Source organism: Nematostella vectensis, chromosome 7, assembly GCF_932526225.1.
Source record: "Nematostella vectensis chromosome 7, jaNemVect1.1, whole genome shotgun sequence".
Taxonomy (NCBI): Eukaryota; Metazoa; Cnidaria; class Anthozoa; order Actiniaria; family Edwardsiidae; genus Nematostella; species Nematostella vectensis.
Window position 1 is genome coordinate 14,308,603 of NC_064040.1, and position 60,076 is coordinate 14,368,678.

General features: G+C 43.6%; 2 protein-coding genes and 2 long non-coding RNA genes across 7 annotated transcripts; 3 read left to right on the top strand and 1 right to left on the bottom strand.

Moving 5' to 3' along the window:
• Positions 1-4,974: 4,974 nt before the first annotated feature.
• On the bottom strand, positions 4,975-43,814 carry LOC116615008. 3 transcript variants are annotated; one of them, XM_048730361.1, is made up of 5 exons: positions 43,704-43,814; positions 43,420-43,603; positions 10,431-10,790; positions 6,556-6,782; positions 4,975-5,660 (listed from the first exon to the last, which is right to left on the bottom strand). In XM_048730361.1, the coding sequence occupies exons 3-5, from the start codon at positions 10,555-10,557 to the stop codon at positions 5,001-5,003; spliced, it is 1,014 nt and encodes a 337-aa protein (XP_048586318.1). In that variant the 5' UTR covers positions 10,558-10,790; positions 43,420-43,603; positions 43,704-43,814; the 3' UTR covers positions 4,975-5,000. The 3 variants fall into 3 exon arrangements, with proteins under 3 accessions (XP_048586318.1, XP_048586317.1, XP_048586319.1); XM_048730360.1 differs by lacking the exons at positions 10,431-10,790; positions 43,420-43,603; positions 43,704-43,814 and adding an exon at positions 25,376-25,655; XM_048730362.1 differs by lacking the exons at positions 43,420-43,603; positions 43,704-43,814 and having other exon boundaries at positions 10,431-10,915.
• On the top strand, positions 23,014-24,443 carry LOC116615009. The gene is made up of 2 exons (XR_007312252.1): positions 23,014-23,319; positions 23,474-24,443. It is a non-coding gene; the product is annotated as an uncharacterized LOC116615009 (long non-coding RNA).
• Positions 27,650-29,255, top strand: LOC125568338. Its single transcript, XM_048730363.1, has one exon. It carries the CDS (start codon positions 27,831-27,833, stop codon positions 28,770-28,772), a length of 942 nt encoding a protein of 313 aa, XP_048586320.1. The 5' UTR covers positions 27,650-27,830; the 3' UTR covers positions 28,773-29,255.
• On the top strand, positions 42,808-45,310 carry LOC125568339. Of its 2 annotated transcripts, none has more exons than XR_007312253.1 (3): positions 42,808-42,919; positions 43,531-43,667; positions 44,526-45,310. It is a non-coding gene; the product is annotated as an uncharacterized LOC125568339 (long non-coding RNA). The 2 variants fall into 2 exon arrangements; XR_007312254.1 differs by lacking the exon at positions 42,808-42,919 and adding an exon at positions 43,289-43,377.
• Positions 45,311-60,076: the final 14,766 nt, after the last annotated feature.

Sequence of the window (60,076 nt, forward strand, 5' to 3'; positions counted from 1 at the left end):
CAATCACGGTGAAAACCCTTTTTCCTCTCAGTTTACTTGACAATGTCTCTGCGGTTGGCGGCTTGTAGTGCTCGCGCTTGATTGCATTGTTCAGTTCCTTTGGATCTAAACACAGACGCAAAGTTCCGTTTTTCTTTTCTACGATAACTAAACTGCTAACCCAGTCAGTCGCTTTTTCCACTTTGCTTATGACACCCATTTTGGTCAACTTCTCCAGGGTTTCCTTTAACTTGGGCATCAGACTAAGGGGTACCTTGCGTGGCGGATGGATTGTAGGTTGAGCCTCATTACTCAAAGTGATATGGTACTCGCCGTCTACGAGTCCAAGTCCTTCAAAAACATCATTGAATTCGTTGAGAATTTCTGCATCTCCTTTGCTTATTTCGCTCACGTTTCTACCGATCCTTATCAGTTCTAATATCCGGCATGTCTCTAGACCGATAAGGGGTTTTGCTTTGTTAGCTCTGACAACATAGAATTCCGCGGTTAACTCATTTCCGTCGCGTCTCACAGCGAGAGAGCATTTTCCCAACAGCGGTATTTTCATTCCACCATAGGCACTCAGCCTGATATTTGCATCTTGTAGCCTTGGTTTTTGCGGCAGTGAGTTGTAGATTTCTTCTGGAATAACATTGCATTGAGCTCCAGTATAAACCTTGAATTTGATATCTTTGTTTTCCACGTTAAGGGTAACAAAGAGTTCATTGGCGTCGCTTTTTGTTGAGTCGATCTCGCCAAGAAATAACTCGTCAATTGAGTCGTCGCTCTCTGAGACGCTGTCCTTTTCCAAGTCGTGAACTTTCTTGGGCAAAACTTCCTTCGACTTGCACATAGATGAAAAATGATTTTTTCCGTTGCATTTGAAACATTCTTCACCAAATGCTTTACATTCCTTTGGCTTGTGGAAGGAACCGCAACGTCCACACGTTTTCCTGTCCTCTCTCTTAGGATTACGCTGGTTATGCTGTTTTTGGTTTCTCCTAGCTGTTCCTCTTTTGTTTAGGGCGGCTGCTTAGAGACTTGCACCATCTTTCAGATTTTCTATCTGCGTTTTACTCGTCTCGGCGGCTCTAACAGCATTGATGGCAGTGTCAAGGGTCAGTTCGGTGTCTTAGATCTGTTACAAATACGTCGATAGACCGACCATTTTGTGCGCACGAGTTGAAAATGTATCCCTCGTACCTCACATTCTTCTTTGGCGTGCAGTATGCCTCAAACTTGCTGATTATCGGTTCAAGTTTGTCCGTTTCACTATCTGCAAAAGTGAAAGTGTCGTACACTTCTAGTGCGTCTTCCCCAATCGTGTGCAGGAATATGGCGCACCTAGTAGCCTCAGGCTTCGACTCCGCTCCACTCGCCTTTGCGTAGAGGTTCCATCTCTGACTCCACTTTCGCCAATTTTCTGCGATATTTCCTTCCAACTTCAGGGGTCCCATTGGTTTCATGTGTTTCATTTTGAGCACTTTCTGACACCATGTAATGATCCGTGCTTTGTAGAAGATGAAGGATAGTGTAGGATGGATAGCGGAATAACGTACTCCAAGGGTAGTAATTGAATAGTGTTTATTGATGGTCGAGCTAAAGCTTATATGTGACTACAAATGGGTGCGGTTATCTAGTATTGATTACAATGTCAATCAAATAATACAATAGGCTAATATCATTACAGTGATGCTGATTTCGCTGGATCCCCAGATGTTCTTTAGTTGATGGAAGGCTGCTCGGGCTTTACCAATGCGGGTTCTGATGTCGGCATCCGTTCCTCCCTACTTGTACAGGATGCTGCCGAGGTAGGTGAAGGTGTCCACCTCTTCCAGCGCCTCGCCTTGGACTGTGATGGGTGTCTCGTTGGATGCGTTTGTCTTGAACACCTTGCTCTTCCCTCTGTTGATGTTGAGTCCCAGCCTGGCTGAGTTGTCCGCAACTAAGTTGGTCTTTTCCTGCATCTGTTGCTGGGTGTGAGAGAGAAGAGCCAGGTCATCGGCAAAGTCGAGGTCGTCCAGCTGCTTCCAAAGTGTCCACTGAATACCGTTTCGTTTCTGGTCTGTTGACGTCTTCATGATCCAGTCTATGGCCAGCAGGAACAGGAAGGGCGAGAGTAAGCAGCCTTGCCTCACTCCGGTTCTTATTTCGAAGGCGTCGGTTAGCTGTCTGCCATGCACTACTCTGCAGGTCATTCCTTCATTTGACTTCCTGATGATGTTGGTTATCTTCTCTGGCACTCCGTAGTGTCTCAGTAGACTCCAAAGGGTCTGCCTGTCAACGCTGTCAAACACCTTTTCATAGTCGATGAAGTTGACGTAGAGGGGCGAATTCCACTCCAGGGACTGCTCCAGAATGATGCGCAGGGTTGCGATCTGGTCCGTGCACGATCTCTCCTTTCGGAAGCCGGCTTGTTGGTCACGGAGATGCGGGTCCACGGCGTCTTTCATCCTGTTCAGCAGGATGCGGTTAAACACCTTCCCTGGGATGGACAACAGTGTTATCCCTCGGTAGCTGGAGCAGGAACTGAGGTCGCCTTTCTTGGGGAGTTTGATGAGGTAGCCTTCCTACCACTCTGCTGGTACTTTTTCTTCCCATATCTTGCAGAAGGTAAATATAAATAAGGTGATTATAATATTTCACTTTTTCAGATTGTAATCGTATTGACCATTCAGCAGTGTTTACTGCTTGTCAGATTGTTTTGCATTGTAATGGTCATTCAGCAGTAGTGATTACTGCTCGCTTGGCTACATATCAAAAATAAACAGGAGTTCTCCTGAACTGTGATTGTTGTAAAGTGTTATGAAATGGTGGCAACATTACATTTTCTACGTGCTTTTTTCACGATAACACTAGGGGCGTACAACACAGGTAGCCCATCACTAGGGTCGTACAACACAGCTAGGCCATCACTAGGGGCGCACAGCACAGGTAGCCCAACACTAGGGGGGGCACAACCAGCAGCGCACAACACAGCTAGCGCACAACACAGCTAGCGCACAACACAGCTAGCCCATCACTAGGGGGCAAAAAACACAGCTAGCCCATCACAAGGGGCGCAAAACACAGGTAGCCCATCACTAGGGGGCGAAAAACACAGGTAGTACATATAAGGGCACACAGACTAGCTATTTTTTAGATTTGAACACAGGTAGACCACCAGTCTCACATAAAGTTTGGAAGATCTATAAGAGAGATTGTATGTGCAAAACTGAGTTTGACATAAATTCTAGATTTTGCAAAGAATGATTAAGACTGTTGGAAGGGCACTCGGTAAATACATTCTAACAACCCTGCTATTCTCATAATTTTAGTTAAAAAAATAAATACAACAACAAAAGTTGAGAAAAAATCACACGTAGATCAGTTTCGTTTATTCAAAGGTTCTTTAAAGGCCTTAAAGTACATACACCTATTTTAAGCATAACATAGGAAGTAGGCTTGCTACTAACTCGTGAACTTTAAAAGCACACTAGCATACACACATTGGCACCAGTTGGGCCAAGACGGAACGCTAGCACAGTCTATTACCCGTGCAGTTCGGCAACGGACAGCTGTTTCGTCCTTATTAGGACTCGTCAGCATGGCATAGCCGGTTTGCCTCAGTTAAACTTCATCGGCAAAAAAACTGCACTAACAACACTAACAACAACACTAACAACAAGCTAGAAAAGTAGAGATTTTTTATTTTCTTCTTTAGGTATCTCGCCCAGTCCATGCTCTCAAAAGCGGACCTCTTTGTTCCCCTGTGTACAGCACCCCCTCCCTCACCACCACCCCCTTAGTTACGGGCTTAACAATGGCTATTTAATGATAAGGATTCCTCTTCCACACTACCACCCCCTTAGTTACGGGCCTTAAAATGGCTATTTAATTATAAGCATTTCCCCTCCCGCACTACCACCCCCTTAGTTGCGGGCTTCAAAATGGTCATTTAATGATAAGCATTCCTCTTCCTCACTACCACCCCCTTAGTTACGGGCTTAACAATGGCTATTTAATGATAACCATTCCTCTCCCACACTACCACCCCCTTAGTTACGGGCTTAACAATGGCTATTTAATGATAAGCATTCCCCTCCCACACTACCACCCCCTTAGTTACAGGCTTAACAATGGCCACTTAATGATAAGCATTCCCCTCCCACACTACCACCCCCTTAGTTACGGGCTTCAAAATGGCCATTTAATGATAAGCATTGACCCCTCCCACACTACCACCCCCTTAGTTACAGGCTTCAAAATGGCCATTTAATGATAAGCATTCCCCCTCCCTCACTACCACCCCCTTAGTTACGGGCTTAACAATGGTCATTTAATGATAAGCATTCCCCCTCCCTCACTACCACCCCCTTAGTTACGGGCTTCAAAATGGTCATTTAATGATAAGCATTCCTCTTCCACACTACCACCCCTTAGTTACGGGCTTAACAATGGCTATTTAATGATAAGCATTCCCCTCCCACATTACCACCCCCGTTCGTTACGGGCTTTAAAATGGTCATTTAATGATAAGCATTCTCCTCCCACACTACCACCCCCTTAGTTACAGGCTTAACAATGGCCATTTAATGATAAGCATTCCCCTCCCACACTACCACCCCCTTAGTTACGGGCTTAAAAATGGTCATTTAATGATAAGCATTCCCCCTCCCCCACTATCACCCCCTTAGTTACGGGCTTAACAATGGCCATTTAATGATAAGCATTCTCCTCCCACACTACCACCCCCTTAGTTACAGGCTTAACAATGGCCATTTAATGATAAGCATTCCCCTCCCACACTACCACCCCCTTAGTTGCGGGCTTAAAAATGGTCATTTAATGATAAGCATTCCCCCTCCCCCACTATCACCCCCTTAGTTACGGGCTTAACAATGGCCATTTAATGATAAGCATTCCCCTCCCACACTACCACCCCCTTGGTTACGGGCTTCAAAATGGTCATTTAACGATAAGCATTCCCCCCCCCCCCCCACTCACTATCACCCCCTTAGTTACGGGCTTCAAATGGTCATTTAATGATAAGCATTGCCCCCAAACCACCACTGGGTGGTACTTTCCTCCGTCGCCGACCCACTGAACCCTGTACTCATTTCTCCATCATTACAATAATTGCCAAAGTTATTCTCATTATACTGACTTCCTTGTTTTGCATTAAAAGGGCAGGTTGCAAAATACGGGTCAATGTGTAATGGAGAGTTTAGATTTTGCCAGAAAGAAACCAGAATATCGCGCCCCTCAATACCGCGAATACTGATAAAATCTACCTTCTTACAATAATCTGCTCCTGTAAAACTGGTCAAATCGAGGTTGGAAATCTTTCCGCGGATGTAGTCTCTGTACGACAGGGCGCTCCCCGGTTTGTAATTGGTGGTGGCTCGGAGGTGCGTCGAGTGGTCGCGTATAGCTGTCATGCGTTGCTTTGAGAATCTGAAGTCTTCCAGATTCGGTGTCTCTTCGTTTGATGGACTGTCTAGCGTGTACCCCACTGTGCAAAAGGCGTCTTTGTTTCGATGCTTCCGTGCGAAGGATACGAGCAGTGTCCACGCCCACCCTGGTTCAGTGGAGAAGTCACAGAAGACTTCGTGCAGATGTCCCACCCCTGGAGTATGGATGAGATAAATTCCGTCTTCTGTTCTCCCTCGCTTTAGATAATCCAGGCAACTCCGACTTTCCTGTTGATTGAAAATGAACAATGTGACGTGTTTTTTTTAATAATTTTAGCGTTTCATACGTTTCACACGTGACTAATATATCCCGTCAGTATGAAGATAAGGAATACTTCACAAAGCTTACAGTTATGCGTGCGAGTCACAGTATGTATTCACAGCACTGTTAATGAAAACGTTGCCCAATATACGTTAATAATATGCAAAGGAGAGGGACTCTACATAAAAGTAGACATGGGTAATCGACCTATGTTTTACGGTATAATATTAAAGCTGTCTTTTAAGGTGTGTTCAACGATCGTTAGTAGTTCGAATCGCCTGAAGCTTATGTACCGTCTGCAACTAACGGCAGTGTTATCTCTTAGGGTTAAAAAAATTGCTTCGACCCCGACTTATGTACCTTGTGGTAGGTTTTGGTGATGACTATAACTTACCATGGCTTTTTTTCCCTGTAGAGGGTAAAGGATGACTGTTACTTACCATGGCTTCTTTTTCCCTGTAGAGGGTAAAGGATGACTGTTACTTACCATGGCTTCGTTCTCTATGTAAAGGGTAAAGGATGGCTGTTACTTACCATGGCTTCGTTCTCTATGTAAAGGGTAAAAGATTACTGTTACTTACCATGGCTTCTTTTTCCCTGTAGAGGGTAAAGGATGACTGTTACTTACCATGGCTTCGTTCTCTATGTAAAGGGTAAAGGATGGCTGTTACTTACCATGGCTTCGTTCTCTATGTAAAGAGTAAAGGATGACTGTTACTTACCGTGGCTTCGTTCTCTATGTAAAGGGTAAAGGGTGACTGTTACTTACCATGGCTTCGTTCTCCCTACAGAGGGTAAAGGATGACTTTTTCTTACCATGCCGGTTCTCCCTGCATTAGGTTAAGGATGGCTATTACTTACCATGGCTTCGTTTTCCCTATAGAAGGAAAAGGAAGAGTTCTCCTGCAGTCTGTTTAACGCTCCATGGCTGTACCCATCGGAGGACAAGAGTTCACAAACATTTTGGCCACCTGGTACGGTTCCGTGGTTGAACGAGAGGCATCGCGGGTGACTGGTGCAGAGCATAGCGCAGTCCATGTGACACATCACGTGATGCGTGGCTATGATTGATTCGTTTAGTCGCTTATCTGTTTAAAACAAAGAGAAGATCGTCCATTTAAAGGGTGGCTTCATCTCTACAGCTCGGTGTAAAGAGCGCCAGATGCTGGCCTAGTGATGCCTCCACTATCAGGGCCATAGCAGAGGGCGGGCCATGCCCCCCCCCCCTAAAGAAATTATTAATGTTTCTGTATTCCCCCTCCTCCAAACATTTTAGCGGAGCCCCTGCGAAGCCCAATAGTCATAGGAAAGTGGTGTATAACTATACGATGAAGTTCCCGTGGTCACGATGGGATACCTGTGGATTTTCCGGTGTCTGGTGTCTGGTTTTTTGGCGCGAGAGTCAGGACGTGCTTAAAACGATAACGGGGAAATAATTTATCTGAAAAGAAGCACTCACTCGGTTGCTTTTTCCCTACACTTCTGTAAACTTCAGACAGCCAGAAGTAAGTGACTACACAGAAACAAGAACAACTAAACCCAAGCTAATACCCAAGACGCTAAGATTTTTAAGAAAATTATAATTTGCTTATTGGGAAGCCGTAAAAACTTTCCCGTTAAAACTTACGGGCCCGGTAATTACCGGTTTTCTGTTTTTCTTTGTGAGTTATATTTCTTTTCGCCGTAAGTCATTTCTTTTTTCCTTGGGGTTTTTCTTGCCTCGGTGAGCTATTTCTTTTCTTCGTGAGCTATTTCTTTTCTCCTTGAGCTATTTCTTTTCGCCGTGACAAATATGGGCCACCGTACTTTCCAGACGACCGAGTAGAGTGTTGGGACTAAAGAAATGTTTTGGCTTTGAAGCTTGCAAACTGTTTGGACTCAAGCGAAACATTGAACTGCACACTAGCGATAAAGATATTGCTTTGCCTCCACTAAATTTATTCTTTCGAGGTCAATAATAGCAGAGTGGATATTAAACTCTTTCTGTATTCGATTTTAAGAGAAAAAAGACTATTCTTTTTATCCTTTAAAAGATATTTACTCTTTATCATCTCATTCCCTTTCTTTGTATACAAGAAGCCCAAGAAACAACAAACTATAACCAATTTAGCAGTTTTATATGAATAACCAATTTCACGAAATTTGCATAAAATCTGAAAAGCCACGAAATTGTACAATGGTCGGTAGTTCACTAAACAATCATAATACATAAGATTTAAGTGTTTGATTTGGTGAGATTTGGTTAAATCAGGACTTTATCATAACTTTGATTCGAATTGGTTGCTGAATTCGCTGCTAACTTTACTACTTGAATTAGCTGCTGAATTAGTTGCTAACTTCACCGCGGTCGTTTACTCCCAACGACAAAACACATACTTAAGTATCGGATAACTTCACTTACAATAAAATTAACTTACCGTCTCTCGAGCTATCTTTGCTTTATTTCGCTCTGTCTATTTTTTTTTGGCTCTTTAGTTTATCCAACACGTAATTCATGAATAGACTGGCTAAATAATTACTGAATTTTAATAAAATAAAAAAAAACCTAGATTTGCCGATTTGTGTAGAAAACTGGTACCCCAGTTGGCATCGGCACTTTTCGAAACAAGGACAAAGAACAAGTTGAAAAAGTCTCATTTTTTTAGCAAAACTTCCATACCTTCGCAAAGTTGTTTACATTTTTTAGACGCACGGTGACAGCTAAATGTCAAATCGTTTGACAGAAAAGAAACCCGATTGGCTGGTAGGAAATCCCATAAAATGATGTTAGCCGTGATTGGCTTTCTTCTTGCCGGGTAGTGGAATGGTTTCCTCAGTGATCAAAACTCTCAACTCGACACAACTTGAAAATTACGCGATTTAATCGGCAAAAAAGCACCAAATAAAATAAATCGAGCATGAATATTTTGAAAAGTCTTTGTTACTGTGATAAGATAAGATCATAGATAAATTTTCTACTAGGTACAAGTTGAAAAACAAAGAATATCAAATATTTTAGTCCAAATAATAGATTTAGTTGTCATGCACGGTTTGGGCTCCCTGTGCACCCTCAACAAACAATTTCTAGCCCCCCCCCCCCCCCCCCCCCCCGCCTATATTTACATTATGATGAAAAGCTGAGGGTACTTATTAAAGAAGAGATGTCCAAAGATGGTTTTTGTTCTAATGTTCTATTTTCTCTTTTCCAGAAAAAACTTCACGTAAGAGCTGATCATAGATTATGGCAGCATAATTTAACTTTTAAATTTTGCAAACATAATTTCATTTCAGAAAATTCCTCAATTTTTCAAAATTACCAAATATAATTGTAACAATTTTGCTACATGGAAACTGAAACGGTGAATACTTTTAATCAATAAAAACCATTTCATTAAGCAAGTCTTCCACCTGCTATGTACTGTTTGTACAATTTTTAGATCAATGAAATTATTTCTCCTTTTATGTATCAAAAGAGAGAATCATTAACATTAAGATAACATTCTGTTGCTTACATAAAAACTGCTTAGTGGTTATTTTCCGAAAAATATTCTAGACTTATCCGACCCGAAATTCAATCGAATAGATGGCAAATAGGTAACGCTACTCATAAGGCTTTAAGGATTTATTGGATTCGCTGGTAATGAACCATTATTATATTGTTATTATTATTATTGTACTGTTTGTACAATTTTAAGATCAATGAAATTATTTCTCCTTTTTATGTATCAAAAGAGAGAATCATTAACATTAAGATAACATTCTGTTGCTTACATAAAAACTGCTTAGTGGTTATTTTCCGAAAAATATTCTAGACTTATCCGACCCGAAATTCAATCGAATAGATGGCAAATAGGTAACGCTACTCATAAGGCTTTAAGGATTTATTGGATACGCTGGTAATAAACCATTATTATATTGTTGTTATTATTATTATTATTATTATTATTATTATTATTATTATTATTATTATTATTATTATTATTATTATTATTATTATTATTATTATTATTATTATTATTATTATTCGTCTCGCCAGTTTGCTCCGCAGTGTTTTTCGGATGGTAAAAAATGACATTGCTTTTGGAATTGAAAAATATTTTTCTCGTGAAAATGAATATATGTACGTATAGGCTGCATTCCTATGATATGTGCGATGTTTTAGAAACCTCTAATCATACAGCCCATAATATATAACCTACTACCACAGAGCTTCTTTCCTTCCCCAAAACATTTGTTGAAATCTGTTCAAAAGTTCGGAAAAATGTTGTGAATAGCTAAAACAACTACGAAGCGATATTAGTTTTTTGAGCTAGTAAGGAAACATTGAATGAAGCCCTAAAATTCTTAAATTTTTTTTTGTTCGCTGCAGCTGTGACAAGTTAAAATCTCAGGACTGAAAAATGTGTGTTCCAAAAAAAACTCAAAACATTATTTGTTAAAATCTGTTCGAAAGTTTAGAAAAGAAAGGTTTGGGATTTACGACAATGCGACTATGTAGTTTCAGAAACTTTACATCTGAAAAAGTCCCGTTCGAAGGTCCCGTTCAACTTATAGATATCAGTGTTTTTTGAGCTAGTAAAAAAACGTAAGGTTTATCCGTAGAATTCTCTAGGAACGAAACATGCGTGTTATGTTGTCATATCGCTTTATAGATATATATAAAAATCCCTTTCATATTTATATTACAAGGTAGCTGTCCTTTGGGTGCCACAAAAACGATGGGAGGAAATGCTTTTTATCTCGACATTGCTACTTACCAACAAATCTGACGTAATGACCAAGTTTGCTATGCTCCAGTCGTAATATGGCATTTCCAAACGCTACTATCAGCCATGGGATTAGCAAATAAAATGCGTGAAGATTGTAAATTCTTCCCACATCCATCCTGCCACAAGCCCAATACCCTTGATTATTAACGTGACATCTGCTGCGCGAAGTAAAACAAGCTAAACAGTCTTTTGTCTTGATAATTTATTTTCGTAAATTCTATTGGATTAGTGTTTGCAATGAAAAATTAACGTACCCCAAACAATACCTCCAACAAATACTGACAAAACTTTGTTATTAGCTCCCTCTTTTTCTTGCCCATCAGTTTGATCCTTCAAAGGCGAAGATGTCTGGATAAAAATTTAAAAATTCATAATCATGATATAGGTAAACGATTTAAACTAATTAGATGAATGATTCTGTATTTATGGTAGGCGTTCTAAAAACCTTCTATCACGAAAATAAAATAAACATCTCCAGGAGTGACTAGATTAACAGATCCATTACCACAGCGCCCCAGGAATCCCGTAAAATATAGACCCAACTTCAAAACATCAGAAATGCAAACTAAAAACATCACCAAACCCGGATACTCAAGGATTCATCAAAGTCATAAATGACCTTCATAAGCACATCAAGTAATGTAATTCCAAAGTTTAGGCGCGCATACAAAAAAGGCTCGGTCACCATAATTAGATGTTTAAGTGGTAGGCACCTTGATCTGACTTTTTGAAGAAGATCGAAGTGCGCGAGAAGGACAGTATTTGACTATTAATGCTAATATATCCATTTCAACTCAGTTGCTATTTTTAGGCCACATTGACAGAGAAGCGGGCAAGTTCCTACCCTGGTTCCTGAGCTTCGAACGTGTCTCTATTTAGTGGCCAGCGAGCTTGAGACAAGGCTCGTTGGCCACTAAATAGAGAGACGTTCGAAGCTCTTGAACCAGGTTAGCAAACTCCTCACCCATTGTCATTTTATTTTTATAAGTCTTTTTTCCCCAAAGCCAAACAAAACATTTCCAGGTCTAAGGAACCCATAATACGCCTGAAAACAATTTTTCAATAAGGTTGGGTGTCAAAAAAGTTCCACATTGGAGAGCACGAGGCCATTCGCTAGAAAATTCCTTTCTTACTCGAACAAAGATATTATCCTATTGAATATGATATTCTATTGCAGAAACTTCAACACTATGGCTTTCGCGGAATAATATCGGACTGGTTTGCATCTTACTTAATAAATCGAAGACAGACTACAGAGCTGAATGGTTTTGTTTCTGAACAAAATTATGTAGACTGTGGAGTGCCCCAGAGGTCTATATTGGGCCCACTGCTCTTCTTGATATACGTCAATGATATTCAGTACTCGTCGACTAAATTCAGCTTTTTCCTCTTTGCTAACATTTTATACGCCGACAAAAACTTAAACTCTCTAGAGACTGTCATAAATAATGAACTTAATAATGTATATGAATGGTTAACAGCTAACAAACTGACTTTAAATTTTAAGAAATCGAATTATGTTATATTTCGCCCTTACCAAAACTGCTTCCTTTTAAACCAAAAATAAAGATATTCGATAATGATAAAAAACCTAGATCTAGCCTTGAGTGTAAGAATTCTGTCAAGTATCTCGGAATGCTTCTTGATGAGAATCTCTCCTTTAAAAATCATATAAATCAAATTACAACTAAGATAAGTAAAACAGTTGGACTTATCGCAAAAATTAGACATTTTCTTCCACGCAAAGTACTTTTACAAATATACAAGTCCTTAATTGAGCCATATATATCTTACGGAATATCAGTTTGGGGATCGGCTGACAAATGTCATACGAATATAATTCTTTTATTGCAAAAGCGAGCTCTGCGATTCATATACTTTGCTAAACGACGAGACCATGCAGTCCCGCTCTTCCTTGATGCAGATATTATACCAATAAATTTTCTTTATTTCGAAAATATATGCAACCTAATGCATGATGTTCGAAATTGTATAGCACCAACATTGTCGAACCTTTCACAGATACTAAAAAAGTTCATTCATATAACACTAGATCATCGAAATCTAATAATTTCTATATCAAACATGCAAAACTCCAGCTCCAATACAAATCAATTTCCAGGCTTGGCGCAAGACTATGGAATGAGCTACCAGCTTCCCTAAAAGATGATGGCAAAAAAGCATTTAAAACGAAATTACATCAAAGTCTTAAAGCAGATTGATGACTACGTCGATATCTCCCATATAGTTTGCTGGCGCGCTCTTCAGATAAGGCAGTCAGTCACGCGCAAACCGGCTCCTGAAAATCAGCTTTATTTTTGCGCTTTCCATTGACGGCCAAATCTGAAAAGTTGTTGATTTCTTAATAAGGTCATCGTGCTCAAGAAGCCAGCGGCTGGACTTACACGATTCAGGATTTCAGAAGTTTTACAAGTTCTTTTAAAAGTTTCTCCGTTGAACGTTGTAGTTTTTCGCGGCTTGCGCAGCTTTCGGCTTGTCTTCGTTAGTTCGCGCGGACAAACACAGATTTGTCAGGGATAACAGACAACTGACTCCATCCTCGAGCTGACCGCTGAATTCTGACTGAACGCGCTGTTCGTAGTGAGAGCGCTCACGATGGTTTGGCATTGGAAGCTCCTCACTTTGACATTCCTGTGTTTGGTGCTGCGAGGGATAAACGATGATTTGGCATTAGAAGCTCCTCACTTTGACATTCCTGTGTTTGGTGCTGCGAGGGATAAACGATGATTTGGCATTAGAAGCTCCTCACTTTGACATTCCTGTGTTTGGTGCTGCGAGGGATAAACGATGATTTGGCATTAGAAGCTCCTCACTTTGACATTCCTGTGTTTGGTGCTGCGAGGGATAAACGATGATTTGGCATTAGAAGCTCCTCACTTTGACATTCCTGTGTTTGGTGCTGCGAGGGATAAACGATGATTTGGCATTAGAAGCTCCTCACTTTGACATTCCTGTGTTTGGTGCTGCGAGGGATAAACGATGATTTGGCATTAGAAGCTCCTCACTTTGACATTCCTGTGTTTGGTGCTGCGAGGGATAAACGATGATTTGGCATTAGAAGCTCCTCACTTTGACATTCCTGTGTTTGGTGCTGCGAGGGATAAATGATGATTTGGCATTAGAAGCTCCTCACTTTGACATTCCTGTGTTTGGTGCTGCGAGGGATAAACGATGATTTGGCATTAGAAGCTCCTCACTTTGACATTCCTGTGTTTGGTGCTGCGAGGGATAAACGATGATTTGGCATTAGAAGCTCCTCACTTTGACATTCCTGTGTTTGGTGCTGCGAGGGATAAATGATGATTTGGCATTAGAAGCTCCTCACTTTGACATTCCTGTGTTTGGTGCTGCGAGGGATAAACGATGATTTGGCATTAGAAGCTCCTCACTTTGACATTCCTGTGTTTGGTGCTGCGAGGGATAAACGATGATTTGGCATTGGGTGCTCCTCACTTTGACATTCCTGTGTTTGGTGCTGCGAGGGATAAACGATGATTTGGCATTGGAAGCTCCTCACTTTGACATTCCTGTGTTTGGTGCTGCGAGGGATAAAGGATGATTTGGCATTGGAAGCTCCTCACTTTTACATTCCTGTGTTTGGTGCTGCGAGGGATAAACGATTATTTGGCATTGGAAGCTCCTCACTTTTACATTCCTGTGTTTGGTGCTGCGAGGGATAAACGATGATTTGGCATTGGGTGCTCCTCACTTTGACATTCCTGTGTTTGGTGCTGCGAGGGATAAACGATGATTTGGCATTGGGTGCTCCTCACTTTGACATTCCTGTGTTTGGTGCTGCGAGGGATAAACGATGATTTGGCATTGGAAGCTCCTCACTTTTACATTCCTGTGTTTGGTGCTGCGAGGGATAAATGATGATTTAGCATTGGAAGCTCCTCACTTTGACATTCCTGTGTTTGGTGCTGCGAGGGATAAACGATGATTTGGCATTGGAAGCTCCTCACTTTTACATTCCTGTGTTTGATGCTGCGAGGGATAAAGGATGATTTGGCATTGGAAGCTCCTCACTTTGACATTCCTGTGTTTGGTGCTGCGAGGGATAAATGGTGATTTGTCGTTGGAAGCTCCTCACTTTGACATTCCTGTGTTTGGTGCTGCGAGGGATAAATGATGATTTGTCGTTGGAAGCTCCTCACTTTGACATTCCTGTGTTTGATGCTGCGAGGGATAAAGGATGATTTGTCGTTGGAAGCTCCTCACTTTGACATTCCTGTGTTTGATGCTGCGAGGGATAAAGGATGATTTGTCGTTGGAAGCTCCTCACTTTGACATTCCTGTGTTTGGTGCTGCGAGGGATAAATGATGATTTGTCGTTGGAAGCTCCTCACTTTGACATTCCTGTGTTTGATGCTGCGAGGGATAAATGGTGATTTGGCATTGGAAGCTCCTCACTTTTACATTCCTGTGTTTGGTGCTGCGAGGGATAAATGGTGATTTGGCGTTGGAAGCTCCTCACTTTGACATTCCTGTGTTTGGTGCTGCGAGGGATAAATGATGATTTGGCATTGGAAGCTCCTCACTTTGACATTCCTGTGTTTGGTGCTGCGAGGGATAAATGGTGATTTGGCGTTGGAAGCTCCTCACTTTGACATTCCTGTGTTTGGTGCTGCGAGGGATAAATGGTGATTTGGCATTGGAAGCTCCTCACTTTGACATTCCTGTGTTTGGTGCTGCGAGGGATAAATGATGATTTGTCGTTGGAAGCTCCTCACTTTGACATTCCTGTGTTTGGTGCTGCGAGGGATAAATGATGATTTGGCATCGGAAGCTCCTCACTTTGACATTCCTGTGTTTGATGCTGCGAGGGATAAATGGTGATTTGGCGTTGGAAGCTTCTCACTTTTACATTCCTGTGTTTGGTGCTATGAGGGATAAATGACAGTCATGACAATAACTCTGTGTTACTCCGAGCTTCAAATGACCTAATTATAAATGATACACCGCAATTTCACTTCAGACGACTACACAAATCTACTCCATCGTAGTCCACTGCCCCGGCTCGTGTTTGCTTAGGCTTACTTAGAAGCGCCTCCCATGCACTACTACTGATCTGCCTTTTAAATGACGTCCAGCTTAATCCAGGTCCACAAGCTACAAATCACGCTACTAACGTCCATCTGCCATGCATTCCACTGTCCAAAAATGGTGTAAGAATATGTCATTGGAACGCGAGGAGCTTCAATAATGATAAATACGAGCAAATAAAAGAAATCCTTACACACCCTCGTACGGAGATTGATGTGATGATTATTACCGAGACATGGCTGAATTCCTCACACATGAACGAAGAATATGGGATCCCTGGATATCATATTGAGCGGAAAGATAGAACTAGAAAGGAAAGGGGAGGAGTAATGATGTACGTATCTCACGCTATGGCTTATACCCGTTTACCAACTCTAGAATCAAGTGACACAGAGCTCCTTTGCACTCAAGTGATACCGTGCAAGACCAACTGCCCAATTATTATTGCCGGAGTCTATCGTGTGCCTGATTCAACTGCTGAAATGGATGCTAAGCTAGGTCTCATAGAAAAAATGTACATCATCAACAAAGAAGCGCTACTACTGGGGTATCTCAACATCAACTTCCTCAAACAGCAAAACCACAAGCATCGTCTAATCAAGTTCCTCATCAGCCTTGGTTTCACTCAAACCATCAATGAAGTGACTCCTCCAGAGAGCCAGGCTTGCTTGGATCACGTTTACATTAACCAGCCACAGGGCATCACAAAGACCAAGGTATGCAACATCGGACTATCAGATCATTTACCAGTGTGCGTTGTGCGCAGATACAAAAAGAAACAAGATCACGCAGCAGATAAAAACCATGTCTATATTTCCTACCGTGACTGCAAGAAGCTGGATGAGGAGGCCTCCCTAAAAGACCTTGATGAGGCCCCGTGGAGTGTGCTGGACACCTTTGATGACCTTGATGACGCTGTGGATTATTGGAATCTGACTTTTCTAAGTATCGCTGATATACATGCTCCTCTTATTAGAAAGCGTGTAAAGAAACAAAGCCAACCACAGTGGATGACGCCTGAACTCTACGCAGCCATTAGAGACCGCGACAGGCTGCTAGAGAGAGCCCGAAAGTGTAATTGTGGCTCAGATGCGTGGGGAACTTTTAAATCAGCCCGAAATAACCTTTTTCAATCCATCCGAGAAGCTAAACGAAATCATTTCAACAAGTCATTTGAACAGAGTTCAACGGCAAAGGAATTCTGGAGACATCTAAAAATTGCTATCGGGCAGACAAGTAAACCGTCACCTTCGCAACTAAGAGCCAATGCAAGCAACACACCCACCATCACAGATCCACGTGAAATAGCTAATGCATTTAACGAGTTTTTTTTGTTTCCGTTGCTGCCACCTACAGAAATAGCAATGTCAACATGAGAACGCTGTCAACTTCAGATTTCGAAAAGTTAAAAGGGTTTGTTGATAGCAAAATCCCGAGTGGCACTAAATTTGAAATACCCAACGTCATGCAAGAATTTGTGCAAGGTTATCTTCTTCAACTACAAACGTGTAAAGCCACAGGTTTGGACGATATAAGTGCTCGCCTTTTAAGGGCTGCAGCCCCAGCCATAGCTCCATCGTTGACTAAGATCATCAACCAAAGTATAAAACTGGACGATTCCCTGCGCGCTGGAAAGAGGCGAAAGTCTGTCCAATATATAAAGCTGGAGACCGAGTGTTGATAACTACCGGCCCATCAGTATTTTACCTGCCCTGTCCAAAGTTATTGAATGATACATACACGTTTGCTTATATGAATACCTAAACAGCCACAAGCTATTAAGTAGTAACCAGTCAGGTTTCCGTCCCTATCACTCGTGCGATACTGCCCTAGTAAAGTTGATTGACTATCTCATTGGAAATATGGATCAGGGACTAATATCTGGCTTGAACCTCATAGACTAACGAAAGGCGTTTGATTTAGTAGACCATGACACGCTTATTAAGAAGCTCTCCATATATGGCGTCTCTGGAAAGTCACTAAATTGGTTCAAGTCTTATCAAGACCGAAAACAGAAAGTCACAATAAGTGGTCAGCTATCAGATTCGCAGCCCATTACTGTAGGCGTTCCCCAGGGCTCGATTTTAGGTCCCTTAATGTTTATCCTGTTTATTAATGACTTACCACTTGAAGTCTCCAACAGCGCACTCGAGATATATCCAGATGATACAACACAAGTCGCAAGTGGAAGTAGCGTTAGTGAGGTTGAGTCTATTCTTACTGAAGAGCTAAAAAAGGTGAATGGGTGGGCGAATGAAAACAAAATGGTTTTGAACCAAAGCAAAACCAAATCAATGCTTATCTGTAGCAAGCCAAAGTTGCGCACATTGACAGGAAAGGATTTGACAGTCAGCACAGAAAATGGCCAGCTTGAATGTGTCAATGAAGTTAAACTGCTTGGCATAAGATTAGACAACTCCTTAACCTGGGACAACCACCTCAAGTACATTCACAATCTCCAAGCGACTAGGCTTGTTAAAAAGGACAAATAAATTCCTGTCACTTAAAGCAAGAACCCTGTTCTACCATTCGCTCATACAGCCAATATTAGACTATGGTGCTATCGTCTGGGGCTCGACCAAAAAGCAACACATCGACGATATGGTCAAGTTCCAGAAACGATGTGCGCGGGTTATCCTCGATAAGAAATGGGATGCACCTTCAAAACCACTTTTTGAAGAACTAAATATTGTCCCATTCGACAAAAGAATAATCTACCTACAACTCGTTTTGCTCTTTAAGGCTATGAACAATATGACCCCATTCTATATCAGAGATATGTTCGTTAAGTGTAGTGATGTACATAACAAGAACACTAAAAATGCAGCAAACCATAACTTAGTACTTCCAAAGGCTTGGACTACATTAGCAAAAAACAGCTTTAAGTTTGTAGCAGCTAAAAGGTGGAATGCATTGCCACTAGAAATCAAAGAAGCCAAGTCAAGCCTTCTCCGCAAAACTAAGAGAATACATCACAACACTGTAAATAAGTTTATCTATCTACCTACCTACCTACCTACCTACCTACCTACCTACCTACCTACCTACCTACCTACCTACCTACCTACCTAACTATCTACCTACCTACCTACCTACCTACCTACCTACCTACCTACCTACCTACCTACCTACCTACCTACCTACCTACCTACCTACCTACCTACCTACCTACCTACCTACCTACCTACCTACCTACCTACCTACCTACCTACCTACCTACCTACCTACCTACCTACCTACCTACCTATCTATCTATCTATCTATCTATCTATCTATCTATCTATCTATCTATCTATCTATCTATCTATCTATCTATCTATCTATCTATCTATCTATCTATCTATCTATCTATCTATCTATCTATCTATCTATCTATCTATCTATCTATCTATCTATCTATCTATCTATCTATCTATCTATCTATTCAAGCTTGATAGGCCAAATTCAACGTAGGATGCTGTTTTTATGACTAATGAACAACTTTGATATATTCCTCCAACAAACATAGCTCTCTACAGGAAAACTAAACTCCTCCCATTGTGTACCTGTTCGTCTTGCTCGTCCTGTGTTTGTTATTTCTGAAATTATTGTAACTATTATTGTAACTATTATTTAAGCTGAACCGCCTAGATTAGTCTGTTCTATTAGCGGGTGAGCACATAAAAGAAACAATAATGTATTTATGTACAATAAAGTTGAAGTTGAAGTTGAACTTAGTTACAGGCTTCAAAATGGTCATTTACACCTTTTGCTGTTCAATAACGGGAAAGGGACATTCATTTGTGCCAAACGTTGTATCGTTAACGTGCATTGTACGTTCATCAACATCGCACGAAACATCCTCGACTTTCAATAACAATGATTGAATATGTGCGAACTTTAAATAGCATCAACGGACAATCAATAACGCAATTGGGCATTTATAGCGGAGCTAAGCGCGGCCGCAGGCCGCGCGCGTAGCCCCATAGGCATAGAAATATGGTATAGGTATGCGACTTGGTTTTTGTGGTCATCGCGCGGATACCCTGTGGTGTCACTCGCCAGCCAGCCAGCCAGCCAGCCAGCCAGCCAGTCAGTCAGCCGCGCGACTCCCAGGCCCCACTCGGCCCCGAAATGGCGACTAAATACAAGCACGGAGCAAGGGAAAAAGTTCTTGTCGATTATGCGATGATTATTTATTTTGCCTCAAATTTTGTGACTTAAGGATAAAGTCAACTAGAGGAGATCTACTAACATTCATTCACGCCAAGATTTATCTGGTTTTAGCTAGTAAATTTAAGCAAGTAACAGTTCAGGTGAGTTTCGGACGACGATTTGTATTGTCTATTGAGGATATGACAGTTATTAGGCTTTTTGTTGTCCTTTTTGTATGCTTTGAGGATGCGAGTACTTAACTTAGTAATCAAATTATTTGAGCATAACAGGTTTTGTTTTGACATTCTTCGTTTTATCTATATTCTTGATTGTGTTGAATAAAATACAATACAACAAAAACTGGAATTCGTCTTTAATAAGACTTCTTCAGGGCAGATTGTGTTGAGATATTTCATAAAGGCTAACCAATATCGTGTTGCATTTGTCAAATCATTCGTAAGAAGACCGTTCTTGTCTTTATATCCTGTGCTCTTAGTCCTAAGAAGATACATATCCTTAGAAGATACAGCAGCTTTTTCAACTTAGAAGAGAAATTTTCCTTACCGAGGATAAAAAAACCCTATTTTCAATATGTATTGTTGTTATTGTCTGCATCTTGCATCTCATGTGTTTATTTTTTTTTTCAAATAGTTGTGGAAAATTTAGATTATAAATGGCTTGATAAAAAGATTGTTTTGAAAGAAATAATAAATAATTGTTTTCACTCTTTTATGAACCAGGAACTACCTGATGAGGGCCAAGATGAATGCTAAAGACTGGAAGACATGAGAATTAAAAATCATGTCTTGAAGAGAACAGTAGGATGTTCTTAATCACTAGTCATTTGATACCCCCACACCCATGGTCCCAGGAAGGGTGGGGGATTAAACTTTAATAAAAGCCTGTTTCCAAGTTAAGAGTCAAAAACAGTCAAAACCACCACCCCTCTTGACATATTCTGGTTAAAAAGTGGTCTAAAACCCCACATTAACCCCTGACTTCTGCGGGACCATAAGGGAGGGGGCACAAATGACTAGTTCATTACTATGTGATTCAGCAGTACACACTCATAGGTTTTTTTAGAATAAGATACTTATATAATATTAAACTAAAAACAAACTTTTGCTTTTTAAATAGTAAATCTGTAAAGAAAACAGTTTTCTATCAACCTAAAGATAATGGGAAAGGGGATATTTTAGAAAAGTACTGAATATAATTATCACATTATTGTTATTACATTTTCTTTTCAAACATTTAAGGAAGAGTCATATTTCTTCATTTTTCTTCTCCCTGTTGACTATTTTTATGCAATTGATGCTCTTTGCTATTTCCCCTCTACACCAAAAATAAATTAATGAACAGATTTGATTTTTAAATTAGAAATTTTCATTTATTACTTTCACTTATATTTTCTTTTTAGGATTTTCTTTCCAAGTCTCTTGCCCATTACATATATTTTAGATGTTTCATTGGAATAGTTAGATCCAGGGTTTCTCAAAACACCAAAATACAATGCATTACTGGATGTATATTTGTAGATATTAATTCCAATGGTGATGGAAAATCACCACTTAAAATGGCACATTAAATCTTCAGCATTGCATCTTATCTAAACTTGTGTCTGACACTATATTCCATCTTTGAAATCCTGTTTCATCCATTGTTCTTCGCAAGAACAAAGCTTGTCAGAATGTAGCTTTACAAATGTACATTAATGGAACTTTTATTAAGAGGAAGGGTTTTTTAGGGCAAGATACTCAAACTTTATAACACTAGCAACAACCTTGTTCTTTTTCAATAATAGAATTCTGTTCACATAGCTTGGATAGGAAAGACATGGCCTCTTTAGAGGCCTGTGGTGGTGAAAGGGTTAAGATAATGGGAAAGGGGAAATGTCAAGAAATGCTCAATCAAATTATTTTCATTACTGTTATATTTTTTTCACCAAACCTTTCAAGTTGAGTCAATTCACTTTATATCTCCTCTCCTGTCGATTATTTTTTAGTCAATTGATATTCTTTGATTCCTCTCTACCCCAAACATAGATCAATGAAAGGGTTTGGTTTGAAATTAGAAGTTAGCATTTTCAATCTGTTTTTTCTTCATTGCATTCATTTGGGAGTAGGCCACCAACAACAAGGCCACTATATGGTAAAGTGGGGTGCACCAATATGTAATGCATGAAAGGAGATATATTTTTGGATTTTAATTTCAAGACATTTTTCTGAATATTCGGTCCAATGAAGGAGAGAATCGTCACTAAATCAATACATAAAAATCACAGTATGGCATCTAAACAGTCTAAATATATTATTTTGAATGTTTGGAATGCTGTTACATCCATGACATTTTCTGCACAAGGGCAAAGCTTGTGGGAGTATTGTTTTGATTTAAAAAAAGATATTCATAATGGAACTTCTATGATGGGACATAAGAATTTATCATTAGACTCTTGACAACTTTGACAGTCATATCAACACCAGGAATTGTGTTTGTTAACTTTGATGTACTGCAAAATTAAAATTATTGAATAAGGCCTGGATCCATTTGGTTGGTACAATAAATAAATCTCAGTAGAGAGCAGGATCCTAGATAACCTAATAATACCTTTGATCAGTCAACACAAAATGTGCTTATGCTGGCTCCGCTTTTAGGCAGTGCCTAAATCTATATATTTCGGGATGGAATGAACATTCTTTTGCAGGCAATCGAAAATTCAATTACAGGTTTGGACAATCAGTAGCGTTTATTGACAATCAGTTATAAAAAGTAGAAAATTCATTAGGCAATCAATAAGCCTTTTCAGACAATCATGCTCATCAATGTGACATTCATCAATGTGGTTTGACAACCATTTATCCGATTTAAACCAAACAACAAGGAAAAATAAAATTTCATTAGAGTTACTATTTTTCTCTTTTCTATAAACAGTGGGCTCCTAAAATTAAGAGAAATATAGAACTATAAATATTTTTTAACAAAAAACAAGACAAACAAACAACACTTTTTGTGGAGGGTTTATAAAAGCAAAAAATATATACTCACTCGTTCGCTATAGAAAAACAGAAAACGTTTGTATGAGAAAAGAGAGGAGAGAGAGCGTACCGCCAAGTATGTGGTCAAGTTGGAAGAAATATCACAGTCACTTTGGCTATTTCGCCCTAACGGTCTTATCTTCCACTTTTCTATCATCGGGGGGGGGGGGGGGGGGGGGATGAATGCACGGAGATTCAACGACTTCACAAACTCGACTGAATCTTTACCCAAACGAAAACGCCATTTTTAAGTGGTGGTAGCGAAGCTATTCAGGACTTTTTGCGGTAGCGGGGTTGTGTCACTCGCTAATCGTTAGCTTACTAATCGACGACGCAAGTGTAACCCATAGCCTTTTCTAATACCACAACACTTGGCCAATCAAATCAAACGTTTTAGCGAAAAAGCCCGCGAATTGTCAGCGGTTTTCCAAACCATGTAAAAAAAACATGGCGGCCTTAGTTGAATTCTTTGAAGGTTAAGACTATGATTTAACGTCATTCCTGCCTTTCTTGCCAATTAAAAATCGAGCCACATTCGGTAAATAGCTATCTGAATGCAAGGTTTCGCTTCAAAGTCCGTTCGTTATCAGTTCAACTTTCACGAAATATCATGTTGTCAACAGACTTACGAAACGCCACTGGTAAGCCATTTCCACTTCCCCTCTACTACAGCTGGCTGTGCACCAAATTCTTTGTTTATTTCTTCTTGCATTCATGCCTGCTTACCATAGCTTCGTTTTCCCAGTAGAGGGTAAAAGATTACTGTTACTTACCATGGCTTCGTTCTCGCTGTAGAGGGTAAAAGATGACTGTCACTTACCATGGCTTCGTTCTCCCAGTAGAGTGTAAAAGATGACTGTTACTTACCATGGCTTCGTTCTGCCAGTAAAGGGTAAAAGATGACTGTTACTTACCATGGCTTCGCTCTCCCAGTAGAGTGTAAAAGATGACTGTTACTTACCATGGCTTCGTTCTCCCAGTAGAGTGTAAAAGATGACTGTTACTTACCATGGCTTCGTTCTCCCTGTAGAGGGTAAAAGATGACTGTTACTTACCATGGCTTCGTTCTCGCTGTAGAGGGTAAAAGATGACTGTTACTTACCATGGCTTCGTTCTCCCTGTAGAGGGTAAAAGATGACTGTTACTTACCATGGCTTCGTTCTCCCAGTAGAGGGTAAATGATGACTGTTACTTACCATGGCTTCGTTCTCGCTGTAGAGGGTAAAAGATGACTGTCACTTACCATGGCTTCGTTCTCCCAGTAGAGGGTAAAAGATGACTGTTGCTTACCATGGCTTCGTTCTCCCTGTAGAGGGTAAAAGATGACTGTAACTAACCATGGCTTAGTTCTCCCTATAGAAGGTAAAGAAAGAGTTCTCCCGCAGTCTGTTTAACGCTCCATGGCTTTATTAGATCGAGGACAAACAACATGCAATTTTTAATGAAACTGAAATCACTCTTTACAGTTGGTAGTTAAACAAAATTCCTGATGGATTTTGAGTTTTGCGCTATGAAGTTTTGGAAGGGGCAATATAATGTAAATTTGTAGGCAACAAGTAAAAGTAATTTCTGATGTAAACAGCGTAATATTTAATTTATGTTCAGGGCCCCTAAAACTGCAGAAGAAGAAAAAAACGTTGGAAGGGCTAATAGGACGAAATGGTCATTCAATATTTTTCGTCTCGCATCTTTGCATGTTTTGTTTGTGAGCAAAAATTGTTTATCATTTTAGTAAATTTCAATTACAATAAACTATTAATTGCAATACTTCTTCATTCTGCCTTCTAGCCACATCCCACTTAAATATTTTTCAAAAGTTTCCTATGATACGGAGGCGTGTTTACACCTATCTTAATACGTTGGAGGGGAAATCTTATGGATAGAAATGTTTTATCGATTTTTTGTTCTCTTTTTTTATGCCTTGAGCAAACAGTGAAAACACAAATAGATATTGCTTGTGGCCGCTATTAGGCGGGTTGACCGCAAGACAAATAAAACTTTGTGATGGGCACATCACCTTCCAACAGTGTTCTAATAGCGCCAACATTGCTGGGCAAATATGTTTGTGGTGTAAATGGGTATATTTACTTATAATAGTATAGCTGCATTGCTTTGATATGTGTGTTTTTTAGAAATATCAAATCATGCAACACATAGATATAACCTAGAAGCAGAGAGCTTTTTTCCTGTTTGTTTCTATCAGTTATCTGTGTAGAGTCTATGTTGTTTCCGTTATCGTTTGTTTACATAAACAAACGAGAACACGAAAGAACATAGTGATAGAAGCAAAAAGGACGAAGGAACAGCTAGTAGGGTACACAAAAACCCTAAAACATTATTTAAAATCTGTTCGAAAGTTTGGAAAAGAAAGGTTGGGAATAGTTACTTACGACCATGCGACGATGAAGTTTCAGCGACTCTACATCTCAAAAGGTCCCGTACAACTTTCAGATATGGTTTGTGAGCTAGTAAAAAAACGTAGGATTTATCCGTAGAATTCTCGAGGAACGAAAAATGTAAAGTTGTTATGTTGACAAATCCCTTTCTAGATATATAAAACACTTTCATAGTTATATTACGGTAGCTGTCGTTTGGGTACCACCAAAATGGATGGGACGAAAGGCTTTCCCTACCAATATCATTTTCTCTCATAATTCATAATTCTTGTCTCGAAATGAAGCTACTTATAATACTTACCAACAAATCTGACGTAATGACCCAGTTTGCTATGCTCCAGTCGTAATATGGCATTTCCAAATGCTACTATCAGCCATGGGATAAGCAAAAAAAAATGCGTGAAGATTGTAAATTCTTCCCACATCCATCCTGCCATATGCCCCACGCCCTTGATTATTAACGCGGCATCTGCTGTGCGAAGAAAACAAGCTGAAAAGTATTTTATCTTGACGAGTTATTTTCGTGAATTCTATTGGATTAGTGTTTGCAATGAAAAATTAAAGTACCACAAACAATACCTTTCAACAAAGCCTTGTAAATAACTCCCTCTAAAGGATTTTTCTCCCATCATATTGCCAGTGCGGAACATTACCATTTTTGGTTATATTTGATAAACAACCTGATTAACCAATCAGAGATGAGTATTACTATGCCCAGTCTCACGCGGACACGCCTCAACTCATAGTGGGAAAACAAAATTGCGGTTCCGTTGAATCGGGAAAATCATGTTGAACGCCGCTTTTTAACTCTCTGCTAGCAGTGATTTCTTCTTATCTGTTTAAGCAGGGATTTCACCGACTAAGTGCGTCATATATACCCTATTTGTGTTGTTTCTCATCGGCAACAGACCTCATTTGCAGGGTTATTTTTACGACTTCACCGAATCGTACTGTAATGAACGCGGAAGGGTAAGCCACTGCTAGCAGGCTATAACATTGATCACCAATTATCTAGCTGTACGTTTCATCAAGTCATACAAATGCACAAAATTTCCCTGGATTTATCTTGCTTTCGCACTCGGAATGAAGACACTCCAAGAAAAATTTTAGCTGGGATATTGAAACTAAAATGAATCTTATACAGAATGGCAGAGAGTCTAAAAAAAAATGAAGCTAAATCGTATACAGATTGGCCGCGAGTCACTGTTTATTGTATGCAATTTAAAGACACTACATGAAAGTACTGTTTAAATGTTGATTGCAGGCGCCGATCATGGCGGCCACGATGTTTTTTGCTCTGTATTTAATTTTGTGTATGATCGGTACTGTTCCTCATCAAAATCTCTCAATCAATGAAATGGATTCGTCTTCGCCGAAACGCCCAAGGCAACACCAGTTCGGGCTTTTTTGCACTGTTTTCAAGCCTTTGCCAGTCTTATTGCGCTTGGTGCCATCAGGATTTCACCGATCGACGCGTTCCCTCACCAAGATATCAAAACATGGCTACACATCCCTAGAAATTCCAGGACATGATCCTCCGATTAATGTTACAATATTTATGGACATTTCTATAAACCCTGGCCCAGAAATTCACTTAGATTATTCTTCGAGACCTGCTATGGATTTGCATACAGCTTCGTACACTAAAACAACATCAACATTCTCTCGTGAGTCCCTCTACAGTATTCGTCGCCAAATGAGAACAAGGAATCTGTTTCTGAAACCTGTTAATATCTCATTATTTTGCACACTAAAGCACCTGGGTATATTCAGATTCAGAGGGAAAAGAGCTGGAAAGAGGAAGAGATCTGAAGCTAATTTACAACTTGAGTTACAACTTCATGTCAACACCGCGATCTCAAGTGATCCTGGCCGCAACCATTCTATTGTTCATGGAACTAAGCTTTGCGAGAACAATAGCCAACACCTACCTGTGTTAATCACCACACGCCATGATTATTCGACCAGCGCCAACACTCATAATGCCAGGAACTCATCTAATCTCTTAAAAATAAATACTGGAAAAATTACACCGGACAGTGCGCCTCGATTACACTTAGCTACTTGGAATATTCGTGCCATGAACAGGAAAGCTGCATCTATCTGTGATCTTGTCATATCCAAAAGAATTGATGTCTTAGCCCTTGTTGAGACTTGGCTGACTGCTGAAAACAACTCTAAGTCTACGTGGTTGAAGACACAAGCACACGGTTGCCTGTTCCTAACTGCTCAGATCCCACTGTTGCCGATGTAATAAACACTCTACGGGACTTCGACTTTATTCACCTACGCACGTAGGTCCTACGCACAGAAAAGACCACACCCTTGACCTAGTTGTTGTGCGGGACGGCGACTTGTCAGTGCGCGGACGTCCTGAAATCGTTGCATTCCCTAACTTTGTATCTGACCATAGTGCCATTATTTGTGATGTTGACATGCCAAAGCCATGTGCCTCCAAGAAAATACTGCATCGGCGTCCGTTACGGAAAATTAATTTCGACTCTTGGTGCAATGACATCAGGGTTTCCGCCATCTACAGTTCTGCTCCGAGTGATGACTCTGGCTGCAACGTCTTATGTGATCAGTATAACACTGTGCTAAACCACTTCATCGAGAAACATGCTCCTGTTCGCACTTTTTCAGTTACACTGCGACCCTATTCACCTTGGTATGATGATAGTCTTAGGTTATTGAAAAGACAGAAACGCAAAGCAGAACGGAGATACGTTTCATCGAGATTAGAAATCCACCGCCAGATGTACGAAGAGAAGTGTAGAGCTTACAGCACTGCACTGAATGTAGCTAAGCGGAACTTCTACAAGGATCAAATATCTGGTTCCAATCAGACGCAGTTATTTCGTTTAATTGATGGCCTTTTCAGGGTGAAGCCGGTTCCGTTGCTACCATCATATGAATCCCCTCAAGCTCTTGCAGAAGATTTCATCTTAGTTTTCACTACCAAGATTCAGCATTTAAAGGACAACCTACGATCATCGCCCCTGTTAACGATGGAGATGTCAGTGACGCCAGCTCAGCCACAATGTGTGGCGTCATTTCCTGAGTTCTCTGCTGTATCAGTGAGTTATATACGTGATATTTTACAACAATCCAAGCCTAAATCGTGCATATTAGATCCTGTGCCGACAAGTGTACTAAAACAATCCATTGATGTTATTGCCCCGGCCATCACTTCCATTGTCAACGCATCTTTGTCATCTGGTGTTTTCCCTACCTCTCTCAAGGGTGGAGTGATCAACCCTTCCATCAAGAAGCAGAGTCTTGACCGCGAAGTATATCCAAACTACCGACCGATTACAAACGTTGCCTTCCTATCAAAAACACTTGAACGTGTCGCTGCTAACCAGACGATGAACTATCTTATCCCCAACGGCTTACTGGCTAAATTACAATCTGCTTACCGCCCCTTCCACAGCACAGAGACTGCTCTTCTTCGCGTCTTTAATGACATTCTGACCGCTATTGACTGCCAACAGGAAGTAGTACTTGTTCTCCTTGACCTGTCGGCTGCGTTTGACACTATAGAACACTCGGCTCTGTTGTCGCGTATGCAACATCGTTATGGAATTAATGAGATAGCACTCCAGTGGTTCAAATCATATCTAACTGGCAGAACTCAACAAGTCCTTATAGACGGTGTTCTATCCTCCAGCCAACCACTGCGTTATGGCGTTCCTTAGGGTTCTGTACTCGGCCCGTTGTTGTTCTCTTTGTTTTTCGCGCCTATCGAAGATGTTGTTCGTGCACATGGTCTTGGTGCGATGATGTATGCTGATGACACGCAGTTATATGTGTCCATTTGCCCGTCTGAAGATCGGTCTTCAGTTCTATCAAGGCTTGAAGTCTGTGCCAAGGATATCCTCATCTGGTGTACGTCAAATGGCCTCGCTTGTAACCCCGATAAAACGGAAATTGTACATATCTCATCTCGATTCACGTCAACCAACATAATTCCTGAAATCGACGTTGATGGACATTTCATCAAACCAGCCCAGGCAGCACGCGACCTCGGAGTAATCATCGATTCGAGTTTATCTATGACAAAACATGTCAACAGCATCTGCAAATCAGCCTACCATTCTATAAGGAACATTGGCAGAATACGGAAATACCTTGACCGCAATAACTGTGAGCAGCTCATTCATGCTTTCATAACTTCAAAACTAGATGCCTGTAATAGTCTTCTGTCTGGACTCCAAAAAAGAAATAGCCAAACTACAGCGTGTTCAGAACTCTGCCGCAAGACTAATCGTTGGTGCTAACGAAACAATTAGAACTGTTAATCCCGTCACCGTTAAATTTTCGCGCTATCAATTTTTCACACGTTCCGCACTGTTAGTTTTCGCCCCGCATATTTAATGTAACTCGCTATTGTTCCTCTTACCGCCTTAGCTAAAACTATCAGTCTATTATTATGTAAATTTCAATGTTAATAGTATATATACGATGGTAGGAATATTCTCATTAAATCCCCTGATGAGTGGGCAACCACGAAACAGACCTGTAGGGAAACCTATGTAGTTTGTATTTTTCTCAAACCAACACTATATATATATATATATATATATATATATAAATATATATATATATATATATATATATATATATATATATATATATATATATATATATATATATATATATATATATATATATATATATATATATATATATATATATATATATATATATATATATATATATATATATATATATATATATATATATATATATATATATATATATAAAATGATGGTTGAAGACTTTCATAGAAAGTGCTCAATACTCGAAAGTAGAGCGGTGTATAGTGTTGGTTTGAGAAAAATACAAACTAAATAGGTTTCCCTACAGGTCTGTTTCGTGGTTGCCCACTCATCAGGGGATTTAATGAGAATATTCCTACCATCGTATATATACTATTAACGTTGAAATTTACATAATAATAGACTGATAGTTTTAGCTAAGGCGGTAAGAGGAACAATAGCGAGTTACATTAGATATGCAGGGCGAAAGCTAACAGTGCGGAACGTGTGAAAAATTGATAGCGCGAAAAATTAACGGTGACGGGATTAACAGTTCTAATTGTTTCGTAGCAGGGCTTTGTTTCTGTGGCGGCACGGGGATACGAGTTCATTGCGTTTATTTAGAGTTGATAGTTTGGGTTGACAGATGATCGTCAGCTTTTCCTTGAGGCAGAGGTTGCAACGCTTAGTGGTACTGTTGTAAGCGGAGTGGGAAGAAAGAATGCGCCATGAAATAAAATACTCAATCATGTTGTCCTTGAGAGTCCAGACGTATTTGCTGAGTTCGGTGGAGTTTCTGTGTTTGGTGTGTCGGAATGATGCGGTGTGGTTTCTGTATCTGGTCTTGAAGCTGTTTTCAGTGAGCCCGACGTATGTTTCCGAGGTGTTGTTGTCTTTTCGGGTTACGGTAGCTTGGTAGATAATAGATGTCTGTAGGCAGTTTCCGTCTAGAGGGCAGGTGTCTTTCTGTCGGCAGTTGCATGTCTTGTTGTTGGTAGTGGTAGGGGCGGAGCTGGCGATCTCGGTAGTCGACGATGCGGTGATGATGCGCTTGTTGTGGTTGTCGATGATCTGTTTGGTGTTGTTCATGCAGCTGTAACTGATTTTGATGGTGTTTCTGTTGAAGATTTTACGGAGGTGGTTGTCTTTCGGGAAGTGTTTGTCTATCAGGGTGAGGAATCTGTGGCCGATGTTGGTGCTGGTGTTCTTGCTGAAGGGCGGGTTGTACCATAGGATGTTGTTGCGTTTGCGGGTTTTACGGTTGGTTACGGTGTTGGGTTCGTAGCGTAGCGTGTAGTTGTATCCGCTATCGTCGAGTGCTTTCTGGTAAGGCGGCGCGGTCTGGTCAAAGGAGGCTTGGTCTGAAGATAGGGCAGATAGGCGTCTGTTGATACCAGCAGGGATGTTCTTGGTGATGGAGGGCGGGTGGTTGCTCTCACGGTGGACATATTGTAGCGAGGAGTTCGGCTTTGTATAAGGCTGGTGTGCATTACGTTTTAGGTCGAGGGTGACGTCTAGGAAATTGACAACTTGTTTGTTTGCCTCAATGGTGATTCGGAGTCCGTTGTTGTTGAAGATGCGGCATAGTTCCTTTTTTAGGTTTTCGGTGGCTCTGGGTGTGGCGTTGGTGATGGCTAGTCCGTCGTCGCGGTAGAGTACTACGTTCATATTGAGGTCCTGAAGTTGGGAGAGAAGGAAGTTGCCTACAAGTTCACAGGTTTCTGCGCCATCGAAGCTCCCCATCGTAACATCAAATATCGTGGTGCCTTTCTTCTGCCAGGGTGTTTGGTTGTGGACCAGGAAGGAGCTCTTGGAGTGGGTTATGATCTCTTTTTCATCAGGGGTGATTTCGTCATAGTTGGAGGCGAAGTCGAGTGCTCTTGATAGTAGGTCTTGGCTGATAGATGGGTAGAATTCTACAATGTCAAAACAGATGAAGTTGAGTTGGTGTTTGTTTTCGGCAGCCTTGAACCAGTCAATGACGGCTTTAGTTTTGACTGGTTCAAGGCTGCCGAAAACAAACACCAACTCAACTTCATCTGTTTTGACATTGTAGAATTCTACCCATCTATCAGCCAAGACCTACTATCAAGAGCACTCGACTTCGCCTCCAACTATGACGAAATCACCCCTGATGAAAAAGAGATCATAACCCACTCCAAGAGCTCCTTCCTGGTCCACAACCAAACACCCTGGCAGAAGAAAGGCACCACGATATTTGATGTTACGATGGGGAGCTTCGATGGCGCAGAAACCTGTGAACTTGTAGGCAACTTCCTTCTCTCCCAACTTCAGGACCTCAATATGAACGTAGGACTCTACCGCGACGACGGACTAGCCATCACCAACGCCACACCCAGAGCCACCGAAAACCTAAAAAAGGAACTATGCCGCATCTTCAACAACAACGGACTCCGAATCACCATTGAGGCAAACAAACAAGTTGTCAATTTCCTAGACGTCACCCTCGACCTAAAACGTAATGCACACCAGCCTTATACAAAGCCGAACTCCTCGCTACAATATGTCCACCGTGAGAGCAACCACCCGCCCTCCATCACCAAGAACATCCCTGCTGGTATCAACAGACGCCTATCTGCCCTATCTTCAGACCAAGCCTCCTTTGACCAGACCGCGCCGCCTTACCAGAAAGCACTCGACGATAGCGGATACAACTACACGCTACGCTACGAACCCAACACCGTAACCAACCGTAAAACCCGCAAACGCAACAACATCCTATGGTACAACCCGCCCTTCAGCAAGAACACCAGCACCAACATCGGCCACAGATTCCTCACCCTGATAGACAAACACTTCCCGAAAGACAACCACCTCCGTAAAATCTTCAACAGAAACACCATCAAAATCAGTTACAGCTGCATGAACAACACCAAACAGATCATCGACAACCACAACAAGCGCATCATCACCGCATCGTCGACTACCGAGATCGCCAGCTCCGCCCCTACCACTACCAACAACAAGACATGCAACTGCCGACAGAAAGACACCTGCCCTCTAGACGGAAACTGCCTACAGACATCTATTATCTACCAAGCTACCGTAACCCGAAAAGACAACAACACCTCGGAAACATACGTCGGGCTCACTGAAAACAGCTTCAAGACCAGATACAGAAACCACACCGCATCATTCCGACACACCAAACACAGAAACTCCACCGAACTCAGCAAATACGTCTGGACTCTCAAGGACAACATGATTGAGTATTTTATTTCATGGCGCATTCTTTCTTCCCACTCCGCTTACAACAGTACCACTAAGCGTTGCAACCTCTGCCTCAAGGAAAAGCTGACGATCATCTGTCAACCCAAACTATCAACTCTAAATAAACGCAATGAACTCGTATCCCCGTGCCGCCACAGAAACAAAGCCCTGCTACGAAACAATTAGAACTGTTAATCCCGTCACCGTTAATTTTTCGCGCTATCAATTTTTCACACGTTCCGCACTGTTAGCTTTCGCCCTGCATATCTAATGTAACTCGCTATTGTTCCTCTTACCGCCTTAGCTAAAACTATCAGTCTATTATTATGTAAATTTCAACGTTAATAGTATATATACGATGGTAGGAATATTCTCATTAAATCCCCTGATGAGTGGGCAACCACGAAACAGACCTGTAGGGAAACCTATGTAGTTTGTATTTTTTTCTCAAACCAACACTATATATATATATATATATATATATATATATATATATATATATATATATATATATATATATATATATATATATATATATATATATATAAAAAATGATGGTTGAAGGCTTTCATAGAAAGTGCTCAATACTCGAAAGTAGAGCGGTGTATAGTGTTGGTTTGAGAAAAATACAAACTACATAGGTTTCCCTACAGGTCTGTTTCGTGGTTGCCCACTCATCAGGGGATTTTCCCATGATGAGTGGGCAACCACGAAACAGACCTGTAGGGAAACCTATGTAGTTTGTATTTTTCTCAAACCAACACTATATATATATATATATATATATATATATATATATATATATATATATATATATATATTATATGAGGCAATATATATATATATATATATATATATATATATATATATATATATATATATATATATATATATGAGGCAATTACAAAACCCACTTCATTATAAGGAGCTTAACTTCGACCCTACGGATTCGCACTTCCATAAAGTTAAGGAATGGGGTGAAAAATGGCTCAGTAAAGGTCAGATTAGTTCCGATATAGCTGAGTGGATTTCGGACGTCAAGGCCAAACCGGGCGTGGCCTTCGGTAATGTCAAAACCCATAAAACGGGTAACCCACTTCGCCTTATCACGTCTTGTTGCTGTACAGCTATTGAGAGGCTATCAGCCTTTACTGAGTTCCATTTGAAGCCCTTGGCGCAATCTATGCCATCTTTCGTTAAGGATACTTCGGATTTGCTCAGTAAAATTGAGACTATTAATAGGGCGGGTCCCTGTCCCCCTAATACCCTTCTGGTTTCATGGGATGTTGTTTCAATGTTTCCCAATATAGACAACACATTGGGTTTGTCTGCGGTTGAGAAAGCTCTCCAGTCTAGGGCAGTTCAGTCTCCGTCCTCGGAATGCCTTTTAGAAGCAGTAAAAATTTGTCTTTTACATAACAATTCGCAATTTGGCAACCAAAACTTCCTGCAATGTATGGGAACTGCTATGGGACCCAAGAATGCCTGTAGCTATGCGGACATAGCTATGGGGGAGATTGACCATTTAGCGAAAAATGGTCATGTGATCAAACCTATGCTTTGGTTACGATATAGAGACGACATTCTTGATATTTGGGTGCACGGTCGAGATAAGTTAGACGAATTTACGGAATATATTAACGGGTTATACCCCACTATTAAATTTGAATTAGTATTTTCAGAGCACAAACTTAACGTGCTGGACTTGACCTTGCACCTTGTCGATGGCTTTATCAAGACCGATGTCTATGCGAAGCCTTCCGATAGTCATCTTTATTTACCTCCCACGAGCTGTCACCCTGAACATTGTAAGCGCGCCATTCCATATAGCGTTGCTTTGCGCCTTAAGCGCAACTGCTCTGACGAGAACTTTCTATGCCGTAGAAATAATGAATATAAGAATTATTTGATAGAACAGGGTTATAAACCTGAATTAGTTTCTAGCAAGTTTAATGAAGTTGCTTCTCTTTCTAGAAGTGAACTACTTAAGCCTAAATCAAATAGAGCCAAACGCAAGGTTACACCTCTGGTTATGGATTTCAATCCTAACCTTCCGGATATCGGGCAGATCGTTCGGAAAAATCTTAGTTTTTTGCATTCCTCTACTTTTATGAAAGAGGTTTTTCCGGAAGGTAGTATAATTTCGGCATTTAGAAGGCCTAAAAATCTCAAAGACATCCTTGCGCCTTCTAAATTCAAGCAACGTGCGGCCACTGAAATCAGTAACCAAGAGAATAATAGTGGTTGTTTTAAATGCGGGAAGAAATGTGATCTCTGTAGCAGTTATTTTGTTCAATCACGACATTTCATTAGCGCTGCAACTGGTAAGAAATACTTTATAAGGCAACGTGTTTCTTGTAATTCTAAGAATGCAATTTACCTAGCAACCTGTCGGAAATGTAATTTACAATACGTGGGTTCCTGCACTACGGAATTCAAGGTGCGCTTTCGCAATCATAAGTCCAGTATGAGAACCAACAAGAAAACATGTGAAGTCGCCAAGCATTTCAACCGCAGCGAGCATAATTTGAGTGATTTTGACTTCATTGTAATTGAAACAATAGCTAGGCAGGATCTGATTGGTCTAGACAGTGTTCTTCTCAATAGAGAAGCGTACTGGATGATGCAATTATTTACTTTGGCTCCGCATGGTCTAAATAAACGCAGGGAGTATAAGTCGAAAAATCGAATTCATTTCAATAACACATAGCTGTAATTTAAGTACACTATATTTAAAGAATTCACAAGTTGTAAGTATATAAGGATGTAGTTTTAAGCCCATTGTATTTTTTATCTTTTTAACTTATTTTATACTGAAGAAGGCCGAAGGGCCGAAACGTTTAGTAAATTTTTAATAATGTCTAAAAGTTGGGAATCGTAGCGTCTTTCTTCACACTACTATATATATATATATATATATATATATATATATATAAAATGATGGTTGAAGGCTTTCATAGAAAGTGCTCAATACTCGAAAGTAGAGCGGTGTATAGTGTTGGTTTGAGAAAAATACAAACTAAATAGGTTTCCCTACAGGTCTGTTTCGTGGTTGCCCACTCATCAGGGGATTTAATGAGAATATTCCTACCATCGTATATATACTATTAACATTGAAATTTACATAATAATAGACTGATAGTTTTAGCTAAGGCGGTAAGAGGAACAATAGCGAGTTACATTAAATATGCGGGGCGAAAACTAACAGTGCGGAACGTGTGAAAAATTGATAGCGCGAAAATTTTAACGGTGACGGGATAAACAGTTCTAATTGTTTCGTAGCAGGGCTTTGTTTCTGTGGCGGCACGAGGACACGAGTTCATTGCGTTTATTTAGAGTTGATAGTTTGGGTTGGCAGATGATCGTCAGCTTTTCCTTGAGGCAGAGGTTGCAACGCTTAGTGGTACTGTTGTAGGCGGAGTGGGAAGAAAGAATGCGCCATGAAATAAAGTACTCAATCATGTTGTCCTTGAGAGTCCAGACGTGTTTGCTGAGTTCGGTGGAGTTTCTGTGTTTGGCGTGTCGGAATGATGCGGTGTGTAACTGATGCAAATATATATATATATATATATATATATATTTGCATCAGTTATATATGTGTAAGATAGAGTTTTAGCTAAATTATTGAGTAGAATAGAGTAGGATGTTTGTAAAGCATTGAGATTTTTATAATGCTATATTAAATTATTATTATTATTATATTTGATCCTGGAATAAATAGATTTGCTATGATCAGTAAATCTCTGGGATGGCAGTCATTATTCATTGCTGCCTTAGTTTGCTATTACTCGTTGTAAAAAAAGTCCTTACCACAAATGCTCACATTATGGCTTTTTTTATAAATGGATTCTAGAGGGGGCACTTGTTTGAGGGGCTATGTAATGTGCTTATCCAATGAGGGGTGTATGTATACCTCAAAGTCAGAACCATCCCCAAATGACTTCATTGTATCCAGCTCTGTTTTCATCATGATTCATTTTATTTAAAAAAAAGGAAGTTTTGTGACACAAATCGTGCTTAATACACAGGTTCTAACACCAAGTTAGAGCCATTGAGGGTGTATTTCATTGTGTGTGCAGACAAATGGTAAAAGGCATAAAGTGTAAACTAGGGTGAGGAAAAGGCATGGTAAGGGCAAAGGGGTGGTCTAATTGGGGGTGCTGACACAGGTTGTGAAGATGAAGTAAACTTGTACCATGTTTGATTACTAGGCCTTTGAGATAATAGGAGAATGGGAGTATAGTCATACCCTGGGTACCAGAGGCTCCAAGCTTCACTAGAGCAGATATCATATGGAAAATATCTATTCATATTTGGTGATACTTCAGGTTTATTTTTTTTTCTCGCCAGTCTCTATTATATGTGCAAAGAGTCTTTTTTTTTATAAAAAGGGAATTAAATTAATTTGATAGGCAAGTCTGAGTGTTTAAACTCCCCTTTGAAACTATAGTGATATTAAGGATTTATATGTTTGGGGTATATAGGTTTGAGTAATTGTTTGGGAGGTAAGTTTCTATACTTGTTATATTTTATGTATAGAACTCAGGTTTGGGTTTTTTTTTTTTTTGGGGGGGGGGGGGCTAATTTGACAAAAAGTCCTTATCGCAAATGCTTATTTTAGCATATTATGCCCTTCTTTTTACCCCTCTTGTACCAGGTTTGATTACTAGGCCTTGGAGATTCTAAGAGTATGATTGTGCAGTCATAGATATCATACTGTATGGAAAATAAATATTTATATTTGGTGATACTTCAGGAGCATTTTTTTATCTCAGTGCCTATTGCACAGAGTTTGTTTGCTGTCTTTTTTATAAAAATGGAATAAAATTGATTTTATTCAATAAGCAAATCTGAGAGTTGAAGCTCCCTTATAGCAAGATTTTGTATGCTTGGGCTATAGAATTTAGGTTTGGTTATTTGTTTGGGAGGTAAGTTTCTATGCTTGGTATATTTTATGTATAGAACTCAGGTTTGGGTATTTTTGAGGATGAGTAGGGGGGGGCTAATTCATCAAAACGTTCTTATCGCAAATGCTTATTTTAACATATTATGCCCCTCCAGCATTAGATTTTAGAGGGGGCACTGGTTTGAGTGGCTATGTAATGCGCTTACTCAATGAGGGCTATTTTATGGTGTGTGCAGACAAATAGGAAAAGGCATAGAGTGTAAAATTAAAGGTTGAGAAATGTATGGTAAGGGGAGTGAGGTTGTGATGACTGAGGGCATGTCACATGTGGTGTGCTCACACAAGGTGCGAAGACAAGGAAGTAAAATTGTACCGGGTTTGATGACTAGGGCCTTGGAGGTGAGGAGGATAGAGTTTTTTTTTTTTATAAAAGGGAATAAAAATAAATTAAATTTGATAAGCAAATTTTCCTTCTAAAACTTTTTTACGGGACTGGCAAGTTTCAAGCTTTTGTATGATTTACGAATAGAACTCAGATTTGGGTTACTTTTTTGGGGGGAAGGGGGGGGGCTATCTATTCTTGGTGGAGTTTTGGGTATAGAGTTCAGATGCAGGTATATTCTTAGAGGTGGCGCGGTTCCATTCTTTTGGAGGCATAAAATGTTCGTATCTGTCGGAACCAACAGTCATGTTGTTCCATTCTTTTGGAGGCATAAAATGTTCGTATCTGTCGGAACCAACAGTCATGTTTACAGCTAGAGTGTACCCCCCCCCCCCCCAATGTTGTTGTGGTGGTCGCAGGGCAAGATATTTAGCTAAAGAATGATAAGAAGCGAACCCCCGAGAGACAAGGGTAGGGTAAAATGCTTTTCGGCTAAATGTTGACACGAATTTTCATACCTATTCTTCGGTGATTTTTCCCTGTTGTATAGACGTTGGGCCTTGACTCGCACTTTCGTCCTCAAAATTCAACCTCCGCTCTCCTCAACTTTCACCATACCCTGTGGGCACTCATTTCGGCTTGTGGTGAAAATTGTTTTAGTATGCCATGATCCTCATTTATCCTAGTTTAGTCCTGTCAAGGTTCTAAGCCGTAGAATTTGGTCCATCACACTCAGATTTCTCTTTTTCTAAACGTAAACATTACGAAAAGAGTTCGATTTTACGGCAGTCTCCAATAAAAGCGCTCAATTTGTAAAGGTTTCCCAAACGATATTTTACTTCCGAGCACAGGAACTCATCAATCAAATATCAAACTTGGTATAGCGCAGGATATTTTGCTGTTTTGGTCGATTTTTGCGATGCGACGTCTCGCTAACAAAACAAATTCAAGTTTCAAACTCCGCGCGGCCATTTTGAATATTTGCATAATAAGTAGGTAAATCGATATAACCAAAAATAGTAATGTACGGCACTGTTAACTGGTTAACAATTATAAAAATTCTAAAAATAATTGAAGTTTAGGTAAACATTTACAATAAATTGGGGATATGGCAGGTGTTCTTAAAACCTTCAATCACGAAAATAACAGCAATATCTCCAGGAGTGACTAGATTAACCCATCATTACTATAGCGCCCCAGAAAGCAGGAACAATGTTCTTAAATTTTTGTGTATGTAGGGTTCATCAGAACCCGAAAGAACTGAAAGCTGCCGCTAAGCACGCCAATGGAACTATTGTTGCGTTAATTGCCAAAATTCCGATCCGCCATCTTGTTTATTAATATGGCTCGGCGATCACACTTTCAAAGTTAACCCTCCAAGCTAGGAGAGCATTTTTCATATGAACGGGCGCTATGTTTAACCCTACTAGGCATACTACCCCTATTTGAACCGAGCCTCAGCATTAGCTGCGCTGTGCGCATCATAGCGGAGCCCCATAGGTATAGAAATATGGCATAGCTATGCGACTTGGTTTTTGTGGTCATCGCGCGGGTACCCTGTGGTGTCACAATCCATCCATCCATCCATCCATCCATCCAGTCAATCATGCAACTCCCAGGCCCCACTCGGTCTCACTGCTTTTATGTGTTTTTTTTGTCTTACTTTAGTGCTTTAAAGTTCGTATGTTCACAGAAAAAAAGGCAGCTAGAAAATAGTATTCAATGAGAAAATATACGGATTCAAATGGTCTGATTGTCTGAACCGTTTTGTCTGAAGAAACTGAGAAGCCTGCGTACAAACCGAAAGTAATATCTACCCTCGAGTGTTCCGGGAGTGTCAAATCAAATCATCAAATCATCTTTATTTTGCTCATAATTCTGTTTCTTTACAAAGGTATATACTAAAGGATAGAGATCTATAATTTGTTACAAGTAAAATAAATGAGAACAAGTTCGAGCAGGGAAGCTAAATAAACTAGTCAGTTATCGAGTTAGCTTCCCTTACCATAAAAAGTCAGTTTTGAGCAGAAAAAAGAGAGAGAGAAAAAAGAAGAAGAAATTACTGCCCCCCCCCCCCCCCCCCCTCAACCAATCCCCACCCACCCTGGGAAGGAAACTAATCTTATTATCAAGTTACTATGGAAATTGTTAGAGAAAAATAACGATATTTACAAAGTTTATAGGCTAGATTGACAGTAGATAATGTTTGGCGAGTTTTGGAAAAGAAAAGGGGCCTGAGTCCTTGAGAGAAAATGGAAGATCTCTCCAAATATCGGAACCGACAAAAGAAATTGATTGCTTACCTATATTTGTTCGTATTTTGGGTTTGTATAGATTTTGATTTGCTGCGTACCTAGTGTTGTAACTATGTAAGCTGCTGGCATATTGAAAAGTGTAATAAAAAATATCAGGAAGAAGACTTTTGTGCCACGAGTGAATGAATTTTAGGGCATGTAATTTGAAAACATTATCTACAGTCAGAATATCTAGTAAGTTTGGCAATGGTTTGGCACTTGCAGTGTCTTTCCCATAAGTGCGGGCAAAAAAAATTAATCTGACAAAATGATTTTGTTTTGTTTGCAAACTTTTCAAGTTCGTTTTGAAAGTGCTACCCCATGCTAATATGCCATATGAAATATGTGGATAGACCAGATTGTAATAGATTTGCTTCAATTGTTGGATAGAAAGATAGTGCCTTAATTTAGATATTATTCCTATGTTTCTGGAAATGCGGGAGCGAATAAAAGAAATGTGATTTTTCCATGTAAGATGCTCGTCTATCATTACTCCTAGGTATTTAATGTACTTCTTACGTTCCAACAATTGATCAGATCCATCTGAATTTCTAAATCGAATATTAATAGGAGTATCTTTTTTTCTCGATGATTTGATTATCATGTAATTTGTTTTTGTCATATTTATAGAAACCTTATTAACGTGGCACCAGTTTTCCACCTTGGCAAGCTCCGTATTCATCAAATTCTCTAGTGCTATAAGATCGCTGGAAGAGGCGAAAACATTGGTGTCATCTGCGAATATTTTAAAACTTAGCTTGTCAGAGGAATGTGGCAGATCGTTTATGTAGATTAGGAATAGAAGCGGACCTAGTGTGCTTCCTTGCGGAATACCACAAAGCATTGTCAGCTCAGAAGACCTGGCCCCACCCAAGTCAAGATATTGTTTTCTGTCTGTTAGGTAATTAGTAAACCACTTGAGTGTCAATCCCCTTATCCCATAGGCCTCTAATTTATCTAGTAAAATGCCATGGTTAACTGTATCGAAAGCCTTCGAGAAATCTAAAAATACACCACAGGTATACATATTATTGTCGATCGCTTTTCTAAGAGTGTTTATTATTTCGGTTATAGCCAATGAAGTTGAGTAACCTTTCCGAAATCCAAATTGACATTCGTAAAGTATGTTCTGTTTTTCTACATAGTTAATGATTTGTTGATAAACAAGCTTCTCAAGTACTTGAGTGAAAGTTGACAGAGTTGAAATTGGTCGAAAATTAAACGGATCCGTGATTTCACCACCCTTGTCCACAGGGGTGATTTTAGATATTTTAAGTATATCAGGTACCACACCCTGCTGCAATGATTGATTAAGTATGGTGGTTAAACTGTCACTAATGTGACTAGACGCAAGTTTAATACAGCGCCTTGGTACGCCAATTGACGATACTTTAAGGTCCAATCCATATAGCAAGTCGTACACTTCGTGGACAAGAATGGCGCGAAAACTGAAGCTATCACGAAAAGTACGTTTTATGTACTGTTGGGTACTATGTGGAATCTTATTCGCGAGGTCTTCACCTACATTAATGAAATGCGTATTTAAGTGGTGTGCAATACTGGCTTTGTCAGTATAACACTTGTTGTTATAGATTAATTTCGTAATTGGCGGTAGACTGGTACTATTTTTCCGGTTTATCAGTAAACCTATTAATTTCCAAGTTGTTTTGAGGTTGCCACTATTCAATTTAAAGTACACTTTTTTGGCAGCCTCTTTTACACGATTTAATTTGTTGTTGTAGATTTTATAGAATCTAACTTTACTCGAATCGTTACTGAGAAAGTGCGTTATGAAAAGTTTTTGCCTTTGTTTTATCGAATTAAGTACTGCCTTAGTAAGCCATGGTTTTGCTTGCTGTTTAATTTGTTTATTGGTTCGTTTACGTAACGGTGCATGTTTATCCGTTAGAGATTGCAGCGCACTGATTACTTTATTAATGCTATCATTAACATCGTCAGTTACAAATTGTTGAAAATCAATTAACCCAAGATTGCTTATAAACAAGTCATTGTCAAAATGCGAGAAATCACGGAAGTACTTATTGTCCTTACGCAAGGGAAGTTTATTTGTGACTGTACAAAAAACAGGCAAATGATCAGTGATACCTACTAAACATATCCCCGCCTTAGCAATTTTTTGCGGTACATTGGTATAAATATGGTCGATAAGGGTTGCGCTGTGATCGGTAATTCTTGTGGGCTTCGTGATAAATGGCATGAAACCCAAATCAAATAGCATATCTAAATAATCTGTTGTTTGTGTGTCTCTATTGTAGTGTAAAAGGTCTATGTTCGCATCGCTTAGAACAAAAGTCTCTTTACCCCTTTTGTTGGAGTTATCTAAAATCTCTTGCAGCATATTATGAACTTTTGGCCCTTGTTATTTCAATCCAACAAGATTCAATGCCGCCCTCAGCTATTTCTAAATCACGCCTTCTAATGAAATCTAATTCATGCGATATGTAAATCCCGACTCCGCCTGCATTAGTCGGTAAGTTTGTATTCACAAAAACATAACCTGGAATATTAATGTTATAAACATTATTATCTGTAAGTTTTGTTTCTGAAATCGCAATTATGTCCGGAGCACTTTTAACAGTCAAAAGAACATCTTCTAACGACGTTAAGTTCGCCGATAGGCCGCGCATATTCAGATGGATCATAGAAAAGCCGCAGTGCTTGTTTGCATGGAAGAGATTTCCAGAGCGTTTGATTGAATAATATTGCGATTCTATGTTCTCATTGTATAGGCTATCGTGAGTCTCCCTTTCGTTTTCTGGGCTGACAATGATATCTTTAAATAAATCTATATTATCAATAAGGATTTGATGTGATCGGTGTACCCACCCACCAGTAATCTTAAGAAACTCCTGGGAGTCCAAGGTGAAAAATGGAAGCTCCGAGAGCGGGTTTATACGACTAGTCGAATCCATCACAAAAATAAGCAAAGTATTCAGACATTAAAACTGTTGATTTTGTATATGGACTTACTTGTTACGCTATTACTAGTAGGAGTTCTATGTATTAGCCTGTAAGGCTTTAACGCTGGTGGCCAGAACGTTTGGCTTGTTTGACTTTAAACTTAATCTTGAAATCTTACAGATCCTCCGTGCAGCCGAAGCTATGAGCTTGTTTGCCTCCCGTCGGGTTCTTCTTCAATTGTAGCAGCAGAGGACTATAAAGAGGCTCTACATTACTATTCTCATTAAGATGTCACGAAGCAAATTCAAAACAGAAAGGTAATGTTATTGCATTATTATTTAACAAGAGAATACCTCATCGGCAAGAAGAAAACACATTTGTTCCGCACGATAATTTGAATTCAATGTAAGAGACCGTACAAATTAAATCAGCAGTTTCCGTTATATTTTCTTATATTTGTCAAGTGTTTCGCTTTAATATTAATGTGAAAGTTGTCACCAAAATAAAACGTTTTATGGCCGTAGCTTTTGATTTTGCCGCTTGTCATTGATTTATCACCCACTTCCACCGTGATTTTGATTAGCTAAAAAAGAAAATCTTCGAACGCTGATTGGTTGCAAGTAGTTTATTGGCTTTCTATGTCTGTTAATGTCTGTGTGAATCGTGAAAAACTACTCAAAAGTCTTCCTTTTTCAAGTAAAGCCTTATATTGCTAAGGTAAGGAGGAGTTTAGCGGCTAAAAATGCTCAATTGCATTGGAGAAATGATGTCCTGTTTGGCATAATCCATTGAGAACTATATCCGGCTATTTACATTCAGAAACAAGCGAATGTTTTCGAGATAACAACATATTCGCAATCAGTAGTTTAATATATCTAAAGTACTTCTTTCTCTCTAGTTTTCATCTTATTTTCAAGATACTTATGCTCTAAAATGTGTTTCTATCACTTCTCTATAAAAAAAATCCTAATTGAGATTTAATTTCTCTTTTTTTTTTTACTTTGGTACCTATTAATTCGTTTTTGTTTTCTTGTCTCTTTTATACCAAGCTGTTATTATATAAAAAGTGCTTGCCTATGTACATGAAATAATATAGCTGGTATAGCTATGAAATGCAAGGATATCTTTATAGCTGGTATAGATATGAAATGACAAGGATATATTTTTTTTCTCAGGTGGTTAAAGCAAGGAATTAACCCAGATTCATTATGTAGGCTGGCTGAAAGCAAATGTAAATTAATGTTTTTCATATTCTTTTATTGTTAAGTGTTATTATATTCAATCAACCCACATTCCTTTCCTATAGCCAACATAATATGCTCTTGCGGTGTTGATACTTCCCTAAAATCTGAATTAAGTAAGCCTTAACTGTCAACAAAATTATTAACAGACAGACAGACAGACATACAGATTAGTTTATTGGTACCGTGTAAAGACTTTTACATTAGTGTGAATCCAATAAATTTAACATTAAGCCATTCGAATTCTCAAAAATACATATATACAGACAAAAGAACATAGAGAAGATACCAGTACCCTTTAAATATTTATTCTTTAAAAAAAGAATGTATGTAAGCTTAGGGGTAAATAAAAGGTTTTTTTTTTCTTGTAAATTGTTCTATGGATTTGTTCAATGGCTTGGCCCTATTCATGGCTGATTAGCTTTTACTTATTCATGAGCATCGTTCAAGAGAGTTACTCATATGTAGTAATGACAGGGGAGAGGGGTTGGAATATTGTATTTCAAAATATATGGATGTTTGCTAGAGATGAAAGATGGATTAAGAGAAAAAGGATTTCATTTATCAAAATTTGTTTTTAGTATCTAATGAGTTAATTGGTAAAAATGTATAAAAAGGATTTCAAAATATATGGATGTTTGCTAGAGATGGAAGATGGATAAGAGAAAAAGGATTTTATTTATCAAAAATTTGTTTTTAGTATCTAATGAGTTAATTGGTAAAAATGTATAGAAAGGATTAGGAATTGAGGATCAGGTATAGTTTGAGAGTTTTCAACCTTGGTGTTATGGGGTATGTAATTTTGGGCTCTCTAGTTTGATTATAGATTTGGGCCCTTTAGTTTGATTATAGATTTGTAACGAGTGCAAAAAAGAATATGAAATTGTCTGTAATATCCCACTCTTTGTAAATCTATAGTCATACTACTTTATCTATTACCTGCCAGCAACCAGCCAACCAGCCATACTACTTCGTCTATTACCAAGTACAACCAGCCACCCATAGCACACCTCGGCCCATACCACCATGTCTATAGCCTAACATTCTCCCTTGCTTAAAATACCTTACATTATGCACTATCTGCTATAGTATTGACTGTGTAAACTCAGTCATGATATTTTTATTTCAGGATAGTCCCTCTTACAAACTTGATAAGACAGTTTGAAAGCAAAATATAATATCAACTCATCTCTTTTTTATTCAAGGATCACATATAAACTCGAGGGTCCCTTTTTTTGAGGGTCCTGAACCCAAAGAATTATTTTTTTGTAGATTCTCTGAAGTATACTCAATCAATAAAACAAGACTAACATAAATTTATTAGTTTTGAGATCTTATTAATGGCAAATATAAATATATTTTTCGGTATCAGGTGTCTATCAAGTTTAACTCTACATAAAGAGCACAAATCCCTCTTTTAATGCAAATAGTATCCTGGGTACTGACAATAAAAACTACTAATGGTGTCATTGTTCACGGTATTTTCTAGAGGAATTGGAAGATACTAATTTTATAATAATAGAAAAGGTAAAAGTAATAAGCCATGCATTTTTGTGTATTTTAGATAGGGCTCATTTTAGGAGTTGGGAAACCTGGAACATAGTCAAAGTGTAGAAACCTGTTGTTATACCCCTGGGTGTGTCTCTCGCTAAAGTTTAGTCTTTTTAGTGGTTGGGGAGAGGGGGGGGTGTTGGGATGGGGACAAAACCCTAGTTTAGAGTGGCAAATAAAGCTGGCCTCGCTTTTAGGCAGTGCCTAAATCTATATATTAGGCTTCATATGTCATCAATATTGACTACAATTTTGTACTTTGTGTTCTATACTAGTCATCGATAACTGGAGTTGAGTCTCACATAGGCGACACATTCAGTGAAGTCAAACTCAACTAGCTAACGGATACGAATCAAGCTCTTATATTTGTATCGCAAAATTAATACATTTGTGCCGATGGAATGTAATGATACACGTACACGACTTTTTGGGGCAAATAGCGATGGGGCCGCGAAAACGAGGAGGGCCGCCAACCTACGGAGCGTGGAACGACCGTTTTTCGGCCGTAAATTCAAAGCCGCTTTCGTGGCGTTTAAACCTGAGTTCTACTCGAACACCTCGCTCCCGAACTCCTCGCGAATTTTTCGCAGTCTCTTTTTCATCCTTTCGCGTGCCACTAGGGAGGGCCCTTTCCCGCTTTTTTTTATCACGCGGTGCGAGGCCGTGTCGAGCTCTGATAGCGGCCTTGAGCGCGTTGTATCTCTCTTGCTCCTGAAGTATTAGCCGAAACTCTTCGTCTGAGATACACCCGTCTTGCAGAGCCTTAGAGACCAGCTCGCTGATCGAGTTTTTCTTACTCTCCGCTAAAACCACCGTGTCTTCGTGTTTAGCCACCTTGCTCGTAAGACCCCTAGAGACCACCCCCGCGCCCGCACCCACGACACCGATCAGCCCAGCGACCCCAGCCAGCGGAGCGCCGATCAGATCCCCTATCCCACTCAAAGAGACTCCCAGCCCGGCGCTGGAAAGCGCCCCTGCAGCGATGCCGTACGCCACAGACACAGCATGGGTAACGGCAAAGGCGCGCTTATACTTCTTCCGCACCAGTCGATAATGCGTTATCCCATTGTCTAGACCTGCCTGAATGTCACATATTTTCTGGAGTCGGAAACTTTGCGCGTCGCCGCCGATGCTTGCCGGAGCGGTAGGCGTTTGCGGGGGGCAGACGCTGGGAAGCGTGGGGTGTATGCCACCGCTGCTAACGTCGCTGTTCGCCATGCCTGCTATGTCGGGCCTAGGTTAGCTCTAATACGAAGCGAACAGACCTGCCCTTAAAGTCCATCCGTCTACCGCGGTCATCGCTGACCCATATTCGGATACTCGAGACAAACTCAGAGGAAGACGCTGCGACACAAATGGGGGTGTCGGGCCTATAGACGACTTTCTCGTGCGGCCTCCCGCGGGTTTCTAGGCAAGCGAGAACGTTTGAAGGCTCGCCTAAGGCGAAGCATTTCGTGCGGTCTACGATATCGCAGAAGATGTAGATGGCCTCTATTTTCGACAAATTCACATCAAGTGGGGGATCCCCCACGGGCACTACGAGGCCCCCGCCCCCCATCTGATCGTCTTTAGCCTCTAGGCCAAATAGTGCGCAAAGCTCGGCGTTCAGGAACACAATGCCTGTGGACACGAGCACGATCTTCCCGGTGAGGGGATCCAGCTTCGCGGTCAGAATCTGGCTTTTAGCGTGGTTGATCGTTTCCATGATGGACTCGGCCGTGTGGTGCCCGGCTGGCAGAGTAGCGATGGGCGGGAGGGAGTCTGTAGTCGTTATCTGCTGCTCCCGCTCGAGATTATACCAGCTGTTAAACAGCGAGCACTGCCGGAGCGCCACAAAGCGCGGGCGCCTTATCGGCTGCCCGAAGAAGAGCGTCAGTTCACCTCCGGTGAACTCAGCGTGTAGGACCACCATTGTGTTGAACATAGCCCGCCTTCGTGTTTAATAGGGCTGAGCATGGATTGGGAAGGCTGGCAGATGCTGAACGAGGTCCCCCGAAGGAAGGAGGAGGAGACGAAGAAGGCGGCAGTTGCGGCGGGAGCCTCTATAGCCGAACATATCAAACACGCTATAGCCGAACAAGCCAAAAAACCGGTTTCCCTAGGTTTCCCTAGGTCTCTGACCCTCGCGCAAAAGCTGCTCTACGCCGTACCCGCGACCCCCGTGGAGAGCACGGCCTCAGACATCACCCCACTACTCACGCAGCTGGAGATACACGTGGCTGTGGACAAATCATTCAAGACTAGGGTCCGAGACATATTCAAAGAGACAGTAGTCACGCACAAGTCCGCCAAGGAGTCTCGCCGGTGGCTATCGGAGCCTTCTTATGGGTACTGGCCACAGCAACTCAACTTTGCGGTCTGGTGCGCAACCGCCGGATGTGGGGTGTCCCTAACTTACCCCACTTTCGCCACCTTCCCCTCTGTCATCAGGGGATTTCTAAGGTTTCACGTCTACTTCACCACCCGAAAGAAACTCTACGAGCTCGGCGTCCCCCTGCCTGGCGACAGCCCGTTCGCGCAAAAAGGTAACCCCTACAAGAAGGCCGCTTTCGAGCGTCTATGCATAGAGTTCGGTTTGCCGCTTAAGCCGGACTTCCGATGGAAAGGCGGGCGGAACCATGGGCTAGGCGATGTGTTTGTGTTCTACCCGGAGGAGGGGTATCGCAACGTGCACGTGATCCTCTGCTACGACACGGCGGCGGACGAGTACCCGAGCCACCTCAATCTGTTTAGCGACGAAAGTGGGACGTACAATAGTGGGAAGCAGGTGGGTTACATACGCAACGACGACCACGGGGGTGTGCAATATAGCTGGTTTGCGCCTCCCAAAGGCGAGGGGCTGACAAAAGCAGGGCTAGGAAGACTCGACCGCTCGGTCGAGGCGTTCGTCTACACAGTGCTTGGCGCGCAGATAAACGTCTGTTCCTCCATCGCAGGGGCCGGTGGGCCGGCCATGGAGGCGCAGGCGGAGTTCACGGAGCTGCTCGAAGACGCGATCATAGAAAACGACATCGCTCAAAGCGTGCAAAGGTACCAGTTAGCCGTGCAGGAGGCCAAGGTGAGACTGAGTCTTGCGGTTGCACCAGGTGTGTGGCTGATGCCGAGCGATCTGGTGATAAACACGCAAAGCGTCGTGGGCTACAACAATAAGCTGCAGAAAGCCACGGACTCCATGAAGCTCGGCGCAAACGCGATCAACACCGAGACAAAGCCAGTCGGTGCTCATAACATGGCCGGTGGGCATCCTAGGGTGCAACACGCGACTGACCACGCGCCGCCCCGGCGGCAAAGCGCCCCTGCGAAAGTGCACGCGGAGGGCGCGGCCCCTACCCTGTCTGGCGAGAAAAGTGACCACACCGCCCTCAAGGTGGGGTTGTCGGTGCTCGTGGTGGCCGCGGCGTATTACTTGTTCCGGTAAAGCCGTACTTTTTGAAGATGGCTTTGATGCGCTCTCTTAGCGGCTTTTGGTTCTCGAGCTCTCGGTTTTCGCGTTCTAGTTCGTCAATCTCGGACAGCCTCTTCTCGTTGCGCTCACGGGCCTCTTGGCGGCTACTCTCTGACAAGTTAGGGTCGTCGATGGTCTCCCTGTCTGTGGCTACCACCCCTTGCAGCTCTTGGATCCGTTCTGTGTTCTCCTGGATGACCGCGTCTACCTCTGCCACGGACCCCATCGCCAGCTTGAAGCCTCTTTGATTTGCAACTTCCCGTCGGACGCCCCCGTCCTCGTTGAACAGCTGTCTTGGTTTAGACCAACCTCCTTTGTCGAGGTTGCGAACCTGTATTAGCGTCTTTCCCCTCCGGTCTGACTGGAACCGTAGCAGATTCTCGTTAAGGTTTGTGTATTCCTCCCTGAGGAACTGGAGACCGAGTCTTGTCGCTGCACCCTCTGTGATGAACGAGGTTTCAGCGCTTGCCGTTCCGGCGGTTTGCGTTGCGCTTCGAGTAGCCATGCTATGCGCAGCATGCATACGCGATGACGTGCTCGTCATTGGGATCGACTCCCCATCGTCGGGGTCAAACGGGATGAGGGGCGTCGTCTCGTCGTCCCCCTCCCCGCGATCGGCGGACGCGCCCGGCAAGGTATCGTCAATGTCAACGTCAACATCACCCATGATGCGCGCGCATAACTCGTGCTATGCTATGTTAGACATGTCTAACAGTCCGCACCATAGCCACGCGACTTCGTACTTTATGTGCATACGCTTATACGATGTCAGTCAGCGATAAACTCGACCCCCAGCGAACACCCAGAATCCCTCTGGGGTTGAAAGCCGAGAGAACTGTTCACCGGGTCACTCTCAACCCGTCGACGGCCTCCCCAGAGGAGACGCTATATGTGGCGGTCCCAAAGCTATCGGAAGGCGTCACGCTCGTGCCTGGCTCCATGAGGGTCGGTCTCGAACTCTCCGTCTCAGGCCATGCGAATAATACCGTCGTTAACAACGTCGGCCGAAATCTCGTGAGCCGCCTGAAAATCACGTTTGCAGGAGAAACGCTCCAGGACACCAACCGCTACGACGTCTTCAAGACGTATGAGGAGCTTTACCTGTCCAAGGTCGAGAGAGGACCGCCTGGAGCAGGGCAAACAGTCAGAAAACATGCGCAAGCTTCGCGCCAAAACTGGCGAGGAGAACGCTTTAAGCGCCACCCACGAGGCGAGGTACACCATCCCGCTAGACCATTCTCTGCTGACGGACCACGGCGTTCGCATCGGCTGACCAGGTAGTAGTCGGAACTGATGCCACCAAATTGTCCTATGGCATCAAAAATCTAGAGCTGGAGTACGAAAGCCTGAGGGACGACAACCTCGCCCGGTCTGCAGCCGCCGCCTACCACAACGGCACAACGTTCTTCTACGAGCAAGTGAACCTTCACATGACCTTCGTGATTAGCAAAGGGACGGACAGCATAATCAACGAGAGTGTCAACCTGCCGCGAAGGTCTATGAGTGGTCTGCTGCTCCTCTTCGTGGAGCCATACACGGCAGGGACTCGCGACTCTGAGAGGTTCGTGTACCCCGACATCAATAGCGTTCGCGTTACAATCGACGGCACGCCAAACAAAGTCTTCAGCCAGGGCCTGCGCCCCACGGATTTCTGGAGGGAGGCGAAAAGGCGGTTCGTCCGCCCCTCCCCGGGGGGGCACAGCGGAGCGCCCGCCGCCCCGGCAATCGGCCCCGAGTCGTTCTATGGCGATAACAAGTTTGCTCTGTGGATCGACCTTCGAACGACGGACGACAGTGCAATCGGAGACCACCCATGGGGGTGGTCTCCGATTGGTCAACACCCGCGACGGTGTGCACCTCGAGATAAAACGCACGGCAGGCGGCTCGGGTAGCGTAAACTGTCACGTGTTTGTAGTGGCCGACGCCCAGATGAACCTTATGAACGGACAGCTAGAGTTCATACAATACTGAGCACATACGCCGGAGCGGTATGGACCCGAAAAACGTCCCATTTAACGCTCTCATCGTGGGCCCGACGTCATGCGGGAAGACCCAATTCGTAGTGGACCGACTGCGCGGCCCTTTCCGGGGCAAGTTTGACTACATCGTACTCGTGTGCCCTACCTTTGTCTACAACAAAACATACGACGGCTTCGGCGAGAGCGACAATCGTCTGTTTGTCATCGCACCTGAGGCGGGTCAGATCGACATACTGCTGAGGTTTGTCTCCACTCTCTTCGAAGGCACTAATACGCTAATCATCGACGACTGTGCGGCCTCGAAAGACGTTAAGAGGCGCTCTGACCAGCTCGTCAACTTGGCGTTCAGCGCGCGCCACGTGGGTATTAGCGTGTGGGTGATCACACAGCAGCTCACCAGCATCACGAAGCCGTTCCGCGAGAACATCGCGGCCCTGGTGGTCTTCTATACCCCGAGCAAGGCGGACATGAAACCTATCCTGCATGACTACGGCGCGGAGCTCTCCGAAGAGAAGATACATGAAGGCCCTCAAGACGAAAGAGTTCTCGAAGTTAGAGTTTTGCTTGCGTCACCCTTATACCATCGCCCTAGTCGAACGGTAACCACCGCCCTAGGGCATAACGTATATGCACCTAAGCCACGGCATGATGAGCGACGAATACTTTGAGAGTCTTCTTGAGGGGGACGCAGCAGGCCTCCCGGCCGTCGAGTCGTTGGACTGCTCGACGCATCCTGCCGGGGCGGCAACCGGATGTGAGCAAACTGAGATAGCAGACGCGAGGGAGGAGCTCGCGATTCTCGTAGCCTCGGGGAAGTCGAGAGAAATGGTAGGCAAGGCCCTGACTCACGACGACGTTAAACGCATGAGCGCCGAGGAGGTGAGGAAGTACCAGAGGCGATACGAGACCGCTCTAGCCAGCCGGACTACAGACGCCCTGGCAGACAGCTTTCTGAAGCTTACGACCAAGCTAGTAGGCATGGCGCTGCCGATAGACAGTGTGGTCGATCTTCACAATGACCTAGTGCCCGACTACATCGTCAACAACGAGCTCCGCATATTGTGCGGAAGCCTGGCTCTACGCCGCGGTCGTTTGATGGCGTTAGCCGCCGGGGCGTTACACATAGCGCGTCACGTGGACTGTCGTGCCGACACCGGAACGGCAAGCGCTGACGCGCGGAGCCAACGCGAGGTAGCAGCCGCGGACAGTGTCGAGCCCGCCATCCCAGAGTAGACGCTCATTTGAAAGCTCGCCACTTCTCCTACCACTTGGTACCAAGTAGTTGACACCGCGTGTTCGCACGTCGACGCAGATGGAGGAACCTCAAGGAAGTACTAGTGCCCAGCCTGACGAACAACTTGCTCAAGAACCTGGCAAACGGCATAAAGAACCTGCACGCGCGCCTGTGGCTGCCGGGACGGCAGCGGCGCGCGAATCACGAGCCCCGAACCGCCCGCGACCCGACCTCACCCTGGACGGGTCGAAGCCGGAAGGCGCTTGGCAAAGTGGAACCGAATCAACAGAGCGAAGAAAGAGTCGCTTCGTGTCGCCGCTGCGCAGCAGCTGCCGGTGGCCCCGGGGCCGAGCGAGCCGCAGGGCTTGCGCGCCGACGATGCCGCCTCCGGAACGGCAAGCGCTGGCATGCCTTTGGCACACACACCTGCCCCGGAGAGCAACTCTGCCTGGTCGGCCAGCTCGGTCATCGGGCTCGCTGGTCTTCTAGTGTCATAGATCGGCCTCTACACACGTAGGCGGGAGCTAGCTGCCGCGTTCACGCGCACACCAGCGAGTGTTAACCAGCGAGCTACCGATCCGCACGCAGCGGCCGACGGCGGGAATTCGCCCGCAAGGCCGCCGCTGGCGGCCGCACAGCAGACCAAGGAGCGCGCTCCGGCGACAGCGCTTCGCGCTCACGGGTCTCGGCTGTTATCCATGGAGTAAGCAGACATTTAGACACGAGGGCCCCACCCAAATCCGCACGATGTCGACGACGCAGCAGAGCAAGATTACAAAGACCATCACCGACGCCGCAGTCATAACCGGCCTCGTCGCCGGTATTGACTGGGTTGGGCGCAAGGTCTTACGCGAGAACTTCACCAAAGATCCCTCCGCGAACGCCATGAACTACGCAAAAATGACTGCCGCCGTCGCAGGTGCTGTCGCTTTGAAGGGTTACCTTGAGGACCAGAAGATCCTGCCCATGTAGTGTACTGTGGTACATGTAGGCCGTGTGCTAGACTCGTGCGTGCCTTGCGCATACACACAGCGCGTGGAGTGTGCTTCGCATAGACATGGCCTCTATCGCGATTTTGGTTGGCGGCGCCGTCCTAAACGCGACTGCAATCGTTGGTGGGAACTACCTCGCAAAGTTCCTGTCGAACGATGAGAGCCCCGCCTTAGCCAAGAAGGAGAGGCACGACAAGGCCCTAGAGAAATACCAACAAGACTATGGACGCTACCAACAGTGGCGACAAAAAATCCTCGATTGGCAAGCTCAAAGTTGCGAGAGAGGGTCCCTCGCAAAGCAGAACTTCACCGACACCGACTACGCGCTCAAACTCTACAACCAGACCTCCCTGGAGTCGATGCGGGCCCCCGAGCTGTCCGACTACTACGTCCCCAGCAAAACGCAGAAGAACGCCGAGTTGGCGTACATAGGCGCCGGCGCTCTCGCCATCGGCTACGCAGCTAGCCGCTTGCTGTGATGCAGCTGCCGTCGAAACGCATATACGTACGTATGCGCCTAGGCGGCCTTTTTCCATGCTGCGCGTATACGTACGTATACGTACGCCGAAGGCTAAGCAGACGGCATCCGCCTTTTGGAGACTGATTCCCCCGTCGCGATACGCACGTAATGGCCCGCCGGAACGGCAACCGCAAGTCCGACGAAGAGCTCGATGCGCTCCTTCGTCCTATATACTACGCCAGAGGTGGTTTCCAGGGAGTGACCGCCCTGCATGCCAAACTTCCCAAGGGCTCAGCCTCCATAGATCGAGCGCGCAGGTGGGTAAGCTCGCAGCCCGTCGGGGGCTACACACAGACGCCCCCTCCTCCGACTACCTACGCCCACTTCTCGGAGCAGATACCAAACCGTATTCACCAGTCGGACCTGCTATTCTTACCAACCGACCGCGGGTACAAGTATGCCCTGACTGTCGTTGACGTTGCTTCACGATATAAAGCCGCCCGCCCACTGAGGACTAAGAGCGCGGCCGTCGTCTCCCGCGAGCTCGCTGGCATCTACGACGAGGGACCTCTCACATGGCCTAAAGTCCTCAAGGTTGATGACGGCACGGAGTTCAAGGGTGCTATCAAGAAGCTCCTAACAGACCACGGGGTGGAGATCCGACGGGCTGAGCCTGGGCACCACAGCTGGCGCAGCGCCTATTTCGTGCGCAGTACTCGAAGGAGCTTGCGTCCGGCAAGACAAACCGCGAGTGGGTTACTGCTCTGCCAATCGTCATCTCGGACATGAACGCAACGAAGACTCGCATGACTGGCCTTGCGCCTGAGGACGCCATAAAGCTGAGGCGCGTGCCTCTCAAAGCCGAAAAGCCCCCTTTAGAGGTCCCCTTGGAGGTCGGAACGGAGGTGTACATCGCCGTAAACGAGGAAGACCTTCAGGACAAGGGCCGACGGCGAGCGACGGACCCGTGGTGGACAAGCAAGGCGTACCCAATACTAAAGAGGGTCATGGAGCCCGGACAGCCAGTGTTGTATTACACGGCGTACTCTAAGCACGGCTTCACGCTATCGCAGTTGCGTAGCGCGACGCCAGCGCGATCGAAAAAATCCTCTGGTCTTGCTAGCGTCACCCTAGCGCCACGCTAGCGCCACCCTAGCGTGATCAGCGCTTGTGCCTTCTATTGCAGCTGAGGCACGTGAGTCTGACATTCCACTTGTAGTGACCCTGACTGTCGTCCCGCCGGTCGATACTGAAGCATTGGGGATGACTCTTGGTGTACCCCTGAAGCAGAAGCTGAGTGCCACAGAGCGTGCACTTCTTTTCCGCGTCAGCAATCATGCCGAGTACGTGGTCCACCGTCAGAACGTGGTGCGGCCCCGTGTACTTCGTGCGACCCTTTTGCCTGTCGTCTATAGCGTATCGCTTGATTCGCGCTATAATGAGCTCTTCACTGGGCGTAGCCTGCAGTCCTGTGGGAACCAAGGCACCTGGGGTGTCATCGGGGGGGATCACTCGGACTATCTGGTCGGCGAGCCGCACGCGGGAGATGCCGGTGTACACAGCATTCGTGATCCAGCCCTCTAAGCTGTGGTCTATGATAAACAGACGTCTTGGGTTATGGATGGTCTTGCCCTGCACCCGGTGGACTGTCCCCCAGCCCGCGTATTTCCACTCGAGGGGAAGCCCGTTAAGGACCACGCCGAGAGGGACCTCGACTACCGTGCCTTTGAACGCGTCGACCTTCTCGCCCCTTTTGCCTGGCACGGGCACAGGCCGTCCTTGCTTGCGATAACGATGCGCGACGCTAGGATCGGGGTCAAAGCGGATGGTTGCTGGCAGTCGGGGGTAGTTTTTCCTGTGGTGCTCTACCAATCGCTGCTGAACAAGGGCCCCCATCTTGTTGGTCGAGCACACCCACATATCGCTTGGGTGGGCCTGCCCGATCGCCGCGTCGAACGCCACCCCATCCCACTCCTCTCGAAACACCTCAAGCTGTTGGGAGTCTGGTTGACACCAAATCCGACCCTTTATGTCGTGGAACCTGGAGGAGGGGGCGGCAGAGCCGCAGTCGCATGTACTGTACGGCTTTCCGCAGTCTTCACACAGGCAGCGGTAGTCGGACTCGAACCAGCGGATGTTCCCTTGTGTCCACTCCTTGAGCATATCGTGAGGCCCCTCTTTATCTCCCCAGGGCGGGACCTGTCCATAGTCGCCACAACACACTACCTGACACGGCCGCAGGGCGAGATACCCTAGGATGGCGCGTAGCACTTTAGTCTGCACCTTACAGCACTCGTCAATGATGATTAATTCTGCAAGACGGTCGAGTTTGTGCCCCAGCTCGGAAGGCCCCCACTCCTCTATCGGCTTCTCCGCTGGTATGTAGAGGTAGTGGTGGTAGGTTTGAGCCTTCACATCGAGGCGCGGGTTGTTGCGATGGTCGTGGGCGAGGTCGTTCTCGGGGGTGAACACCACAGCGTTACGGCCACGGAACATGCTCACCGCCCACTCGGTCTTCCCGATCCTCCTTGGCCGGCTAGATACATCCTCGCAGAGGTTGCGGCCACCAGATCGCACGGCAGACTCGGCGCAGTGCTTGGCTCCCTAGCCAAGCACCCCGACCTCTTCGGACCCCAAGCCGCCTCGGGCCGCCACTCGTACCCAGGCCTCTTGTGGCGCCACTCTCCATACCTCGGATTTCGCTCCACGAGCCTCACACCACTGGGCACCGTCTTTGCGTATATGGCATCTGTGCACACTCGGAGGACGTCTTCGCGAGGGATCCGCCTCAACATGCGTCGCAACGCTATGTTTTTGTACGCCAAGACGAAGGCCCTGATGTGGTACCATTGTGAGCGCCGGACTCCGTCTTTGTATTGGATCAGATGAGCCCCGTCGGCATGCTCGAAGTTAAGTAAGTGGTCGGTGCCCGCAAGGAGGTTTGTCAGATACGCGGCTTCCTCACGGTCGCGGACTACGATCGAGGACTCGTCGCCATGGCGAGCGCACTTGCCTACGAAACGGACAGCGAGATCTCGCCACTGCGAGTCTTCGCCGCCGGGGCCGGAGTGGGGGAACTTGATGGAGTCCTTTTTTCCGACGCTATACAACACCTCCCTCGCCGCGGCCATGGCGAGGTCACCCGAGTCTAGCAGGTCCTTGAGCTCTGGCGTGGTGATCCAGCCCTCGTTTTGTTCCAAGTGCTGCCCTACCCTCCTGGAAGTGTAGGGGTGGCAGGCCTCAGAAAACCCCCACTCGGTCAACTGAATGGCCCCGGTCAGTTGAAGAACCTCGCTCAATGGCCGTCCCGCAACATCCGCGATACGATACACGTTCGTAGGGAAGCCGTATTTCCGTACCAGATCAATGGCGTCCGAGCCGCCGCCGAAGACACTGTCCTCGCATCCTAGGTACGCCGCACGCATGTCGATGTGAGCATGAGGCTGCGCTCCTAAGTTTTCCCTGCTATTCCACACTTTGGACTCAACCTGCGCCGCTCGCCCGACGTCCCTGTATTTAGGAGGCGTTGGCCTGATGTTTTCTCTTTGGGTCCACTTCTTGAAGCGATACCCTATTGCGCCGCCCATCGGGTGCGTAGCTTCGATGTACTCTTGGAAGGCTGGGTGATCATCAGGGAGCCATTGAGGATCATGTCCAGTCTCGTCTGTAAACGCCCTGTCGATAGCCCATCCGTCTTGTCTCGACCGGTACAGTTTGCCTTCGTGCGTGACTATAACACGCCCACACAGCCAGACCCTCGTGCTTCTGGGGATCGCCCTGTTTATGAAGCAGATGAGCACCTCTCGCACCTTCGCCTCGTGAGTTTTTGCGGCGGCACTGGTAGCGCGAGGCGCTGCCTCTCCCTGACATAGCGAACGAAGCTCCCTCTCAGCCTCGAAGTCTAGGCCGTGGACGCTCGCGATCGCAGGGGGTTCAGGCGTGGTTATTGTGGCAAGGGATGCGGATTTGTGTGTACCCCCTCTCGTACTTCCCCGAGTCCCACAGGACGTTGCCCAGGGCGTCCACGGCTACCAGCTTTATCCCGAGCTTCCTTTCCATCTCAAAGAGGTCTTCTTTGGTGCACCCCGTGGTGGCCAGCTTCTTGTCAAATCGCTCGAGGATCTTGCCTCGTGTCTTGGTTAGACCAAGGGAGCGCGAGGTGCCGCGATTCCTCAAGAAGTCGGCAACATAGCTCACAACACAGTTAACGAAGGCGTCACCCCCCTCTCGCACAAACATTGGCCCAGGCTCACCATTTTGCTCAGGTAAAGGGTGGCATCCACGCTTGGGAACCGAAGATGGGCGCCGCCGACGAAGAGAGAGTAGTACGTCTCGGGGTCTAAGCTCTCCGGGCCCTTCTGCTGCCTGGGCGGCAGCAGAGGGTCGAACTCGCGCCAGACCTCCTCCGTCCAAACCTTTTCCGGTACGAGCGGCTTAAGCAGCCTGTGTTTGACATCGTCAGGGATGTCCTCATCCAGGATGTTTTGGACCAGCCCTGCCAGTACGGCGGGCGAATCTTTGTCACGCATGCTATCGAGAATCTCCTCTATATAAGCGTCCATGTTTGGGTATACCCTGTGCCACCCAATCTCCAACTGCCCGTATCACAACCGGCGGGATAAGTGCCCGGGTATGACCCGCGCCACCCAGTCTCTAACTGGGAGTTCGGGTATGCCCCGCGCCACCCAGTCTCGAATTGACCGCACCGCGGGCTGCGATGTCAGACAGGACGAGTGCGAACCGTTTCCGAGCGCGCCTCTCGACGCCACGCATCCTCTGCCCTTCACGATTCGCTCCGTAGGGGCGGCACAACCGCGTCTCCGACCGAGTCCCTACGCCGCAGATCCTGCACGGCACGGCGAGGGGGATGCCCATACGGAGCCTTTGGAGGTGCACCTTGCAGTAGGTGTCCATGCACCTTCGGCCGCACGTGTTTGTGTGGCCGGCCTTCAGCCACCCGCAGTAATCCCTTCCGTACCTCATCCTTCGAACGCTCGGTATACCACAGGACATACGAATGTCTAATTGCAAACCCAACGCCTAATTAATTATTCATGCACGCGAAACACCTGCAGCCCTAATTATTATTCATGCACACGAAACACCTGCGGCCCTAATTGATTATTCGTGTACGCGAAATCTATTTTGCCTACATTAACTTTTGCCGATTGTTTATATACGTGAAATCGATTTGGCCTACATTAGCTTTTGCCGATTGTTTATGTACGCGAAACATTATCTGCCTGATATATAGAGACGGGGCTGGGAGGCCCGGAGGGGGGATCCGGGCCTCCCAGGCCGTTTCACTGAAACTACCCAGTCCCCCCATAACACGTGGATTTATGAAGAAAGTGCAGTATAGGTACGAGTATATAAGGGGGGACATAACGTGCTAGTGTCACTCTAGCGTTTAAGCCATATTAACTTTTGCTAATTTTTTGATATATTTTTTTTTTCGGCCCTTAAGCCCGAGGGCACGAAATGCTGAGCATTGGTTCGGGGAACAGGTCCAGAGTTTTTCCCACAGGTTTTTTTACCTCTGGTTTAAGTGTCCGGCTCAGTATTAACTTCTTGTAAATATAAATTAGGTGATTATAATATTTCACTTTTTCAGATTGTAATCGTATTGGACATTCAGCAGTGTTTACTGCTTGTCAGATTGTTTTGCATTGTAATGGTCATTCAGCAGTAGTGATTACTGCTTGCTGGCTACATATCCAAAATAAACAGGAGTTCTCCTGAACTGTGATTGTTGTAAAGTGTTATGAAATGGTGGCAAAATTACATTTTCTACGTGCTTTTTTCACGATAACACTTGGGGCAT

Coding starts and splice junctions, on each gene's coding strand:
- LOC116615008 (XM_048730360.1), bottom strand. CDS start 25,511: ATGGCAGGATGGATGTGGGAAGAATTTACAATCTTCACGCATTTTTTT. Junction 6,783..25,375: donor TCATTACGTCAGATTTGTTG/GTAAGTATTATA, acceptor TGTTTTAAACAG/ATAAGCGACTAAACGAATCA. Junction 5,661..6,555: donor ATAGGGAAAACGAAGCCATG/GTAAGTAATAGC, acceptor TTCAATCAACAG/GAAAGTCGGAGTTGCCTGGA.
- LOC125568338 (XM_048730363.1), top strand. CDS start 27,831: ATGTACGAAGAGAAGTGTAGAGCTTACAGCACTGCACTGAATGTAGCT.